The sequence below is a fragment of the Trachurus trachurus genome, assembly GCF_905171665.1.
Source record: "Trachurus trachurus genome assembly, chromosome: 10".
NCBI classification, from domain to species: Eukaryota; Metazoa; Chordata; class Actinopteri; order Carangiformes; family Carangidae; genus Trachurus; species Trachurus trachurus.
In genome coordinates, this window is record NC_139894.1 from 31,837,496 (window position 1) to 31,909,584 (window position 72,089).

Consider the following 72,089-nt stretch of genomic DNA (forward strand, 5'->3'; position numbering starts at 1 on the left):
CAACTTAACTCAACATAACTGACCTGACAAATGACACACTAGGTAGGGCTTATAAAGACAATGGCTAGCCGACAGACAATAGGTGGGGGGGGACAAACAACCGATCACACTCATAACCATCCAAACATAATGTAAACAAAGACTACTAAGAAATAACCTAAACATACTAAATATAAACACTCAAAGAGAACATTTAGAGTTCTTAAGTTCATGTTATAATTTAACTCAATCTCAAAGAAAAAACAGCCTCCCCGCTGGCACCTCCAAGTTGGCCTCTTCCAATCATTGCCCCCGCTTCCATAAGAGGCCACCTTGGATGGCGCCGCCTCCTTTCAGGTCTGGGGAGCTGCAACAAGACACACATGGTGAGGTGAGCGAACTCAAACAAAGAGAATGTAAATCAACAGAATGTCAATCAAAATGCGTGCACTCAAATTAATCAACACCTGCCAATAAACGTGATTGAAAAGAACTAAACGTGTGTCATTATTTCAAAGAAAAGGCAAAACAAACTCAACTTAAAGGTGGTCACCATGTGTGGCCACCACACACTCCCCCTCCTCTGGATTCTCACTGAGGCAACGGGACAGGTAGTCTGCTGTAGCATTCATCTTGCCGGGGATGTGATGGACCTCAAACTGGTAGGGCTGCATGGCTAGGTACCAGCGTGTTATGCGGCTGTTGGCATCCTTCATCTTCTGAAGCCACTTCAGGGCCTTGTGGTCCGTCTCCAGGACAAACTCCCTCCCAAGCAGATAATATTTAAGGGAATCCAGGGCCCACTTAACTGCCAGGCAAATGTCAGGGACCAAACAGCAAAGACTAGAGAACCCAAGGTGTAAATGTCCAAAAGATGTTAATTTATTAACAAACTCAATTCCAAAAGAACATCAAAAGTATAATAATGAAAATACAAAATAATCACTCTAAATGAGGGCCCAAATAACTTAAACTGAGGTCAACATAAACAACCAGCAACTTAACTCAACATAACTGACCTGACAAATGACACACTAGGTAGGGCTTATATAGACAATGGCTAGCCGACAGACAATAGGTGGGGGAAGACAAACAACCTATCACACTAATAATACCATCAAAACATAATATAAACAAAGACTACAAACAGTAACCTAAACATACTAAATATAAACACTCAATTGAGAAGATTTAGAGTTCTTAAGTTTATGTCATAATTTAACTAAATCTCAAAGAAAAGGCAGCCTCCCCGCTGGCACCTCCAAGTTGGCCTCTTCCAATCACTGCCCCCGCTTCCATAAGAGGCCACCTTGGATGGCGCCGCCTCCTTTCAGGTCTGGGGAGTTAAAGGTGGTCACCATGTGTGGCCACCACACACTCCCCCTCCTCTGGATTCTCACTGAGGCAACGGGACAGGTAGTCTGCTGTAGCATTCATCTTGCCGGGGATGTGATGGACCTCAAACTGGTAGGGCTGCATGGCTAGGTACCAGCGTGTTATGCGGCTGTTGGCATCCTTCATCTTCTGAAGCCACTTCAGGGCCTTGTGGTCCGTCTCCAGGACAAACTCCCTCCCAAGCAGATAATATTTAAGGGAATCCAGGGCCCACTTAACTGCCAGGCATTCCTTCTCCACTGTCGAATAACGCCTTTCTCGTGGATACAGCTTCCTGCTGATGAACGCCACAGGGCGACGATCGTCTGGAAGGCCCTGAAGCAGCACTGCACCCAGCCCTCTGTCTGAAGCATCAGTCTGCAGAATAAACTGCTTTTCAAAGTCAGGGCAGTGCAGCAATGTCTCACCACCCAGTGCTTGCTGAATATCCATGAAGGCGTTCTTCGCTTCCTCAGTCCAACGCAGCTGATTTGGATGTCGTGGGCTGACCATATCTGTAAGCACAGCAGCTCGAGCAGAGTAATTAGGTATAAACCTATGGTACCAACCTGCCATGCCAATGAATGACCTCAGCTGGGTTCTGGTCTGGGGCAAGGGGCAGGATCGAATAGCCTCCACCTTCTGCACTTGGGGCTTGATGACACCACTCCCAATGACATAGCCGAGGTACTCCACCTCTGCTCTGGCCAGCATACATTTTCCTGGGTTTATGGTTAATCCTGCTTTGCTCAGACACTCAAAAACAGATTTGAGATGTTTCACATGTTCCTCCCAAGAATGACTGTAAACAACAACATCGTCCAAATAAGCAGAAGCAAAATGTGACAGGCCAAACAGTACCTTATCCATGAGCCTTTGGAAGGTCGCTGGAGCCCCATGCAATCCGAAAGGCATAACTGTGAAATGGAAGAGTCCCCATGGAGTCCGGAAAGCGGTCAGCTCACGACACTGCTGTGACAAAGGGACCTGCCAGTAGCCTTTAGAGAGGTCAATAGTGGTTAGGTATTTGGCCTTGCCCAACCTCTCTATGAGGTCATCAATGCGAGGAGTTGGATACGAGTCAAACTTAGAGATGGTGTTTAAATACCTAAAGTCCATACAAAATCTCGTGGTGCCATCCTTTTTGGGTACCAGAACAATAGGGTTACACCACTCACTCTGGGAGACCTCAATAATCCCCATGGACAGCATCAGATCAATCTCTTTCTTAAGTGGATCAAGCAGGCGTTCTGGGATTCGATAGCTCATACGTCTGATTGACGCACCCTCTTTAAGTGTAATATGATGCTGAATGACATCTGTGCGGCCTGGGTCGGCTTGAAAGACATCAGGTGCACACAGAGCTCTCACCTGTGATTGCTGCACTTCAGATAAATGTCCAAGGTCAGCTGACGAGGGACCCGACACTGGCAGATACTGCTCCTCCTCCTCATCCAATACCTCTCTGATGAGGAGCACAGTAGACGCCTCCCCCGGCCGAGGGACCCACTCCTTTAGCAGGTTGACATGCAGGGTCCGAGTAGGGCGACTGTGACCTGGGGTAGAGATTTTATAGGTGGTAGAGCCAAGTTTTTTAATTACCTCGAAGGGTCCTTGCCACTTGGCCAATAGCTTGCTCTCCTTAGTGGGTAACATCACCAACACTTTCTGGCCAGGGTCAAAACCCCTCTCTCGAGCCGTTCGGTCATACCAGGTCCTCTGTTGATGCTGTGCAGCGGCCATGTTTTCCCGGGCCAGAGCAGTCATTTTGTCCAGCTTCTCCCTCATCTGGAGAACATATGATACAACATTAACAGGTTCTTTGCTCCCTTTATCCCCCTCCCATATTTCTTTTAGCAGGGTTAAAGGGCCCCTGACCTCATGACCAAAAAGGAGTTCAAATGGTGAGAAGCCAGTCGAGGCTTGTGGCACTTCTCTATATGCAAACATGAGATAAGGGAGCCACTGGTCCCAGTCTGAGCCTGTGTCGTTCACGAACTTACGGAGCATCTGCTTCAATGTTTGATTAAACCGTTCTGTGAGTCCGTCTGTCTGTGGGTGATAGGGTGTCGTCCTCAAACCTCTGATACCCAGAAGCTGGTACACATCCTTCAGCAATCTGGACATGAAGTTGGAGCCCCGGTCGGTCAGTATCTCCTGGGGAAAACCAACCCTTGAAAAAAACTGCACCAAGCACAATGCAATTGGTTTAGCTTTGACAGTCTTTAGTGGAAACACTTCAGGGTATTTAGTGGCATAATCTGTTATGACCAACATAAATCTGTTTCCTGCCTTGCTCTTCTCCACCGGGCCCACAATGTCCATTCCCAGGCGTTCAAATGGTGTACCAATTATTGGAAGAGGTTGGAGGGGCACTTTACTGGGGAACTTAGCTGATGTCTGTTGGCACTCTGGACAGCTCCTACAGAACTGTGCCACATCTTTCTGTAGGCCTGGCCAGTGAAAGTAGCGCTGGATCCTCGCTATGGTCTTATGCTTCCCCAGGTGGCCAGCCCAAGGAATTGAATGACCCAGAGTGAGGATTGTGTCTCTGGCCACTTTTGGAACCATCAGCTGTCTAACTGACTTGTAGCAGCGGTAAAGGATGCCATTCTCTAGAACATAGCCTCCAGTGCTAGGCTTGTCCCTTCCAACCCCGCTGCTCCCTCTGGCTTCCTGCAGAAACCCAGCTAGGCTTGTATCCTGCTGCTGCAGCTGTCCTATATTCTCTGGGAGCTTAACACCTAGTGGTAAGTCAGGGGAAACACAGGGCTCCACTGCTGTGTGCCTGAACTTCTCCTGGCGCCTCTGCCGGCGAGATTTACAAGGTTTACTGGGACCTGATTGGATTTCAGCATCATAGAATGGTAGAGTATTTAAAGTTTGCACCATCTCATATGATTGTTTTGCCTGGGCCCGTGTCAGAGCTACATTACAGGGCTGCACTGGGTGGATCAAATCCAGAAGAACAGGCAAATCATGGCCAAGTACTACAGGAAACGGAAGATTATCTGTGACCCCAACACTCAGCAAATAAGTATTTCCTTGCACTTTCACATATACATTTGCTGTAGGGTACGGTTTTTCATCTCCATGAACACAACAGATGGAAACTGTCTCAGTAGTACAAATGACATGATCAGGAACATAATGACGATGCACCAGAGTCTGTGTGCTTCCTGTGTCAATGAGTGCTTTAAGATTCTGCCCATTTATCTCAACTGAGGTCACTCTCAGGGGCTGTTGAGCTCTCATGTCAGGTCCACATTTCTGTCTTGGTACATAGCACATCTGTGTCAACTTTACTGAATTTTGAGGGCACCTTGGTTTTGTGTGACCCTCTTGACCACATAAGTAGCAGATGAGGGGTTTAAAGTTCTTTGGGTTAAAGTTCTTTGAGTTAACATTGGAAACTGTTTGATTCTCCCTTACAGGAGGCTTACCCACAGGCAGTGCTGCCCCTGAGGTGTACTGATCCACGCCTGGTTTTGGGATGTATTTAGTTGGCTTCCAGGATCTGTAGGCCCAGGACTGGTTCTTTGGACGTGCTGCCACAAACATGTCAGCCAAGGAGGCGGCCTTAGCTGCAGTCTGAGGATCCTGTTCTTTAATCCAGACCTGGAGCTCGGGAGACAACATTCGTAAATACTGCTCAAGAATAACAGTTTCAGCAATTTCTTCCCTCGTTTTGTTTTTTGGTTGTACCCACTTCACATAAAGTTCTTTCAGTCTTACATACAGTTCCTTTGGCGTTTCCTCAGGCTCCACCTGAAGAGCTCGGAACCTCTGTCGATATGTTTCTGGGTTAATATCATATTTCTTGAGAATCACAGCCTTCACTTCCTCATAATCAAGGCTTTCATTGACATCCATATGCACATATGCACTCCTGGCTTTACCTGTTAGCAGTGGAATCAGTTGAAAAGCCCACTCTGACCTTGGCCACTGACAAGCAACTGCTATTCTTTCAAAGGTGATAAGGAAATGTTCAATATCATCTGAATCAGATAATTTTTGAAGTTTGGGTTCCCTAAAGAACCGAGACTGACCTTGTGTGGCTCCAGATTGCTGAACAGTTGCTGGAAGAGAAGCAGTCGGAGCCTGGATAGCAGGATTTACATCTACCTGACGAGGTGTTAATGGAGCAGGTTGAGACACAGAGGCAGTCCGTGTCTGCACCTCTAGCTGGAGGAGACTGAACTGGTGTTGCAAAGACTTAAACCTTTCATCCTGCCGGGCCACCTCTTTGTTCCATTGGGCTTCCCGTTCTGTCTGCTGTCCCATGTATGCCTGCAGAATGCTCACCAGATCTCCAATGGTAGGTTCGCTGCCCTCTTCTGCCTCGTCAGACACCCCACCAGTAGCTCCCTGCTCATCTCCCTCATAGTTTGATTGCTCCTCCATTTCCAGCTGCTGTCCTCGGCCACCACCTGCTCTGCCTGCTCTGCTTACTCTCCCTCCTCTTCCTCTCATCCTTCAACTTCCAGAAAAAAAAATGGAAGGAAGGGGCAAAGCGAGAAAAAAAAAAAACATGGAGAGGATCAAAGAAAAAAAAATACACCTGGTTCTCCACTGAATGATCCCACCACTGCCACCAAATGTCAGGGACCAAACAGCAAAGACTAGAGAACCCAAGGTGTAAATGTCCAAAAGATGTTAATTTATTAACAAACTCAATTCCAAAAGAACATCAAAAGTATAATAATGAAAATACAAAATAATCACTCTAAATGAGGGCCCAAATAACTTAAACTGAGGTCAACATAAACAACCAGCAACTTAACTCAACATAACTGACCTGACAAATGACACACTAGGTAGGGCTTATATAGACAATGGCTAGCCGACAGACAATAGGTGGGGGAAGACAAACAACCTATCACACTAATAATACCATCAAAACATAATATAAACAAAGACTACAAACAGTAACCTAAACATACTAAATATAAACACTCAATTGAGAAGATTTAGAGTTCTTAAGTTTATGTCATAATTTAACTAAATCTCAAAGAAAAGGCAGCCTCCCCGCTGGCACCTCCAAGTTGGCCTCTTCCAATCACTGCCCCCGCTTCCATAAGAGGCCACCTTGGATGGCGCCGCCTCCTTTCAGGTCTGGGGAGCTGCAACAGGACACACACATGGTGAGGTGAGCGAACTCAAACAAAGAGAATGTAAATCAACAGAATGTCAATCAAAATGCGTGCACTCAAATTAATCAACACCTGCCAATAAACGTGATTGTGAAAATAAATAACTAAATGTGTGTCATTATTTCAAAGAAAAGGCAAAACAAACTCAACTTAAAGGTGGTCACCATGTGTGGCCACCACACACTCCCCCTCCTCTGGATTCTCACTGAGGCAACGGGACAGGTAGTCTGCTGTAGCATTCATCTTGCCGGGGATGTGATGGACCTCAAACTGGTAGGGCTGCATGGCTAGGTACCAGCGTGTTATGCGGCTGTTGGCATCCTTCATCTTCTGAAGCCACTTCAGGGCCTTGTGGTCCGTCTCCAGGACAAACTCCCTCCCAAGCAGATAATATTTAAGGGAATCCAGGGCCCACTTAACTGCCAGGCATTCCTTCTCCACTGTCGAATAACGCCTTTCTCGTGGATACAGCTTCCTGCTGATGAACGCCACAGGGCGACGATCGTCTGGAAGGCCCTGAAGCAGCACTGCACCCAGCCCTCTGTCTGAAGCATCAGTCTGCAGAATAAACTGCTTTTCAAAGTCAGGGCAGTGCAGCAATGTCTCACCACCCAGTGCTTGCTGAATATCCATGAAGGCGTTCTTCGCTTCCTCAGTCCAACGCAGCTGATTTGGATGTCGTGGGCTGACCATATCTGTAAGCACAGCAGCTCGAGCAGAGTAATTAGGTATAAACCTATGGTACCAACCTGCCATGCCAATGAATGACCTCAGCTGGGTTCTGGTCTGGGGCAAGGGGCAGGATCGAATAGCCTCCACCTTCTGCACTTGGGGCTTGATGACACCACTCCCAATGACATAGCCGAGGTACTCCACCTCTGCTCTGGCCAGCATACATTTTCCTGGGTTTATGGTTAATCCTGCTTTGCTCAGACACTCAAAAACAGATTTGAGATGTTTCACATGTTCCTCCCAAGAATGACTGTAAACAACAACATCGTCCAAATAAGCAGAAGCAAAATGTGACAGGCCAAACAGTACCTTATCCATGAGCCTTTGGAAGGTCGCTGGAGCCCCATGCAATCCGAAAGGCATAACTGTGAAATGGAAGAGTCCCCATGGAGTCCGGAAAGCGGTCAGCTCACGACACTGCTGTGACAAAGGGACCTGCCAGTAGCCTTTAGAGAGGTCAATAGTGGTTAGGTATTTGGCCTTGCCCAACCTCTCTATGAGGTCATCAATGCGAGGAGTTGGATACGAGTCAAACTTAGAGATGGTGTTTAAATACCTAAAGTCCATACAAAATCTCATGGTGCCATCCTTTTTGGGTACCAGAACAATAGGGTTACACCACTCACTCTGGGAGACCTCAATAATCCCCATGGACAGCATCAGATCAATCTCTTTCTTAAGTGGATCAAGCAGGCGTTCTGGGATTCGATAGCTCATACGTCTGATTGACGCACCCTCTTTAAGTGTAATATGATGCTGAATGACATCTGTGCGGCCTGGGTCGGCTTGAAAGACATCAGGTGCACACAGAGCTCTCACCTGTGATTGCTGCACTTCAGATAAATGTCCAAGGTCAGCTGACGAGGGACCCGACACTGGCAGATACTGCTCCTCCTCCTCCTCCTCATCCAATACCTCTCTGATGAGGAGCACAGTAGACGCCTCCCCCGGCCGAGGGACCCACTCCTTTAGCAGGTTGACATGCAGGGTCCGAGTAGGGCGACTGTGACCTGGGGTAGAGATTTTATAGGTGGTAGAGCCAAGTTTTTTAATTACCTCGAAGGGTCCTTGCCACTTGGCCAATAGCTTGCTCTCCTTAGTGGGTAACATCACCAACACTTTCTGGCCAGGGTCAAAACCCCTCTCTCGAGCCGTTCGGTCATACCAGGTCCTCTGTTGATGCTGTGCAGCGGCCATGTTTTCCCGGGCCAGAGCAGTCATTTTGTCCAGCTTCTCCCTCATCTGGAGAACATATGATACAACATTAACAGGTTCTTTGCTCCCTTTATCCCCCTCCCATATTTCTTTTAGCAGGGTTAAAGGGCCCCTGACCTCATGACCAAAAAGGAGTTCAAATGGTGAGAAGCCAGTCGAGGCTTGTGGCACTTCTCTATATGCAAACATGAGATAAGGGAGCCACTGGTCCCAGTCTGAGCCTGTGTCGTTCACGAACTTACGGAGCATCTGCTTCAATGTTTGATTAAACCGTTCTGTGAGTCCGTCTGTCTGTGGGTGATAGGGTGTCGTCCTCAAACCTCTGATACCCAGAAGCTGGTACACATCCTTCAGCAATCTGGACATGAAGTTGGAGCCCCGGTCGGTCAGTATCTCCTGGGGAAAACCAACCCTTGAAAAAAACTGCACCAAGCACAATGCAATTGGTTTAGCTTTGACAGTCTTTAGTGGAAACACTTCAGGGTATTTAGTGGCATAATCTGTTATGACCAACATAAATCTGTTTCCTGCCTTGCTCTTCTCCACCGGGCCCACAATGTCCATTCCCAGGCGTTCAAATGGTGTACCAATTATTGGAAGAGGTTGGAGGGGCACTTTACTGGGGAACTTAGCTGATGTCTGTTGGCACTCTGGACAGCTCCTACAGAACTGTGCCACATCTTTCTGTAGGCCTGGCCAGTGAAAGTAGCGCTGGATCCTCGCTATGGTCTTATGCTTCCCCAGGTGGCCAGCCCAAGGAATTGAATGACCCAGAGTGAGGATTGTGTCTCTGGCCACTTTTGGAACCATCAGCTGTCTAACTGACTTGTAGCAGCGGTAAAGGATGCCATTCTCTAGAACATAGCCTCCAGTGCTAGGCTTGTCCCTTCCAACCCCGCTGCTCCCTCTGGCTTCCTGCAGAAACCCAGCTAGGCTTGTATCCTGCTGCTGCAGCTGTCCTATATTCTCTGGGAGCTTAACACCTAGTGGTAAGTCAGGGGAAACACAGGGCTCCACTGCTGTGTGCCTGAACTTCTCCTGGCGCCTCTGCCGGCGAGATTTACAAGGTTTACTGGGACCTGATTGGATTTCAGCATCATAGAATGGTAGAGTATTTAAAGTTTGCACCATCTCATATGATTGTTTTGCCTGGGCCCGTGTCAGAGCTACATTACAGGGCTGCACTGGGTGGATCAAATCCAGAAGAACAGGCAAATCATGGCCAAGTACTACAGGAAACGGAAGATTATCTGTGACCCCAACACTCAGCAAATAAGTATTTCCTTGCACTTTCACATATACATTTGCTGTAGGGTACGGTTTTTCATCTCCATGAACACAACAGATGGAAACTGTCTCAGTAGTACAAATGACATGATCAGGAACATAATGACGATGCACCAGAGTCTGTGTGCTTCCTGTGTCAATGAGTGCTTTAAGATTCTGCCCATTTATCTCAACTGAGGTCACTCTCAGGGGCTGTTGAGCTCTCATGTCAGGTCCACATTTCTGTCTTGGTACATAGCACATCTGTGTCAACTTTACTGAATTTTGAGGGCACCTTGGTTTTGTGTGACCCTCTTGACCACATAAGTAGCAGATGAGGGGTTTAAAGTTCTTTGGGTTAAAGTTCTTTGAGTTAACATTGGAAACTGTTTGATTCTCCCTTACAGGAGGCTTACCCACAGGCAGTGCTGCCCCTGAGGTGTACTGATCCACGCCTGGTTTTGGGATGTATTTAGTTGGCTTCCAGGATCTGTAGGCCCAGGACTGGTTCTTTGGACGTGCTGCCACAAACATGTCAGCCAAGGAGGCGGCCTTAGCTGCAGTCTGAGGATCCTGTTCTTTAATCCAGACCTGGAGCTCGGGAGACAACATTCGTAAATACTGCTCAAGAATAACAGTTTCAGCAATTTCTTCCCTCGTTTTGTTTTTTGGTTGTACCCACTTCACATAAAGTTCTTTCAGTCTTACATACAGTTCCTTTGGCGTTTCCTCAGGCTCCACCTGAAGAGCTCGGAACCTCTGTCGATATGTTTCTGGGTTAATATCATATTTCTTGAGAATCACAGCCTTCACTTCCTCATAATCAAGGCTTTCATTGACATCCATATGCACATATGCACTCCTGGCTTTACCTGTTAGCAGTGGAATCAGTTGAAAAGCCCACTCTGACCTTGGCCACTGACAAGCAACTGCTATTCTTTCAAAGGTGATAAGGAAATGTTCAATATCATCTGAATCAGATAATTTTTGAAGTTTGGGTTCCCTAAAGAACCGAGACTGACCTTGTGTGGCTCCAGATTGCTGAACAGTTGCTGGAAGAGAAGCAGTCGGAGCCTGGATAGCAGGATTTACATCTACCTGACGAGGTGTTAATGGAGCAGGTTGAGACACAGAGGCAGTCCGTGTCTGCACCTCTAGCTGGAGGAGACTGAACTGGTGTTGCAAAGACTTAAACCTTTCATCCTGCCGGGCCACCTCTTTGTTCCATTGGGCTTCCCGTTCTGTCTGCTGTCCCATGTATGCCTGCAGAATGCTCACCAGATCTCCAATGGTAGGTTCGCTGCCCTCTTCTGCCTCGTCAGACACCCCACCAGTAGCTCCCTGCTCATCTCCCTCATAGTTTGATTGCTCCTCCATTTCCAGCTGCTGTCCTCGGCCACCACCTGCTCTGCCTGCTCTGCTTACTCTCCCTCCTCTTCCTCTCATCCTTCAACTTCCAGAAAAAAAAATGGAAGGAAGGGGCAAAGCGAGAAAAAAAAAAAACATGGAGAGGATCAAAGAAAAAAAAATACACCTGGTTCTCCACTGAATGATCCCACCACTGCCACCAAATGTCAGGGACCAAACAGCAAAGACTAGAGAACCCAAGGTGTAAATGTCCAAAAGATGTTAATTTATTAACAAACTCAATTCCAAAAGAACATCAAAAGTATAATAATGAAAATACAAAATAATCACTCTAAATGAGGGCCCAAATAACTTAAACTGAGGTCAACATAAACAACCAGCAACTTAACTCAACATAACTGACCTGACAAATGACACACTAGGTAGGGCTTATATAGACAATGGCTAGCCGACAGACAATAGGTGGGGGAAGACAAACAACCTATCACACTAATAATACCATCAAAACATAATATAAACAAAGACTACAAACAGTAACCTAAACATACTAAATATAAACACTCAATTGAGAAGATTTAGAGTTCTTAAGTTTATGTCATAATTTAACTAAATCTCAAAGAAAAGGCAGCCTCCCCGCTGGCACCTCCAAGTTGGCCTCTTCCAATCACTGCCCCCGCTTCCATAAGAGGCCACCTTGGATGGCGCCGCCTCCTTTCAGGTCTGGGGAGCTGCAACAGGACACACACATGGTGAGGTGAGCGAACTCAAACAAAGAGAATGTAAATCAACAGAATGTCAATCAAAATGCGTGCACTCAAATTAATCAACACCTGCCAATAAACGTGATTGTGAAAATAAATAACTAAATGTGTGTCATTATTTCAAAGAAAAGGCAAAACAAACTCAACTTAAAGGTGGTCACCATGTGTGGCCACCACACACCAAATGTCAGGGACCAAACAGCAAAGACTAGAGAACCCAAGGTGTAAATGTCCAAAAGATGTTAATTTATTAACAAACTCAATTCCAAAAGAACATCAAAAGTATAATAATGAAAATACAAAATAATCACTCTAAATGAGGGCCCAAATAACTTAAACTGAGGTCAACATAAACAACCAGCAACTTAACTCAACATAACTGACCTGACAAATGACACACTAGGTAGGGCTTATATAGACAATGGCTAGCCGACAGACAATAGGTGGGGGAAGACAAACAACCTATCACACTAATAATACCATCAAAACATAATATAAACAAAGACTACAAACAGTAACCTAAACATACTAAATATAAACACTCAATTGAGAAGATTTAGAGTTCTTAAGTTTATGTCATAATTTAACTAAATCTCAAAGAAAAGGCAGCCTCCCCGCTGGCACCTCCAAGTTGGCCTCTTCCAATCACTGCCCCCGCTTCCATAAGAGGCCACCTTGGATGGCGCCGCCTCCTTTCAGGTCTGGGGAGCTGCAACAGGACACACACATGGTGAGGTGAGCGAACTCAAACAAAGAGAATGTAAATCAACAGAATGTCAATCAAAATGCGTGCACTCAAATTAATCAACACCTGCCAATAAACGTGATTGTGAAAATAAATAACTAAATGTGTGTCATTATTTCAAAGAAAAGGCAAAACAAACTCAACTTAAAGGTGGTCACCATGTGTGGCCACCACACACTCCCCCTCCTCTGGATTCTCACTGAGGCAACGGGACAGGTAGTCTGCTGTAGCATTCATCTTGCCGGGGATGTGATGGACCTCAAACTGGTAGGGCTGCATGGCTAGGTACCAGCGTGTTATGCGGCTGTTGGCATCCTTCATCTTCTGAAGCCACTTCAGGGCCTTGTGGTCCGTCTCCAGGACAAACTCCCTCCCAAGCAGATAATATTTAAGGGAATCCAGGGCCCACTTAACTGCCAGGCATTCCTTCTCCACTGTCGAATAACGCCTTTCTCGTGGATACAGCTTCCTGCTGATGAACGCCACAGGGCGACGATCGTCTGGAAGGCCCTGCAGCAGCACTGCACCCAGCCCTCTGTCTGAAGCATCAGTCTGCAGAATAAACTGCTTTTCAAAGTCAGGGCAGTGCAGCAATGTCTCACCACCCAGCGCTTGCTGAATATCCATGAAGGCGTTCTTCGCTTCCTCAGTCCAACGCAGCTGATTTGGATGTCGTGGGCTGACCATATCTGTAAGCACAGCAGCTCGAGCAGAGTAATTAGGTATAAACCTATGGTACCAACCTGCCATGCCAATGAATGACCTCAGCTGGGTTCTGGTCTGGGGCAAGGGGCAGGATCGAATAGCCTCCACCTTCTGCACTTGGGGCTTGATGACACCACTCCCAATGACATAGCCGAGGTACTCCACCTCTGCTCTGGCCAGCATACATTTTCCTGGGTTTATGGTTAATCCTGCTTTGCTCAGACACTCAAAAACAGATTTGAGATGTTTCACATGTTCCTCCCAAGAATGACTGTAAACAACAACATCGTCCAAATAAGCAGAAGCAAAATGTGACAGGCCAAACAGTACCTTATCCATGAGCCTTTGGAAGGTCGCTGGAGCCCCATGCAATCCGAAAGGCATAACTGTGAAATGGAAGAGTCCCCATGGAGTCCGGAAAGCGGTCAGCTCACGACACTGCTGTGACAAAGGGACCTGCCAGTAGCCTTTAGAGAGGTCAATAGTGGTTAGGTATTTGGCCTTGCCCAACCTCTCTATGAGGTCATCAATGCGAGGAGTTGGATACGAGTCAAACTTAGAGATGGTGTTTAAATACCTAAAGTCCATACAAAATCTCATGGTGCCATCCTTTTTGGGTACCAGAACAATCGGGTTACACCACTCACTCTGGGAGACCTCAATAATCCCCATGGACAGCATCAGATCAATCTCTTTCTTAAGTGGATCAAGCAGGCGTTCTGGGATTCGATAGCTCATACGTCTGATTGACGCACCCTCTTTAAGTGTAATATGATGCTGAATGACATCTGTGCGGCCTGGGTCGGCTTGAAAGACATCAGGTGCACACAGAGCTCTCACCTGTGATTGCTGCACTTCAGATAAATGTCCAAGGTCAGCTGACGAGGGACCCGACACTGGCAGATACTGCTCCTCCTCCTCTTCCTCATCCAATACCTCTCTGATGAGGAGCACAGTAGACGCCTCCCCCGGCCGAGGGACCCACTCCTTTAGCAGGTTGACATGCAGGGTCCGAGTAGGGCGACTGTGACCTGGGGTAGAGATTTTATAGGTGGTAGAGCCAAGTTTTTTAATTACCTCGAAGGGTCCTTGCCACTTGGCCAATAGCTTGCTCTCCTTAGTGGGTAACATCACCAACACTTTCTGGCCAGGGTCAAAACCCCTCTCTCGAGCCGTTCGGTCATACCAGGTCCTCTGTTGATGCTGTGCAGCGGCCATGTTTTCCCGGGCCAGAGCAGTCATTTTGTCCAGCTTCTCCCTCATCTGGAGAACATATGATACAACATTAACAGGTTCTTTGCTCCCTTTATCCCCCTCCCATATTTCTTTTAGCAGGGTTAAAGGGCCCCTGACCTCATGACCAAAAAGGAGTTCAAATGGTGAGAAGCCGGTCGAGGCTTGTGGCACTTCTCTATATGCAAACATGAGATAAGGGAGCCACTGGTCCCAGTCTGAGCCTGTGTCGTTCACGAACTTACGGAGCATCTGCTTCAATGTTTGATTAAACCGTTCTGTGAGTCCGTCTGTCTGTGGGTGATAGGGTGTCGTCCTCAAACCTCTGATACCCAGAAGCTGGTACACATCCTTCAGCAATCTGGACATGAAGTTGGAGCCCCGGTCGGTCAGTATCTCCTGGGGAAAACCAACCCTTGAAAAAAACTGCACCAAGCACAATGCAATTGGTTTAGCTTTGACAGTCTTTAGTGGAAACACTTCAGGGTATTTAGTGGCATAATCTGTTATGACCAACATAAATCTGTTTCCTGCCTTGCTCTTCTCCACCGGGCCCACAATGTCCATTCCCAGGCGTTCAAATGGTGTACCAATTATTGGAAGAGGTTGGAGGGGCACTTTACTGGGAAACTTAGCTGATGTCTGTTGGCACTCTGGACAGCTCCTACAGAACTGTGCCACATCTTTCTGTAGGCCTGGCCAGTGAAAGTAGCGCTGGATCCTCGCTATGGTCTTATGCTTCCCCAGGTGGCCAGCCCAAGGAATTGAATGACCCAGAGTGAGGATTGTGTCTCTGGCCACTTTTGGAACCATCAGCTGTCTAACTGACTTGTAGCAGCGGTAAAGGATGCCATTCTCTAGAACATAGCCTCCAGTGCTAGGCTTGTCCCTTCCAACCCCGCTGCTCCCTCTGGCTTCCTGCAGAAACCCAGCTAGGCTTGTATCCTGCTGCTGCAGCTGTCCTATATTCTCTGGGAGCTTAACACCTAGTGGTAAGTCAGGGGAAACACAGGGCTCCACTGCTGTGTGCCTGAACTTCTCCTGGCGCCTCTGCCGGCGAGATTTACAAGGTTTAATGGGACCTGATTGGATTTCAGCATCATAGAATGGTAGAGTATTTAAAGTTTGCACCATCTCATCTGATTGTTTTGCCTGGGCCCGTGTCAGAGCCACATTACAGGGCTGCACTGGGTGGATCAAATCCAGAAGAACAGGCAAATCATGGCCAAGTACTACAGGAAACGGAAGATTATCTGTGACCCCAACACTCAGCAAATAAGTATTTCCTTGCACTTTCACATATACATTTGCTGTAGGGTACGGTTTTTCATCTCCATGAACACAACAGATGGAAACTGTCTCAGTAGTACAAATGACATGATCAGGAACATAATGACGATGCACCAGAGTCTGTGTGCTTCCTGTGTCAATGAGTGCTTTAAGATTCTGCCCATTTATCTCAACTGAGGTCACTCTCAGGGGCTGTTGAGCTCTCATGTCAGGTCCACATTTCTGTCTTGGTACATAGCACATCTGTGTCAACTTTACTGAATTTTGAGGGCACCTTGGTTTTGTGTGACCCTCTTGACCACATAAGTAGCAGATGAGGGGTTTAAAGTTCTTTGGGTTAAAGTTCTTTGAGTTAACATTGGAAACTGTTTGATTCTCCCTTACAGGAGGCTTACCCACAGGCAGTGCTGCCCCTGAGGTGTACTGATCCACGCCTGGTTTTGGGATGTATTTAGTTGGCTTCCAAGATCTGTAGGCCCAGGACTGGTTCTTTGGACGTGCTGCCACAAACATGTCAGCCAAGGAGGCGGCCTTAGCTGCAGTCTGAGGATCCTGTTCTTTAATCCAGACCTGGAGCTCGGGAGACAACATTCGTAAATACTGCTCAAGAATAACAGTTTCAGCAATTTCTTCCCTCGTTTTGTTTTTTGGTTGTACCCACTTCACATAAAGTTCTTTCAGTCTTACATACAGTTCCTTTGGCGTTTCCTCAGGCTCCACCTGAAGAGCTCGGAACCTCTGTCGATAAGTTTCTGGGTTAATATCATATTTCTTGAGAATCACAGCCTTCACTTCCTCATAATCAAGGCTTTCATTGACATCCATATGCACATATGCACTCCTGGCTTTACCTGTTAGCAGTGGAATCAGTTGAAAAGCCCACTCTGACCTTGGCCACTGACAAGCAACTGCTATTCTTTCAAAGGTGATAAGGAAATGTTCAATATCATCTGAATCAGATAATTTTTGAAGTTTGGGTTCCCTAAAGAACCGAGACTGACCTTGTGTGGCTCCAGATTGCTGAACAGTTGCTGGAAGAGAAGCAGTCGGAGCCTGGATAGCAGGATTTGCATCTACCTGACGAGGTGTTAATGGAGCAGGTTGAGACACAGAGGCAGTCCGTGTCTGCACCTCTAGCTGGAGGAGACTGAACTGGTGTTGCAAAGACTTAAACCTTTCATCCTGCCGGGCCACCTCTTTGTTCCATTGGGCTTCCCGTTCTGTCTGCTGTCCCATGTATGCCTGCAGAATGCTCGCCAGATCTCCAATGGTAGGTTCGTTGCCCTCTTCTGCCTCGTCAGACACCCCACCAGTAGCTCCCTGCTCATCTCCCTCATAGTTTGATTGCTCCTCCATTTCCAGCTGCTGTCCTCGGCCACCACCTGCTCTGCCTGCTCTGCTTACTCTCCCTCCTCTTCCTCTCATCCTTCAACTTCCGGAAACAAATGGAAGGAAGGGGCAAAGCGAGAAAAAAAAACATGGAGAGGAACAAAGAAAAAATACACCTGGTTCTCCACTGAATGATCCCACCACTGCCACCAAATGTCAGGGACCAAACAGCAAAGACTAGAGAACCCAAGGTGTAAATGTCCAAAAGATGTTAATTTATTAACAAACTCAATTCCAAAAGAACATCAAAAGTATAATAATGAAAATACAAAATAATCACTCTAAATGAGGGCCCTAATAACTTAAACTGAGGTCAACATAAACAAACAGCAACTTAACTCAACATAACTGACCTGACAAATGACACACTAGGTAGGGCTTATATAGACAATGGCTAGCCGACAGACAATAGGTGGGGGGGGACAAACAACCGATCACACTCATAATACCATTAAACATTATATAAACAAAGACTACTAAGAAATAACCTAAACATACTAAATATAAACACTCAAAGAGAACATTTAGAGTTCTTAAATTCATGTTATAATTTAACTCAATCTCAAAGAAAAAACAGCCTCCCCGCTGGCACCTCCAAGTTGGCCTCTTCCAATCATTGCCCCCGCTTCCATAAGAGGCCACCTTGGATGGCGCCGCCTCCTTTCAGGTCTGGGGAGCTGCAACAAGACACACATGGTGAGGTGAGCGAACTCAAACAAAGAGAATGTAAATCAACAGAATGTCAATCAAAATGCGTGCACTCAAATTAATCAACACCTGCCAATAAACGTGATTGAAAAGAACTAAACGTGTGTCATTATTTCAAAGAAAAGGCAAAACAAACTCAACTTAAAGGTGGTCACCATGTGTGGCCACCACACACTCCCCCTCCTCTGGATTCTCACTGAGGCAACGGGACAGGTAGTCTGCTGTAGCATTCATCTTGCCGGGGATGTGATGGACCTCAAACTGGTAGGGCTGCATGGCTAGGTACCAGCGTGTTATGCGGCTGTTGGCATCCTTCATCTTCTGAAGCCACTTCAGGGCCTTGTGGTCCGTCTCCAGGACAAACTCCCTCCCAAGCAGATAATATTTAAGGGAATCCAGGGCCCACTTAACTGCCAGGCATTCCTTCTCCACTGTCGAATAACGCCTTTCTCGTGGATACAGCTTCCTGCTGATGAACGCCACAGGGCGACGATCGTCTGGAAGGCCCTGCAGCAGCACTGCACCCAGCCCTCTGTCTGAAGCATCAGTCTGCAGAATAAACTGCTTTTCAAAGTCAGGGCAGTGCAGCAATGTCTCACCACCCAGCGCTTGCTGAATATCCATGAAGGCGTTCTTCGCTTCCTCAGTCCAACGCAGCTGATTTGGATGTCGTGGGCTGACCATATCTGTAAGCACAGCAGCTCGAGCAGAGTAATTAGGTATAAACCTATGGTACCAACCTGCCATGCCAATGAATGACCTCAGCTGGGTTCTGGTCTGGGGCAAGGGGCAGGATCGAATAGCCTCCACCTTCTGCACTTGGGGCTTGATGACACCACTCCCAATGACATAGCCGAGGTACTCCACCTCTGCTCTGGCCAGCATACATTTTCCTGGGTTTATGGTTAATCCTGCTTTGCTCAGACACTCAAAAACAGATTTGAGATGTTTCACATGTTCCTCCCAAGAATGACTGTAAACAACAACATCGTCCAAATAAGCAGAAGCAAAATGTGACAGGCCAAACAGTACCTTATCCATGAGCCTTTGGAAGGTCGCTGGAGCCCCATGCAATCCGAAAGGCATAACTGTGAAATGGAAGAGTCCCCATGGAGTCCGGAAAGCGGTCAGCTCACGACACTGCTGTGACCAAGGGACCTGCCAGTAGCCTTTAGAGAGGTCAATAGTGGTTAGGTATTTGGCCTTGCCCAACCTCTCTATGAGGTCATCAATGCGAGGAGTTGGATACGAGTCAAACTTAGAGATGGTGTTTAAATACCTAAAGTCCATACAAAATCTCATGGTGCCATCCTTTTTGGGTACCAGAACAATAGGGTTACACCACTCACTCTGGGAGACCTCAATAATCCCCATGGACAACATCAGATCAATCTCTTTCTTAAGTGGATCAAGCAGGCGTTCTGGGATTCGATAGCTCATACGTCTGATTGACGCACCCTCTTTAAGTGTAATATGATGCTGAATGACATCTGTGCGGCCTGGGTCGGCTTGAAAGACATCAGGTGCACACAGAGCTCTCACCTGTGATTGCTGCACTTCAGATAAATGTCCAAGGTCAGCTGACGAAGGACCCGACACTGGCAGATACTGCTCCTCCTCCTCCTCCTCATCCAATACCTCTCTGATGAGGAGCACAGTAGACGCCTCCCCCGGCCGAGGGACCCACTCCTTTAGCAGGTTGACATGCAGGGTCCGAGTAGGGCGACTGTGACCTGGGGTAGAGATTTTATAGGTGGTAGAGCCAAGTTTTTTAATTACCTCGAAGGGTCCTTGCCACTTGGCCAATAGCTTGCTCTCCTTAGTGGGTAACATCACCAGCACTTTCTGGCCAGGGTCAAAACCCCTCTCTCGAGCCGTTCGGTCATACCAGGTCCTCTGTTGATGCTGTGCAGCGGCCATGTTTTCCTGGGCCAGAGCAGTCATTTTGTCCAGCTTCTCCCTCATCTGGAGAACATGTGAGACAACATTAACAGGTTCTTTGCTCCCTTTATCCCCCTCCCATATTTCTTTTAGCAGGGTTAAAGGGCCCCTGACCTCATGACCAAAAAGGAGTTCATATGGTGAGAAGCCAGTCGAGGCTTGTGGCACTTCTCTATATGCAAACATGAGATAAGGGAGCCACTGGTCCCAGTCTGAGCCTGTGTCGTTCACGAACTTACGGAGCATCTGCTTCAATGTTTGATTAAACCGTTCTGTGAGTCCGTCTGTCTGTGGGTGATAGGGTGTCGTCCTCAAACCTCTGATACCCAGAAGCTGGTACACATCCTTCAGCAATCTGGACATGAAGTTGGAGCCCCGGTCGGTCAGTATCTCCTGGGGAAAACCAACCCTTGAAAAAAACTGCACCAAGCACAATGCAATTGGTTTAGCTTTGACAGTCTTTAGTGGAAACACTTCAGGGTATTTAGTGGCATAATCTGTTATGACCAACATAAATCTGTTTCCTGCCTTGCTCTTCTCCACCGGGCCCACAATGTCCATTCCCAGGCGTTCAAATGGTGTACCAATTATTGGAAGAGGTTGGAGGGGCACTTTACTGGGAAACTTAGCTGATGTCTGTTGGCACTCTGGACAGCTCCTACAGAACTGTGCCACATCTTTCTGTAGGCCTGGCCAGTGAAAGTAGCGCTGGATCCTCGCTATGGTCTTATGCTTCCCCAGGTGGCCAGCCCAAGGAATTGAATGACCCAGAGTGAGGATTGTGTCTCTGGCCACTTTTGGAACCATCAGCTGTCTAACTGACTTGTAGCAGCGGTAAAGGATGCCATTCTCTAGAACATAGCCTCCAGTGCTAGGCTTGTCCCTTCCAACCCCGCTGCTCCCTCTGGCTTCCTGCAGAAACCCAGCTAGGCTTGTATCCTGCTGCTGCAGCTGTCCTATATTCTCTGGGAGCTTAACACCTAGTGGTAAGTCAGGGGAAACACAGGGCTCCACTGCTGTGTGCCTGAACTTCTCCTGGCGCCTCTGCCGGCGAGATTTACAAGGTTTAATGGGACCTGATTGGATTTCAGCATCATAGAATGGTAGAGTATTTAAAGTTTGCACCATCTCATCTGATTGTTTTGCCTGGGCCCGTGTCAGAGCTACATTACAGGGCTGCACTGGGTGGATCAAATCCAGAAGAACAGGCAAATCATGGCCAAGTACTACAGGAAACGGAAGATTATCTGTGACCCCAACACTCAGCAAATAAGTATTTCCTTGCACTTTCACATATACATTTGCTGTAGGGTACGGTTTTTCATCTCCATGAACACAACAGATGGAAACTGTCTCAGTAGTACAAATGACATGATCAGGAACATAATGACGATGTACCAGAGTCTGTGTGCTTCCTGTGTCAATGAGTGCTTTAAGATTCTGTCCATTTATCTCAACTGAGGTCACTCTCAGGGGCTGTTGAGCTCTCATGTCAGGTCCACATTTCTGTCTTGGTACATAGCACATCTGTGTCAGCTTTACTGAATTTTGAGGGCACCTTGGTTTTGTGTGACCCTCTTGACCACATAAGTAGCAGATGAGGGGTTTAAAGTTCTTTGGGTTAAAGTTCTTTGAGTTAACATTGGAAACTGTTTGATTCTCCCTTACAGGAGGCTTACCCACAGGCAGTGCTGCCCCTGAGGTGTACTGATCCACGCCTGGTTTTGGGATGTATTTAGTTGGCTTCCAGGATCTGTAGGCCCAGGACTGGTTCTTTGGACGTGCTGCCACAAACATGTCAGCCAAGGAGGCGGCCTTAGCTGCAGTCTGAGGATCCTGTTCTTTAATCCAGACCTGGAGCTCGGGAGACAACATTCGTAAATACTGCTCAAGAATAACAGTTTCAGCAATTTCTTCCCTCGTTTTGTTTTTTGGTTGTACCCACTTCACATAAAGTTCTTTCAGTCTTACATACAGTTCCTTTGGCGTTTCCTCAGGCTCCACCTGAAGAGCTCGGAACCTCTGTCGATAAGTTTCTGGGTTAATATCATATTTCTTGAGAATCACAGCCTTCACTTCCTCATAATCAAGGCTTTCATTGACATCCATATGCACATATGCACTCCTGGCTTTACCTGTTAGCAGTGGAATCAGTTGAAAAGCCCACTCTGACCTTGGCCACTGACAAGCAACTGCTATTCTTTCAAAGGTGATAAGGAAATGTTCAATATCATCTGAATCAGATAATTTTTGAAGTTTGGGTTCCCTAAAGAACCGAGACTGACCTTGTGTGGCTCCAGATTGCTGAACAGTTGCTGGAAGAGAAGCAGTCGGAGCCTGGATAGCAGGATTTGCATCTACCTGACGAGGTGTTAATGGAGCAGGTTGAGACACAGAGGCAGTCCGTGTCTGCACCTCTAGCTGGAGGAGACTGAACTGGTGTTGCAAAGACTTAAACCTTTCATCCTGCCGGGCCACCTCTTTGTTCCATTGGGCTTCCCGTTCTGTCTGCTGTCCCATGTATGCCTGCAGAATGCTCACCAGATCTCCAATGGTAGGTTCGTTGCCCTCTTCTGCCTCGTCAGACACCCCACCAGTAGCTCCCTGCTCATCACCCTCATAGTTTGATTGCTCCTCCATTTCCAGCTGCTGTCCTCGGCCACCACCTGCTCTGCCTGCTCTGCTTACTCTCCCTCCTCTTCCTCTCATCCTTCAACTTCCGGGAAAAAAAATGGAAGGAAGGGGCAAAGCGAGAAAAAAAAACATGGAGAGGAACAAAGAAAAAATACACCTGGTTCTCCACTGAATGATCCCACCACTGCCACCAAATGTCAGGGACCAAACAGCAAAGACCAGAGAACTCAAGGTGTAAATGTCCAAACAGATGTTAATTTATTAACAAACTCAATTCAAAAGAACATCAAAAGTATAATAATGAAAATACAAAAATAATCACTCTAAATGAGGGCCCTAATAACTTAAACTGAGGTCAACATAAACAAACAGCAACTTAACTCAACATAACTGACCTGACAAATGACACACTAGGTAGGGCTTATATAGACAATGGCTAGCCGACAGACAATAGGTGGGGGGGGACAAACAACCGATCACACTCATAATACCATTAAACATTATATAAACAAAGACTACTAAGAAATAACCTAAACATACTAAATATAAACACTCAAAGAGAACATTTAGAGTTCTTAAATTCATGTTATAATTTAACTCAATCTCAAAGAAAAAACAGCCTCCCCGCTGGCACCTCCAAGTTGGCCTCTTCCAATCATTGCCCCCGCTTCCATAAGAGGCCACCTTGGATGGCGCCGCCTCCTTTCAGGTCTGGGGAGCTGCAACAAGACACACATGGTGAGGTGAGCGAACTCAAACAAAGAGAATGTAAATCAACAGAATGTCAATCAAAATGCGTGCACTCAAATTAATCAACACCTGCCAATAAACGTGATTGAAAAGAACTAAACGTGTGTCATTATTTCAAAGAAAAGGCAAAACAAACTCAACTTAAAGGTGGTCACCATGTGTGGCCACCACACACTCCCCCTCCTCTGGATTCTCACTGAGGCAACGGGACAGGTAGTCTGCTGTAGCATTCATCTTGCCGGGGATGTGATGGACCTCAAACTGGTAGGGCTGCATGGCTAGGTACCAGCGTGTTATGCGGCTGTTGGCATCCTTCATCTTCTGAAGCCACTTCAGGGCCTTGTGGTCCGTCTCCAGGACAAACTCCCTCCCAAGCAGATAATATTTAAGGGAATCCAGGGCCCACTTAACTGCCAGGCATTCCTTCTCCACTGTCGAATAACGCCTTTCTCGTGGATACAGCTTCCTGCTGATGAACGCCACAGGGCGACGATCGTCTGGAAGGCCCTGCAGCAGCACTGCACCCAGCCCTCTGTCTGAAGCATCAGTCTGCAGAATAAACTGCTTTTCAAAGTCAGGGCAGTGCAGCAATGTCTCACCACCCAGCGCTTGCTGAATATCCATGAAGGCGTTCTTCGCTTCCTCAGTCCAACGCAGCTGATTTGGATGTCGTGGGCTGACCATATCTGTAAGCACAGCAGCTCGAGCAGAGTAATTAGGTATAAACCTATGGTACCAACCTGCCATGCCAATGAATGACCTCAGCTGGGTTCTGGTCTGGGGCAAGGGGCAGGATCGAATAGCCTCCACCTTCTGCACTTGGGGCTTGATGACACCACTCCCAATGACATAGCCGAGGTACTCCACCTCTGCTCTGGCCAGCATACATTTTCCTGGGTTTATGGTTAATCCTGCTTTGCTCAGACACTCAAAAACAGATTTGAGATGTTTCACATGTTCCTCCCAAGAATGACTGTAAACAACAACATCGTCCAAATAAGCAGAAGCAAAATGTGACAGGCCAAACAGTACCTTATCCATGAGCCTTTGGAAGGTCGCTGGAGCCCCATGCAATCCGAAAGGCATAACTGTGAAATGGAAGAGTCCCCATGGAGTCCGGAAAGCGGTCAGCTCACGACACTGCTGTGACAAAGGGACCTGCCAGTAGCCTTTAGAGAGGTCAATAGTGGTTAGGTATTTGGCCTTGCCCAACCTCTCTATGAGGTCATCAATGCGAGGAGTTGGATACGAGTCAAACTTAGAGATGGTGTTTAAATACCTAAAGTCCATACAAAATCTCATGGTGCCATCCTTTTTGGGTACCAGAACAATAGGGTTACACCACTCACTCTGGGAGACCTCAATAATCCCCATGGACAACATCAGATCAATCTCTTTCTTAAGTGGATCAAGCAGGCGTTCTGGGATTCGATAGCTCATACGTCTGATTGACGCACCCTCTTTAAGTGTAATATGATGCTGAATGACATCTGTGCGGCCTGGGTCGGCTTGAAAGACATCAGGTGCACACAGAGCTCTCACCTGTGATTGCTGCACTTCAGATAAATGTCCAAGGTCAGCTGACGAAGGACCCGACACTGGCAGATACTGCTCCTCCTCCTCCTCCTCATCCAATACCTCTCTGATGAGGAGCACAGTAGACGCCTCCCCCGGCCGAGGGACCCACTCCTTTAGCAGGTTGACATGCAGGGTCCGAGTAGGGCGACTGTGACCTGGGGTAGAGATTTTATAGGTGGTAGAGCCAAGTTTTTTAATTACCTCGAAGGGTCCTTGCCACTTGGCCAATAGCTTGCTCTCCTTAGTGGGTAACATCACCAGCACTTTCTGGCCAGGGTCAAAACCCCTCTCTCGAGCCGTTCGGTCATACCAGGTCCTCTGTTGATGCTGTGCAGCGGCCATGTTTTCCTGGGCCAGAGCAGTCATTTTGTCCAGCTTCTCCCTCATCTGGAGAACATGTGAGACAACATTAACAGGTTCTTTGCTCCCTTTATCCCCCTCCCATATTTCTTTTAGCAGGGTTAAAGGGCCCCTGACCTCATGACCAAAAAGGAGTTCAAATGGTGAGAAGCCAGTCGAGGCTTGTGGCACTTCTCTATATGCAAACATGAGATAAGGGAGCCACTGGTCCCAGTCTGAGCCTGTGTCGTTCACGAACTTACGGAGCATCTGCTTCAATGTTTGATTAAACCGTTCTGTGAGTCCGTCTGTCTGTGGGTGATAGGGTGTCGTCCTCAAACCTCTGATACCCAGAAGCTGGTACACATCCTTCAGCAATCTGGACATGAAGTTGGAGCCCCGGTCGGTCAGTATCTCCTGGGGAAAACCAACCCTTGAAAAAAACTGCACCAAGCACAATGCAATTGGTTTAGCTTTGACAGTCTTTAGTGGAAACACTTCAGGGTATTTAGTGGCATAATCTGTTATGACCAACATAAATCTGTTTCCTGCCTTGCTCTTCTCCACCGGGCCCACAATGTCCATTCCCAGGCGTTCAAATGGTGTACCAATTATTGGAAGAGGTTGGAGGGGCACTTTACTGGGAAACTTAGCTGATGTCTGTTGGCACTCTGGACAGCTCCTACAGAACTGTGCCACATCTTTCTGTAGGCCTGGCCAGTGAAAGTAGCGCTGGATCCTCGCTATGGTCTTATGCTTCCCCAGGTGGCCAGCCCAAGGAATTGAATGACCCAGAGTGAGGATTGTGTCTCTGGCCACTTTTGGAACCATCAGCTGTCTAACTGACTTGTAGCAGCGGTAAAGGATGCCATTCTCTAGAACATAGCCTCCAGTGCTAGGCTTGTCCCTTCCAACCCCGCTGCTCCCTCTGGCTTCCTGCAGAAACCCAGCTAGGCTTGTATCCTGCTGCTGCAGCTGTCCTATATTCTCTGGGAGCTTAACACCTAGTGGTAAGTCAGGGGAAACACAGGGCTCCACTACTGTGTGCCTGAACTTCTCCTGGCGCCTCTGCCGGCGAGATTTACAAGGTTTAATGGGACCTGATTGGATTTCAGCATCATAGAATGGTAGAGTATTTAAAGTTTGCACCATCTCATCTGATTGTTTTGCCTGGGCCCGTGTCAGAGCTACATTACAGGGCTGCACTGGGTGGATCAAATCCAGAAGAACAGGCAAATCATGGCCAAGTACTACAGGAAACGGAAGATTATCTGTGACCCCAACACTCAGCAAATAAGTATTTCCTTGCACTTTCACATATACATTTGCTGTAGGGTACGGTTTTTCATCTCCATGAACACAACAGATGGAAACTGTCTCAGTAGTACAAATGACATGATCAGGAACATAATGACGATGTACCAGAGTCTGTGTGCTTCCTGTGTCAATGAGTGCTTTAAGATTCTGTCCATTTATCTCAACTGAGGTCACTCTCAGGGGCTGTTGAGCTCTCATGTCAGGTCCACATTTCTGTCTTGGTACATAGCACATCTGTGTCAGCTTTACTGAATTTTGAGGGCACCTTGGTTTTGTGTGACCCTCTTGACCACATAAGTAGCAGATGAGGGGTTTAAAGTTCTTTGGGTTAAAGTTCTTTGAGTTAACATTGGAAACTGTTTGATTCTCCCTTACAGGAGGCTTACCCACAGGCAGTGCTGCCCCTGAGGTGTACTGATCCACGCCTGGTTTTGGGATGTATTTAGTTGGCTTCCAGGATCTGTAGGCCCAGGACTGGTTCTTTGGACGTGCTGCCACAAACATGTCAGCCAAGGAGGCGGCCTTAGCTGCAGTCTGAGGATCCTGTTCTTTAATCCAGACCTGGAGCTCGGGAGACAACATTCGTAAATACTGCTCAAGAATAACAGTTTCAGCAATTTCTTCCCTCGTTTTGTTTTTTGGTTGTACCCACTTCACATAAAGTTCTTTCAGTCTTACATACAGTTCCTTTGGCGTTTCCTCAGGCTCCACCTGAAGAGCTCGGAACCTCTGTCGATAAGTTTCTGGGTTAATATCATATTTCTTGAGAATCACAGCCTTCACTTCCTCATAATCAAGGCTTTCATTGACATCCATATGCACATATGCACTCCTGGCTTTACCTGTTAGCAGTGGAATCAGTTGAAAAGCCCACTCTGACCTTGGCCACTGACAAGCAACTGCTATTCTTTCAAAGGTGATAAGGAAATGTTCAATATCATCTGAATCAGATAATTTTTGAAGTTTGGGTTCCCTAAAGAACCGAGACTGACCTTGTGTGGCTCCAGATTGCTGAACAGTTGCTGGAAGAGAAGCAGTCGGAGCCTGGATAGCAGGATTTGCATCTACCTGACGAGGTGTTAATGGAGCAGGTTGAGACACAGAGGCAGTCCGTGTCTGCACCTCTAGCTGGAGGAGACTGAACTGGTGTTGCAAAGACTTAAACCTTTCATCCTGCCGGGCCACCTCTTTGTTCCATTGGGCTTCCCGTTCTGTCTGCTGTCCCATGTATGCCTGCAGAATGCTCACCAGATCTCCAATGGTAGGTTCGTTGCCCTCTTCTGCCTCGTCAGACACCCCACCAGTAGCTCCCTGCTCATCACCCTCATAGTTTGATTGCTCCTCCATTTCCAGCTGCTGTCCTCGGCCACCACCTGCTCTGCCTGCTCTGCTTACTCTCCCTCCTCTTCCTCTCATCCTTCAACTTCCGGGAAAAAAAATGGAAGGAAGGGGCAAAGCGAGAAAAAAAAACATGGAGAGGAACAAAGAAAAAATACACCTGGTTCTCCACTGAATGATCCCACCACTGCCACCAAATGTCAGGGACCAAACAGCAAAGACCAGAGAACTCAAGGTGTAAATGTCCAAACAGATGTTAATTTATTAACAAACTCAATTCAAAAGAACATCAAAAGTATAATAATGAAAATACAAAAATAATCACTCTAAATGAGGGCCCTAATAACTTAAACTGAGGTCAACATAAACAAACAGCAACTTAACTCAACATAACTGACCTGACAAATGACACACTAGGTAGGGCTTATATAGACAATGGCTAGCCGACAGACAATAGGTGGGGGGGGACAAACAACCGATCACACTCATAATACCATTAAACATTATATAAACAAAGACTACTAAGAAATAACCTAAACATACTAAATATAAACACTCAAAGAGAACATTTAGAGTTCTTAAATTCATGTTATAATTTAACTCAATCTCAAAGAAAAAACAGCCTCCCCGCTGGCACCTCCAAGTTGGCCTCTTCCAATCATTGCCCCCGCTTCCATAAGAGGCCACCTTGGATGGCGCCGCCTCCTTTCAGGTCTGGGGAGCTGCAACAAGACACACATGGTGAGGTGAGCGAACTCAAACAAAGAGAATGTAAATCAACAGAATGTCAATCAAAATGCGTGCACTCAAATTAATCAACACCTGCCAATAAACGTGATTGAAAAGAACTAAACGTGTGTCATTATTTCAAAGAAAAGGCAAAACAAACTCAACTTAAAGGTGGTCACCATGTGTGGCCACCACAGACTTGCAGCCCCGGCAGCCTTTCAGACTGTAGAGAGGCTATCAAACAGGCTCCTTAGTGAACAAACCAGTACCTTGAAACATAATTTGTTATTCTTTGTAACAAAATATAAAGGTTCTGTTTTCATGGATGTCTTAAGTTTAAACTCAACACTGTATTAGGTATAATAGACATTTTAAAATATTGAAAAAATTGATCACCCATAACAAAATTTTAAATAAAATGGTAATTTAGTATAATTTCTGTTGAATTCTGATTAAACATTAAAAATAATTGACCTTGCTATTGTTGCTTGTCCAGTTTTTTTAAGCACAGGGTTTCAATTTTACAATATACATGTGTTCTCAATCTGTATAGGAATTATTAGTTGACTTACATTGCAGAAAAAGGTCCACACTTGGTTTATATGGAATGACAGGCGTCCACTGTTGGTTGGTGCATAATGACACACGACCCCACTTAGTTAGCATGGAGTGACATACACACTCCATCATGTGAGTGTGAAGTGATAGTTTTTAAGAGAAAACTTTCATCAAAACTTAACACAAAAATTTATAATGAGTAGCACCAATAATGTTGTAATTATTTTTAAAATGTAGGGTGTACTACTGCAACACACATTTCTACAGTCTATTAATTTTTTAAGAGAGGGTTTTAGGATTTAGGGTAATCTCAATGTACTTGCATCATAAATCTGTATTCATAAGGATGTATTTTATTTACTGTTTTATATTACAGAAAACTCAATGGCAACCTATGGTGATATATTATGTAGAAGTAAACCATCAAAGAGTAACTGATATTAAAGTATTGGCACGGCAATTTGTTATCTTTGGGGAAAATACAGAGGGTTTGGGAGATCATCAGTTTGTCAGAGATACAAGGGATAATTCATTGAGAGGATTAATCTCACAAAGTCCCTATGTTAAACTATTGCCAGACATTTCTACAGTCTATTAATTTTTCACTGTACTGGTGTTTTATACTACTTAACTGCATTATTGTCATGGGAAAACACAGTTTGACATGGCCTGATGGCTCAGAGCCACAAAAAGTTACTTTTTGGCCACGTACATCTCATATAGATAAAGCCCTGTTGGGGGCACCTATTGTCAGACTTTTACTTTTTAAATGCATGTGATTTCAATTAATTTTAATGTATTTGCGTCATAAATCTGTATAGGAATTATTTGTTGATTTACATTTTAGAAAAAGGTCCACACTTGGTTTATATAGAATGACAGGGGTCCACTGTTGGTTGGTGCATAATGATACAAGTGCCCACTTAGTTAGCATGGAGTGAAATACACACTCCATCATGTATGAATAAGAAAGAAATAAGCAAAAGTGATCATCCGTAAGATACATTTTTCATCAAAACTTAACACAAACATTTCTAATAAAGTAGCACCAATAATGTTGTAATTATTTTTAAATGTAGGGTGTACTACTGCAACACACATATCTACAGTCTATTATTTTTTCCCCTACAAGAGTTTTATACTCCTTGACTGCATTGTTGTTATAGGAAAAATATTTGAATTAAAACTCAGGGTTTTAGGTCATTTTAATGTACTTGCATCATGAATCTGTATTTATGAGGATGTATTTTATTTACTGTTTTACATTACAGAAAAAGGTCCACACTTGGTTTATATGGAATGACAGGGGTCCACTGTTGGTTGGTGCGGAGTGACATACACACTCCAGCAAAGCAGAAAGGAGAGAAATTGCTGAGTTTTAAGATACATTTTAAATCTAAATTTAATACAAACATTTGTAACTATTAATACACACAACACACACAAACACATGCAAACACACATATTTCAACTTAAGTAGCACTGGTAAAGTTGTAATTGTAGTTTTGTTTTTAAACATGGGGTTAGGGTTAGTTACTGTGAAAACTCAATGGCAACCTTCCATGATACTTAAGGGAATATTTCAGTTATTGACATTTATGGCTCAACAATAAAACATGTATGGGAAAATAAAAGAGGAGCTGAGGGGTCATCAGTTTGTCTGAGATACAAGGGATAATTCTTCTAGAGGATGGATTAACCTCAAAAGCTCAAAACTTTCATCAAAACTTAATACAAACATTTATAATGAAGTAGCAACGGTAATGTCGTGTATTTTTATGTGGGGTGTACTGTGAAAGCTCAATGGCAACCTACGATGATATATTATGTACAAGTAAACCATCAAAGAGGTACTGATATACAACAATTTGATATGGGAAAATACAGAGGGAATGGGGGATTATCAGTTTGTCAGAGATACAAGGGATAATTCATTGAGAGGATCCCTATGTTAAACTATTGCCACACACATTCACACAGTCAAAATGTTTCAGTTCTAGATTGGACTATTGCAATGCACTTTATGTTGGCGTCTCCCAGTCTTCGCTCAGTCGCCTCCAACTTGTCCAAAACGCTGCTGCCCGTCTTTTAACTAACACTAATAGACGTGAGCACATTACTCCTGTTCTTAACTCCCTTCACTGGCTCCCTGTCCCTTACAGAATTGATTTTAAACTTTTAATGTTTGTTTTTAAAGCACTTAACGGCCTGGCCCCACTGTATTTATCTGAGCTACTTTATTAGAAATGTTTGTGTTAAGTTTTGATGAAAAATTTCTCTTAAGGATGATCACTTTTGCTTATTTCTTTCTTATTCATACATGATGGAGTGTGCATTTCACTCCACTTACTTACATTCAAAACAGACTGACTGAAACATGGGTACATGCAATATAGAGTCACAGAGCATTTTTATGAGCTACCATTCTCTGCCAGAAATGTTGTCTGGGAACAACATCTTACTTAACATGGCACAATAAATTAGGATTCATCAGATTGCCAAAGATACAAGGGATAAGGCATTGTGTGGATGGAATAACCCCAAATAGCTCAATGTTGAACTGCTGCAACACAAATAAAAAAAGTTGACAGTGGTGTGGACCGTGTCTGAGGAATATAGTTCTTGCTGTGTCCTAATTGTCCTTTACAAGGCTTTGTAAGGCTTTGCATGTGTTTTTATATTTATGCGTTCCTTTATTTCCCTTGATTTTCTAAATACCTTTTAATGAGTAGTTTAACAGGGTTTTTTGGGAGGTTATTCCGTCCACACACTGACATATTCCCTGTATCCATGACAATCTGATGAATCCGAATTTCTTATTCCATGTTAATTGTTGTTCTCAGACAGCATTACTACTAGCAGACAATGGTGGCTCATATAAAGGCCCTGTCACCGAATATTATAAAAGGTAATTACACACCTTCACAAAACTCATCAAAGAACTGACAATTCTTTAGACAAAATGGAATATTGCTGGTACACCCACTCTTTACAGTTGCCACAGAAGTTGAATCACCAAAGGCCATAGGTGCGTAGGTAGCACATGGCCAACCTAAGACCTGGGAATACCTGTGTCTCAGTCGGTCTGATTTGGATATAAGATGTTGGCTGAAAGAAGGTAGAAACTCTGAAGCCCAACCTGAAAATACCTAACGACCATCGTCAGCTACGACAAACCATCCCCCACACTGCCCACACTCAAGGACTGACACAGGTCATCTGGCACTCACTCCGCTCTCACTCCATTCACTCACTTCTCAGATCCCAGTTCAACAACTCTACCTTAAAGTTAGGACCTGTGAAATACATGAGTGCTGGTGACTTAACTACTTCAATGTCGAGGAATGTTTTGTGCCCACATCATAGACTGAAACCCCATTAAAAATGTTCAACTCTACTTAGAAAACTGTGTGTAAATGTAATGAAGTCACATTGCTTACTACAACATGCACAAGGTTATACCTAGATAATAAGGAATATACACACTTGTGTTTAGCTGGGTACTGAAACGAAAGAAAATCATTAGGAAACAACCAAAATAGATAACAAATGAATTACTTAAAATATAAATAAATTAGATAACGTTTTACCATCTTCTGAACACAATTAATTGAATTTGTTTATAATCCACTTCAGATGCTATGAATAAGGTAATATGGGATTGTTGAATGTACAATCCACACATCCTGAAAGCAACCAGACCCATTTCTGCTGAGCACCAGTGTGAACTGAATACAGCTTTTATTGTGTACTTCCCACTTAATATAAACTCTCTGACCCTGTGCCAATCCTGTACCTTTTGACAACTTTAAATTAGGTTTCAAGTCATACACCAATTTCATCTATAGATGTGTATGACTATGTGATACAGTGTGTAATATACAGAAGGAAAAAGAACACAAATTTAGTTTTAGTTTTAACTTTTGTTGTGGACCAAAAATATGCAGACAGGTATACATGAACTCCAGTAGAGCTAATAGTTTGGTAAGTAAAAATGTGTGTTGCAGTAGTTCAACAGTGGGTATTTTGGAGTTATTCCATCCACTATAGCTGATTTATTTATCCCCTGTATCTCTGGAAATCTGATAAATCCTAATTTCAGAAACATTTCTACTGGCACACCATGGTTGACCATATAAAGGCTGACAAAATATTATACTGATCACAAGGCATCACACACCTTTACAAAACTCATCAAAGACTTGACAGGGTGGATTATTGCTGGGACACCCACTCTTTACAGTTTCCACAGAAGTCCATAGGTGTGTAGCACATGGCCAACCTAGGACTGGGGAATTCCACTGTCTGTTAGTCTGATTTGGATATAAGATCTTGGCTGAGGGATGCTAGTCTTTTCCAGGTTGCCCTTCAGAGTTGCTAACGACCATCGTCAGCTACAAGAAACCATCCCCCACACTGCCGACAGTCAAGGACTGACACAAGTCATCTGGCACAGATTTAAAGCCCTCACTCACTTCTCAGCCAGTTCCACATTTAGAGTGGAGAGTGGAGGTAGAGTTAAGCCTACCACACACATAAAGATAATCGGGCTGATATTGCCCCGATCTTCCCCCTTCCGACCAAAGACAAAAATCGGCCGATTATCCTAAGGTTTTAAGATTATTTTATGAGATTCTCTTGTAGTGTGTGGTGTGTTAAGAGTCAAAATTCTCACAACAATCGCCTCAGAAAACGTTCGGCGCTGAATTGATAATCGTAAATATTAAACATGTTCAATATTTACAAATCAAAAGTCATCTTGCATGTGGAAAGCTGGTGTTGTGCTGAGAAGTGCCAAGCTCTGCATGCTGCTCGCAGCAAGCCACTTCTCGACACAACACCGGTAATCCCACAGAGAGCCACGGTGCAGCCCTGGCATTACATGAGGTTCACACAGACATTCACGCATACACGGGAGATTTCCTGATAGCCGATAGCAAAGACGGTAGCGATCATAGCCAGCAACAGCCAGCAATAGAGCAGCCATGTTTAAATGATCATGTGACCGGCGCTCACAGCCGCTTTACTGCTCGGCCTCCGAAGCCACAGACACACACAGATGGTATCGTTGTAAAGGCTGAAGTGTCCCGCTTTCATTTTAAAAAATTACATCGCTCTCATTGTCCATTCCGGAAATAGACCCGAAAGAGTAGCTACAACAATACTGATCTCTTTCTGAGTTTTCTGACCGGAGGGTCACGACTCTGAAAAATCTTAATGTGTGTGGTGTGTTGTGTTTGGAATATCACAGCACACCACACACAATACGATCAAAACTGTTCACTCACAGATTTTTTATCTTCACGTGTGGGGTCTTTCACAGATAAAAAATTGGTTGAAATTTAGAGAATCTTTATGTGTGTACCAGGATTTAGGATCTGTGAAATACATGAGTGTTGATGACTTCACTACTTCAATGTAGAGGAATGCTTTTGTGTCCACATCATAGACTGAAGTCTATGGGTGGGAATTGAGAACCGGTTTCTCTTCAGAACTGGTTCCCACGTGATCATTTCCTTGGGATTGTGTGCGTGCCTGCTTAATGATTCCGCTTATCGATTTTGCTTTTTTTCCTTTGCAAATGTGCATGTTTCTAACCGAAACAACACATGCCGTGTTCAGGTCAGAACGAAGGCAAACACGGCGTCGAGACAGAAGCGCTCTAAAGTGTCGGGGTAGATGTGATGTGACAAAAAATATTCAGATTTATAAAACACTGCAAGTAAATTGCCTACAAGGCACATACATAATGTAGATAGTAAGGAATATACACACTTGTTGTTGTGTTTAGCTGGGTACTAAAACATCAAAAAATCATTAGGAAGCAACCCAAATGTGTAACAAATTAATCACTGAATCAGATTGCCATTCTACTATTTGTTTTCAAAATAAATTTGATTAGAATTAGATTTATTGTGTACCTCCCACTTAACTCATTGAGTGCCATTGACGTACATACTGTATACGTCAAACGCAGTTTTCTGCGGCTGGTAAATGGGGACGCTGTCGCCCACACTGTGAGTAATTTTGGGGTTTCTGGGATGTGTAGAACGAATGAGACTGTAGATCAGAGCAAGAAGTGAAATAGAAGGAGAAGACGAGTGCGATCGCTACACAGAGATTAAAAAAAAGTTGGAAAAGGTTTCTATTTCTAGAGAAAAACGACGGGCAGAGCCTGGAACAAGTGTAACGTGGAGCTGTGATGAAACATTTCTCTTACGGATGATCACTTTTGCTTATTTCTTTCTTATTCATACATGATGGAGTGTGTATGTCACTCCATCCACACTAAGTGGGCACTTAGTGGGTATCATTATGCACCAACCAACAGTGGACCCCTGTCATTCCATATAAACCAAGTGTGGACCTTTTTTTTCTGCAATGTAAAACAATAAGTAAAATGCATCCCTATTAATATAGATTTAGAATGCACGTACATTAAAATTGATTGAAACCATCTGCTGTTAAAAAGTAGAAGAGTGACAATAGGTGGCCACCACAGAGCTTCATCTATATGGGACATTAGGTGACTACAGAATAACACTTTGTGGCTCTGGGCCATCAGACCATGTTGAATCCTGAGTTTAGTTATTTAAAGTAGTTTTCCCATGACAACAATGCAGTCAAGGAGTATGAAACTCCATTAAGTCAAAAACTTGACAGACTGTAGAAAGGTGTGTTGCAGTGGTATATTACTTAGTGAGGTTAATCCATCCTCTAGAAGAATTATCCCTTGTATCTCAGACAAACTGATGACCCCCCAGCGCCTCCTTTATTTTCCCATACATGTTTTATTGTTGAGCCATAAATGTCAATAACTGAAATATTCCCTTAAGTATCTTGATAGATTGCCATTGAGTTTTCACAGTACATTCCATGTTTTAAAAAAAACTACAATGACAACTTCACCAGTGCTACTTTAGTTTAAATATGTGTGTTTGCATGTGTTTGTGTGTGTGTGTTGTGTGTATTAATAGTTACAAATGTTTGTATTAAATTTAGATTAAAAATGTATCTTAAAACTTAGCAATTTATCTCATTTCTGCTTATCCACCCATGCTGGAGTGTGTGTGTCACTCCGTACCAACCAACAGTGGACCTCTGTCATTCCATATAAACCAAGTGTGGACCTTTTTCTGTAATGTAAAACAGTAAATAAAATACATCCTCATAAATACAGAGTCATGATGCAAGTACATTAAAATGACCTAAAACCCTTAGTTTTAATTCAAATATTTTTTCCTATAACAAAAATGCAGTCAAGGAGTATAAAACTCTTGTAGGGGAAAAATTAATAGACTGTAGAAATGTGTGTTGCAGTAGTACACCCTACATTTAAAAATAATGAAAACATTATTGGTGCTACTTTATTAGAAATGTTTGTGTTAAGTTTTGATGAAAAAAAAATATCTTAAGAATGATCACTTTTGCTTATTTCTTTCATATTCATACATGATGGAGTGTGTATGTCACTCCATGCTAACTAAGTGGGAACCTGTGTCATTATGTACCAGCCAACAGTGGACCCCTGTCATTCCATATGAACCAAGTGTGGACCTTTTTTCTGCAATGCGAAACAATAAATAAAATGCATCCCTATTTCCTATTAATTGGTTGAAACCAAATGTCTAGAGCATTTTGACTATTTAAAATTGAGATGATAGTAGATCCCCTCTTGGACTGCTAAGAATGACAGAGGCAACGCATTTATGGATGAGTAAAGACGGACGAGCAAATTATCTTTGTTAAGAAAAAAGAATTAATCTATATTAAAGCCGGTTTAAAGTAAATGTTGTTGCTTATACTGCAGAACTTGATATTAGTGCATGCAGTCATGTTACTTCTGAACTGCATGCAATTCAATAAAAAATATTCACTCTCAAATGTGGCCATGATTATATATTTATATACAATTTGTACTACAGAGACTTTAAAATAAGTAATGATAACTCTAAAGTTATATTATCCATTTTTGAAAGAAACTGAGAAAGTCATTGTTGTGAACAAGGACTCATTAGGTGAATGAATGGGTCGTTAGGTGAATGAATGGGTGCAGACAGCTCCACTGCAGTATGTGGAGGTCCACTCTTTGATAGGTAAATGTCGCTCAGAGATCCAAGTCCCCTCTTGGCAATTTCTTTAAAAATAATTAAAAGTCACATTTTCAGTAATATTATGGTAAAAGACCTTAAAAGTCAATTTTATATTCCATGTTTGTTTTTTCAAAATAAGTGTAAACATAAGACCCCTCTTGGCAGCTTGGCCCGACAGGTCCCCTGTTCCCCCTATTGGTGTGTATGTGTGTGTGTGTGTGTGTGTAATGAGAGCCTCTTCACCAGCTGCCACTCCGGAGCAGAAAGCAGCAGCGGAGTCTCGGTGGAGTTCACATGGAGACTTCCTCTTATTATTGTTTCCTCTGTTGTCTCTCAGGCCTCAGTAATTAGTGGCTGCTTTAATGAGACGAATATCACAACCCCAGCCCACAGTACACCACTCCACATGATAAGAGGCTGATAAGTGTGTGTGTGTGTGTGTGTGTGTGTGTGTGTGTGTGTGTGTGTGTGTGTGTGTGTGTGTGTGTGTGTGTGTGTGTGTGTGTGTGTGTGTGTGTGGTACTGTATGTGATGATTAAGCAGTGTGCCGGTGTGGATGTGCGATGGGAAACGAGTGTCAGGGCGATGAGAGGGTGTTACATAGGAAGCCTTGATGATCAAGTGCTGCGTAATTGAGTACACTGAGAGAGAGAGAGAGAGAGAGAGAGAGAGAGAGAGAGAGAGAGAGAGAGAGAGAGAGAGAGTGGGAGGATGTGGGAGTGAGTGACAAAGAGAGAGAGAGAGAGTGTGTGTGCCGTAGAAGGTATTGTGACATTAAACCAGTTGTATATAATCTTTCTTACACTGTCACACACTGTGTCATCATGATTTTTTAATGTACCTTCTGTTTCACTCACAGATGAGGATTTGATGTGTGGGTGTTGAGAGCTACAGCAACAGGTTAGGTTTTTCTTCTTTTTTTCCCCCTGTCTGTGGACACAAACAAAACAAAAACTGTGGAGAGAGTGTGCAATTTTGAAAAATCCTAAATGAGCTTTTGAAATACCGAATGGTTTAATTATCCAGAAATGTATATCTCGGATGTCAGTGAACTTTTTTTTATTTATTTATTTTCCACAAACATATCATTTAAAATAGTATGACAATTATTATGATTGGGATGTGCGAAGGGGAGGTATGAAATCCAAAAGGGCTTGTATGGAAACCTCATCCATGAAGAACATAATGAAAAACCATATTTGCTACAAATAAATTCAAGAAAATAAGGAATAATTAAGCCGGTGCATGTTCTCATTTGTCCAGGTCATAGTATTTCAAAGGAGGGTAAATCGAAAGCAACTGGACTTAGTTATTTGTCTAGGAAGACGTTTCACCTCTCATCCAAGAGGCTTCATCAGTTCATGTACGCAGCTGACCAGGCTGGGACTGGTCCAACTATCTGGTGTGGAGACTCACTATTTAACCTCTTGTGTGGGCGTTTCACAAGGGTGATGATGTCACTGGTTCCCTTTTATGCTCCAAGTGCCAACGACAGTCGTTGGAGTGACAGTCGTTGGTGGGAAGTTGGTTTCGACTTCGTTAGTGCCCTATCGTTTTCTAACGACAGTCGTTGGAGTCACTTGCCACTTGTGAACAGTAGTTGTTCTTTGAGGCTAGATGGTTGAGTCTCCTGGGAAGGGATGAAAGGGCAGCATTGTAAATTGGGGATAGGTGGTGTCTCAGACCTCCTCCCCTGTTGAGGGTTGGTTTTTCTACTTTTACAAAAATGGCTTCTTTAACTCCTCTTTCAAACCATCTGTCCTCTCTGTCTAGGATTTGGACATTGCTGTCCTCAAAGGAGTGGGCTTTCTCCTTGAGATGTAAATGGACAGCAGAGTCCAGTCCTGAGGAGTTTGCTCTCCTGTGTTGGGCCATGCGTTTATGCAGTGGTTGTTTTGTTTCTCCAATGTAGAGGTCTTTGCATTCCTCGTTGCATTGGACTGCATACACCAGATTGCTTTTGTGGGTGTGTGGTGTTCTGTCCTTGGGATGTACCAGTCTCTGTCTGAGTGTGTTGCTGGGTTTGAAATACACAGGGATACGGTGTTTGTTAAAGATCCTCCTGAGTTTTTCTGATACTCCAGACACATATGGAATGACTATGTTTTTTCTCTTGTTTTGTCTTTCTTTCTCAACCACTTTGCTGGTTTTCTTTCTGGAAGCAGCTGCAGTTTTCACAAAGGTCCAGTTAGGGTAACCACAAGTTGTGAGGGCGCCTCTCAGGTGCTTGTGTTCTGCCCCTTGGGCCTGTGAGCTGGTGGGCACGTTATCAGCTCTGTGTTGCAAAGTTCTGATAACACCAAGCTTATGTTCCAGAGGGTGGTGAGAGTCGAAAAGTAGATATTGGTCTGTATGTGTGGGTTTTCTGTATACCCCAATGTGGAGGCTCCTGTCCTTTTTCATATGGACGTCACAATCTAAGAAAGGCAGACTATTGTCCTTGACATCCTCTCTGGTGAACTTGATGTTTATGTCCACTGAGTTAATGTGTTCGGTAAAAGCTTGCACTTCTTTGGTTTTGATTTTAACCCATGTGTCGTCCACATACCTGAACCAGTGGCTCGGTGTTGTTCCTTCAAAGGAGTTTAAAGCCTTGTTCTCTACCTCCTCCATGTACAGATTTGCCACAATAGGGGATACTGGTGAAAGGAATAATTAACGGAAAAATAAGTAGATAAAAAGTAACAATCAACTGAGTGATTATACAGTGAATATAAGAAGGAGTTTCAGTATAGTTTGCTGAAATATGCATGATTGTGTTGTAATTTTTTCATGTTTACAATTATGATTTGTGACTGTGGCTGACCAGGCTACTTGGGAGGGGGTTATGGTTGTATGTGAGTGTGTGAGAGTGAAAATGTAGATTACCCTGTGGTGTGAGAGTTTGAGTATTGGAGTGTGAGTGTTTGGAATACATTTTGGGTTCATTTCATGCAAAATGTATTATGTGTATGTATACTGTATGTATATTTGTATGTATTCTTCTTGTGTATGTCTTCCTGTCATTTTTTGTGTCTGGGCCCCTTTTAAAAGCTCTTGAGCTTCTAAGGGTGTCCCATTTCACATATGAAATTACAAATATTTTAATGATTTTATACATTTTCTATATGTGAATAAAGAAAGATGAGATGATGATACATGAATGAATAATGCAGGACAATAATGATACATATGGATACACAAGGGTGGTAAGAAGAGGAGGGTGGATAGCTAGAGGACAACCTGTTGCATATAGGCAAACTTCATGTTTTTTTTTTTACTATTATTGGTTTTGGTGTTGTTTAAGTAGAAAAATGGCCACCAGTAAGAACACACATCACCAAACAATTTAACCCACACCATGCTCATGCCGTGAAGTTGCAGAAAATATGGCCAGTCTCCTTTTCTTTTACTGGCAACCTTCGACTCTGAGGGGCCACAGGCTAAGAGGCCCCCTGCCACATATCTATTGGTACAGTCTAGACTACAATTTACAGATGTTCCTTGGATTCTGCACATACAGGGAATAATTAGATGGAGCCACAGCACACATCATGTGGGGATTCAGTGGAGGGGGTATTGGGGGTAACGGCAGTGAACTGTACAGAGTCTGTATATGAGGGTTAAGTGGGGTCAGAGCTGTTGTTGCAAAGTGTTCATTCTGTGCCTCTTCCCCTGGGGTCTCTAAGCTGTTGCCTGGTTTGACCCTCCTGGCGGTGCCCCTCCGGTTGAATAACGGCCAGAGGTGTTTTTTTCACAACATTATATGACGGCAGAGTCGACCTTTAGATATGAAATGTCATCACTTCATGTTTTTCATAATTCCAGATTGTCTTGAATTCTTGAGTCATGCCCTAAAATAGTGGTTCCCGACCTTTTTTTTGTCTTGTGACCCCATTTTGACATCACAAATTTCTGGTGGCTATTGGTGGATATTTTTTTTTTTTAGATTTAGAAAGTGAAAGTATATAATACAGTTGTTTGAGATTGTGTGTGTGGCGTTTTTAATCATAACTTTAAAAAGAATAATAATTTGTTAAAAAAATATTTTTATCAGACATTTCAGGAGACCCCATTTGAATTTCAGGCGACCTCACATGTAACCATGACCTTTGACCTATGACCACTGAAATCTATATATTCCATCCATTGATTCCAAGTGAAAGTTTGCACCAAGTTTGAGTGAATTCCCTAAAGTCACTGGTATATGACATTTACAAGAAGGGGGTATAATAATCTCTAGGCAGAGACATCACACACAAGTTAGTTAGTTTCTAACAAACACTCTCATGTCACACTGCTTTGCTCTTCAACAAAAGGACTGTTGGAATTGTTTCCTCCTGTCAATAGAGGCTACAAACCAATCCCCTCCTGAAAGTGATGTCAGTGTCAGTGATGGGGACCAAATCCTCGGTGCGCACTCTATAAAGTCTAAAGTTCAGCCGAAGCTAAAAAGAGGCTTCAACCGTTTGAATTACTCATGTGAAGTGGATATCTCGCAGAGTTCGATTCTCTTTGGTTAGAAATTCCCTCTTTGTTTTACTCTGCCTCCGCTGTAGAAACCACCAAGAGGGAATTTTGTATTAAAAAGAAAAGACGACCTCTTCATTTTTCTAAACCCAGACTGTTGGAGCCAAATGACATCTTTGCCCAGAGATTTAGAAATATTGCACAGCATGAGAACCACAGATCAATCACATTAACATATAGAGGGATTTCTTTAGTGGCCGGTGCATAGAAGGGATGATTACAGTGACAGCTCGCTATTTGAATGCATATATCGGTCTGTACTTTATAGTGTAATAATCGAAACCCTTTATACCTATAGGATGCTTGTCATGCTGCTCTCATTTTCTGTTACAATGCTAAGGGTGAGCATGCCTTACTTAAAGGGATAGTTCAACATTTTAGCAAATTGGCCCATTGCCATAATCCCTATAGTAGTGACTGTGTGTAGCGCTTGTGTAAATGTAGGAATACACAGAAATATTGCTTGTCACAGTTGGAAATTACAAATTTAATTTGTATTGCTCTCTGTTATGTAAACACGTAATTTAAAGGGACAACGAGGAGTTTTGGAAAACCGAAGCGTTTTCACACTACATTTATGAGCCTCCGCGCGCACCGTAAAATTCTTTTGACCGGCGCAAGACGGACTCATGTTTTCATTCATCAAGAATTAAAGTCAGAGGTTCAAAGAGGTTCACATACCGTCGTAGTTCCGACCATAAACGGCGATTCAGCTGCGTTATTCTCATGACTCGTTGCAAAACCGAAAGTAAAAAACGCTGGTCGGCTCGACCAGCATCTCCGCCACCACTAATAATAACAAAATAACGATAGAGACAGAACGATATATTTATCGAAAATGGGCCCATTAACAAGTGTGGGTAGCGGAGATTCATCCACATTAACGTGAGACTGTTTTATAACCGAATAGAAACTCCTCGTTGTCCCTTTAAACATGAAAAATGATTAGAAATATTTGGAGAGGGCTTCTCTGCAGCAGACAGCTGGGGCTCCTTCTTATGTGGCTTTTGGAGTTCTTATGAGTGTTTATGTGTTTTTTTCCTTGTTTCATATCAAATTATTTTTTTATTTGACTTCTTCAATTCAATGGTTTTCTAAACCGAAGACACTTTATTCACAATACGTTACTTCCCTTTAACTGTCCCAGTCTACTACTAACAGAATATATTTTCTGGACTCCACTTCACCCAAAATGACTTCAATCCCTGATCTCTCTCTTTTCTTTTCCCCTCTTTCCTTGGTTGCGTCACGATCACAGGTGAACAGGATGCACCTGCCTCCTTATGGTGGTCAAGGTCTCCTTATATGGCTATTCATGGACGGAGATCTACGCTAATTGCTACTGACCAGGGGCATGCTGTACGATCAAATTTGAGATTCCTGCACCGTTCATGAATCCGGAGTAGAGTTTTAGTAGCGTGGGCTTTTATGTGCAGATCTACACACAGATTTACTAATGTTTCATGAATGAGACCCAGTGAGTAGAGCCATGATAATTGAGCCCTTGGCTACAGTATTTTGGCTGTGAACTAATTTTCCTTCTCTTTTCTCCTGGAATGATGTGAAACTTGCAAAACTAACACAATCAGCTCTCAGCTCTGTGAGCTCAGTCCTCAGCCACAGACACTGGACCAGAAAGGTTCAGCCCACTGGGATTCCTTCCTGAATCTCCTTGTTACCAATCTGCCAACTGTTTACGCTCCTCCGCTCCACCAGAGGCCAAAACAGAGCAGGGGTTTATATAAAGGCGTTGTTCCATGTGCAGGTCCAATGGACCATGTTTATATGTCAGCCCCCTACCAAGTATGAGCATCTGATTAAAGCTGCACAGGGGACACAGTTTGAGATAGATTTACAAAACACAAACACCAGCCAAGGTGAGAAGCAATACCATTATCAGAGTTACCAGAGTTTGATCTGAGGTGTTATCCTGTTGTCTCATTTGCATAAACATTAATTCATGCGCTATCCAGACATTTATTCAACTAAATTAATAGTTTGTTTACTTTGTATATGCCTTATACACCTACCTATGTGTACCTCCACTCGGAAACAGAAAGAAAATAATTTTAAAACTATTTCTAAAGGACTAAAAAACTCTGCTGCACTGAAACGACCTCTATAATTTTCTAAACATTTTGCTAATTATCCTTGAGGGGTAAGACACAAAAACCACAACAACAAGCAAAATATACAGCGTGTTACAAGTCCCATATTGAAACAAGTGATTATTTTTTATAAAACAGATCAAGGTTCTGTATTGATACTGTGAAATGCACATACTCAGACACTGAGCCTTGGAGTGAACCCATCCTTGGCCATCTCAAAGATTCAAAGATTAGAATTACTTTACTTTACCCAAAGGGAAATTCATATAACTTGTTCTTTCTTGTTCTGCTTTCTAGCTACATTTTGTTTCTTCATCAACAGCTGCATTCTTTCACAGGTTGTCAGTCACTGCCTTCTGCTTCTTCCTGCTAATCTTCACAGGCTAGAATATGACACGCCCACTGACGATGTCACCGTTCGCAGGGAAGAACTGAGTATTTTTTGGTTCCCTTGAGAGTCTGGTGTTTTTTCGGTCTGAATACGCCGGCCGGTTCAAAATTGGGTTCAGGAACCGGAACCGGCAACGGAGCCCTGCCAGTGTGAAACCTAAAATTTGCAATAATTCCATTTCAATCACTCAGCCAATCAGAACAGAGGCTCTGAACCCCCTCTCTTCTGATTGGCTGTTGTTACTGGAGCTCCAGAGAGAAGCCTGAGAAAGATGAAGTAAAACTACAGATTATATCACTTACAATAAAACACAGGGAACGATTTTTGGCACCTTTAGCTGTTATAGCTTTTTTGAATTTTGCATGCATGTTAGAAATGCATGCAAAATTAACTAACCCTAACCCTAACCCTATCAACTACTATTCCTAAAGCCACAAAGCACAAGTTCCAGATGGTTTTGTGTTTGTAATAGTCAGAATACACATGTTGGCGGTGCTTCATCGACGCCCTGCTGGGAGAAGGTCAGCGCCCCCACTGTCTCTGAGTGGTGCAGCCGTGTCTGGAGGGAGACGCGTCCTCATCAAACGTGCTTGATATTTGGGAAACCAAAGCTCTTAGGCCTCCTGCTGAGAGTAACCACACTGAAACGACAAAGAAATAAAATTACATTCCCTGTCTGGATCCATTCATTCAGTTTTTTTCAGCTGGCCGTGTCTCTCTCACCCTCTACAGCCTCTGCTTTGCTTAAGCGAGACAGAAGCAGCTGCTCCTGCAAACTGCATCTAAGTAAAGTAGCAAACTACTGAAGTACAACTCTGCTATTAAACTCACCAGCTCATTAACTGATCGCTCTGCCCCCTGCTGCTGCAACTGTGGACGTTATGTTGTCTTTTTTTAAATCACCTGTTTTACTTGTTTTTTACTGTCACTTCATTGTGATCTGAGTACGAATTCATCATTGTAGATCTTGCCCCAGAGAATTATCTCACTTAATAAAAGTAATCACAATTTTAGTTACACATTTGATTCCACCAAACACCTAGTCAAAAAAACAACAACAAAAACATCTGGCTCTTCAACAACTGCTCCACTATGTTCTCCAGCTAGCTGTAAAGGTGTCTATCTGCTGTTTACTGGTGGGCAGCGAGAGTCCAGTCCTTCAGCTTCATTTTTTCTTAAAGCAGCTGCCTCTCAAAAGTCAAGGTACAATACATAACGGTTCCATTAAATATAACGTCTCAATACCTTCGGTTCTGGCACTTTAACGGTATATCCTTGAATACTTGAGCCTGAGTCCATCTTGACGTTCATATGAGAACAGGTCCATAATAGTCCATTATGAGTCTTTAAAAGGAGGTCAGTGGACAGAGTTAATAAAAAAAAAAGTGAATATCTGTGGTTAGCACTATTTAACAGCACACAGAGGACCTCTCTGTGTAGAAATGGTCTCTTCATTAGTTTCTGACCAGCAGTTCAAAGAAGAGCAGGTTCGGTCAAGTGGACACTCTGGGCGTGAATGCATTTGTACGACAAAAGTGTTTGCCTTGTAGTGACCCAGCCGAGTGGCCTTTGTACCAGTGCATCCTGGGTAAGGGCCCGGCCCCGTGTGGCCCTGTAGACCTCATACAATGAAAAGCTTTTGACCGTCATATCACTTAACACCAAACAACCCTGTAAACTTGTAGGGGGCTGATCGGTCTCAATCCAGATAGTACAGTAATAACAGATGAGCTTCCATACATTTTTTTTCTTTTCTTCCCACTTTTTTCATGAGAAAACAACTTAAAAAAAAAAAAAATCATGGTACCGAACATTAACAAAACACTCAAACCTCCTGGCTAAAGGCTGGAGGATAAGCATCCTTGGATGTATGGAATCACAAAGATGATTGGAAAATATGGAAGGAGATCTAGATTTAAACTCAAAAGTTATACGTTTCTTAAATGAATATGGATCACAGACCTCAGGCTGGGAGAACAGATTAGGTCTTGTTCATCATCTGGCAAAATTTAACAAAACCATAGTTTGCAAATGATACTGTAAAGTTGCATTACGGGAAGTGTAAGATCCATATTTTTGTAGCTTGGAGTAAATTTTAGGACAGACGAGACCTTATCTGCTGTGATTTCCATCATTCTCTTTTTTTAATGTTTTTCACAAACCTCCCAACTATAATACCTGGTGAATGCACCTTTAAATGGATTGTTCATTGATTCATTGCAGCTTCCACTTGGAGAGGTCATATGATAATGTATCTATTGTCAAGGATGAATAAATGAATCAAACATTCTTATATAGAGCTATGAGGTTTGATTCTGTTTTATCAAATACATATGCCTTTATAAGCAGGGAGCAGAAGCTTTCTTTCATGTCCTACTTTGTGATTTTGGACAAAATACATTCTTGTTTTTTCCTTTTTTTAATGTTGCCTTGTGCAACTTTGAAAGCATAATGTTTCCACAGATTCTTACCCTCTTCCCCCTTATTCTGTCTCTCCTCTTCCCTCCATTGCTCTTAGCAACTGTGGGCTCCGCTGGCTGCTCTTGAAACAAATGTCCCTCTAACTCTCCTAAAGTTGCGCGGAATAAATTGGAAAAATACTTTTTGACATGTTGAGTAATGCATCAAATCGTATTCTCTTTCCCCCCAGCAGCCCGACCATTCTATTTCATTTGCAAGCCTTCTTCAGGCAAATGGATTGCTTCCATAATGCTCTCTTTATCAGGCTGACTGAGTAAGTGCTGCTGTTCCCTGTAAGCAGGGGAAGACCAACATGCACACTCAAATATTCTCTCTCTTCTGTCGAAACACTCGCAGAGACAAATGTGCAGCACCAGTCACTATTACACACACTTAAAGTAGCAAGAAAAAGTGAGTCAACCCCTTAGGATTATCTGCATTCATGTATACATTTATTTTAAAATATGGTCAGAGCTGTACAATCCATCTTAACCTCTATACTAATGTTTTTTTGTTTTTTTAAGCAGCAGCTAAAGGTCATAGTAGGTGTGACAGTAGCAGAGGGAAAAGTGCAGTGATGTAGTTTAAAGAGTGTGGTGGCTGGAGTGCAGTGTTTAAATTTCCATGTGAAACCAGCAGTTGTAGGCCTAGTCCACTCATATGCATGCATTTTCCCTCCTCCAATAAAAAAATGTTTGCATCCACACCAGCACGCTTAAAAAAATATGTAAACGTAAAAAAAACAATGAAAACGCTGTTCATTGCATGCCACACCAGAAGGTGGCGATATAATTTTAACTTTTAAAAATGAATTTAACAATAGGCTTTATACCCAACTATACTTTTTGAACTTAAGCAAGCTCCAATAACGTAAGACAGGGAATGAAGGAGCTTGCTTAAGTTCAAAAAGCAGTGGAGCTGGGTATAAAGCCCATTACAGCACACAGTTAGTATAGAAGTACCAAAGTGTACTTCCAGTCTAATCTTTGTTTACTATCTCCATGACTACTGTCATGTGTTGTAAGCAGGGTTGGGAGGGTTACTTTAAAAATGTATTCCAGTACAATTACAAGTTACCTGTTAGAAAATGTAATTAGTAACTTACTCTAAGTACTACAAAATTAAAGTAATGTAACGGATTACATTTAGTTACTTTTGGATAACTTTAATACCAAACTGTGTATCATCCCTGTTTTCTGCACTGATAAAAAGACGCTGTAGCTCAAGCCGAGTAAACACACGAGCCTCCCACAATGGCGACTGCATTGTTCCCAAGTGTACAACATCATTTGGACAGTCTGCCTTTTCAATAAAAGGGGTTAACCTATGGAACACTTTACCCACTCACCTGAAACTGGAGACTGACACAAACTCGTTTAATAGAGGACTAAAAGCATGGTTAAAAGCAAAACAACAATGCTCACATGTATAAATATGGACTTTTTTATTGTTACTATTTTTACTGTTACGATCATGATTCTGTTTACTCAATCTCCTCTCGCTGATCTTGTGCTCTGTATTTTTTAGTATGTTACTGTCATGATGTAGTGTCATGCACTTGGTTTTATCTCATACTGTTGATAATATGTTCTGTATTTTTAGATTAGCCGCCTATGGACTGGTGTTGAAAATTAGCACTTGTGCTAAACACACTCAAGCAAAGCATCTGGTCTGTCCACTGGAACAGTCTTAATGTATTTGTGATGTCCATATCAAATAAATAAACATAAAAAAAAAAAAAACATGCAAATTCAGTCACGCAGCCATCACGCATCAATCCACGCAGAGGAAACAGGAAATGAAACGCACAGAGCATCCGCTAAATTTCAAAATAAAACACAATGGATAAACTCTCGATTGTAAATCATCACTTTATCAACATTAGTGACAGCCGTACTGTACTCAACAAGCTAGTATTACAAGGTTTACAACAGATATGACAGACAACCTGGGCTGTGTGTGTGTGTGTGTGTGTGTGCGCGCGTGTGTAAGAAAGAGAGGGAGAGAGAGAGAGAGAAAGTCTGTAACCTGCTAGCTGTTAGCTGTTAGCTACCGTAGCTCAGGCGTCGGTCTCCCGTCAGGTAAAAGCTGCCGTTTATTCCTCAAATGAAGCTCATGAAGTTGTTTAGCCTCTCCGGTACAGTTATCCATCACTGCGGTTGATTTAGCCGCTAAACTGCTGGACGCTAAAACCGAGGGGGCGTCTTTGTTTACAATTCACGAAAGCAACGTGAACTTACGTGCCGCTCACACTCAGTAGAGTTACGCAATGAAGCAGCGGAGCCTGAGCCACACACACACACACACACCGTACGGGCAGAAGAGGCAGAGCAGCTCTGTCTGTGCCTCACCTCTGAAACTACAACGAGACGGCGAGTGGCTTCTACGGCCGCTCTATAGCCTGTGGTTGATTTTTAAAATGTGAAGTAATCAGCTAAGTAATCTCCGTTTTTATCAAATGTACCGGTAATCTGATTACGGGTTTTTTTTATGTACTTGTAACGGACTACAGTTACCCTTTTTTTGTATCCTGATTACGTAACGCCGTTACATGTAGTCCGTTACTCCCCAAGCCTGGTTGTAAGGGGCCGTTTAGATGTAGTTTCAGTTTCTAAGATCCAAAAACACAGTTTAGTTTTGGATGACAGGCCCAAACACAGAGGAAAATATCTGGTTTTGGCTGTTTGCATTTACGTGTGGGCATGGTCTGAGTGCTTAAGCCAAACCAATATGGTATCAGCGACCATAGCAAGTTAGGTATGACAACAACAGGAGTTGACAAAAAGCTAGATTACAGGATTTAGTCTTTGAAATACACAAGTTTTCTGTTTTATAATGAACATCTAAAGCTCAAAAAGAAATCTTAGAAGGACTTTATGAATAGGCCTACTATTTTAAAATATTTAATTTGCATGGGGCTGGAAAAAGTTTCACATTCATCTTAAAGAGTTTAGGTATTCATCAGTCCAGTCAGACAAACTGTCTATGGAGATTAGATTTGTGGCTACTCTCCTTAGAATTGAGTGCCCAGCTAAGAGGACTAAGTCGCAAAGCAGAATGATCAATGAGGTAGAAAATAACCTTGGAGCAATAGATAAAGGCTCAAAGGGATCATTGGAGCTGGTTAACATCTTTTTTGTGACTCTACCATACACGGATCATGGTGCTCATGGCAGGACACCACAGAGGAACATGCTGCTCTCCTGAAAGGTTGAGTGATTGAAAGTGTATTACGGACTGCTGGACTATGGTTGAACTGTTTGGGAGGAACATGCAGCACTACATGTGGTACCAGCATGAAAATATCATCGCAGAGGAGAAGCACAATGGAGACAAGATCATAACTTGAGCCTTTACTGCCTCGGTGCCTGCTCACCTACTATTGAAGCTGCTGCAGGACAATGACTCCAAAAAGTAAATCTACCACAGATTGAATTCATACAATGAAAACCAACAGACCATAATCCTATAGAGATGCTGTGAAATGACCTGGTAAGCGCGGCTGCTGATCCAACCGGCAGCTACCTGAAGCACCTGGTTAAGGTTGCTGCTGACAAAGAGGTTTAAAGGTGGAATGGTTTTCCACCAGTATTGTGAATGTTAACACTAGCACCGCCGTTGCACACTATATAGGCTACATATAACCACCATGAGTCGTTCATTGGACGAACTGTAATTAAGCGTTAATTAGTGCTGTGTTACATTTGTCGTAGTCTTTTAACAGCTACTCTGGGCCATAGGCTGCACCACGCAGCCTCCGCGAGGCAGGGGGGGGGGGGGGGGGGGGCATACCGTAGGAACCCCGCCCCCGCCTGTAAAGCCGGGTTTCCACCATATAAACAACCTTTTTTTTTTTTTTTCCTCTCTCTCTTTTACGGCAACATCCATAGTCCTTAGTGATCTTTGTTTGATATGTCAGGTGGTGCTGCCCATCAAAGTCACAGACTGGTGGACTTCAATGTTTTTTTTAAATAAAGTTATGCACAAATGAAAATCAAAGTCGTCCAATGAACGGCAGTTGGCAGTTCTAGTGTTGCAGATATTACAATTGGTGTGTAGTGATACTAAATATAAACAGGTTCATTGGGCATTTCAGCCTTTGTTTGCAGTGTGTGTGTGTGTGTGTGTGTGTGCGCGTGTGTGTCTTTTCACAACCCACTTTTTTCAAATTGTGCTTAAAGGTTGAGTTTGGAGGCTTCTAGTCCTGTGTGGTGGTGAATGTCTGCAGCACCCCTTCCACCTGATTGTATTTTGGTCTTTTGCTTTGTTTTGTTGTGCATGGGGACATTTCTGTGTTTTCTCTCCAGCCAATGACAAAGCTCAGGTGAAGCTGCGTGCAGCAGGGCTCAGGGCTGCTAGCCCCACTAGCTGTTCCAGATGTTAGCGAGTGCTAGCATGTCTCTCTCTCTCAGCAGCAGCAGTCAGGACCGCAAAGAAAAATAAATACAGTCTGAGTGAAGCGCTGGAGCCGCGGACTGATTCCCGACCGTCACTGACAACTAAAGCTTCAAGTGGTAACAAGTATGAGGGTCGTTGTGGTGAGCTAGCTCAATGCTAACTTTGGGTAGCGGTTAGCATCCGCCGCTAACACCCTCTTTCCAGCTCACCACAACAGCCCTCATGCTTGTTACAACATAACACTGGAGGTTCCTATTGTTGGTGACAGCCAGGTAACGGCCCAAGGCTCTAGCGCTTCACTTGGACTGTATTTCCTTTACTGAGAGGTCTGTTCTACACACACACACACACACACACACACATAGAGGCTTGCACACTTCCACTCACTCATGCTGATCTACCCTCAAATGCTGAATATTATAGTATTTGTCTTATATGTCCTTGGTGACCAGGCAGCTGGACCAGACAAGCTAAGCTGCTGAATGATATGTCACACAATGCCTTTAACACACACACTCTCTCTAGATATGGAGAGTGAGGATGGACAAAAGTGCATTCTCACTCTCCATATGTCCTTGGTGAGCAGGCTCAGCTGTTAGAAGTACATCACAGGACTGGAGGATAACATGACACACAAAGCCTTTAAGCCCATTTAAATGTTCATCGGCCCTTGGATGGAGGGTGGGGGTGGGGGTCGATGTGTGTTCATGTGGGAAGTCTGTGTTTTTACTGTGCACGTATGTGTGTGAATGACAGTGTGAGTGGTGTGTGTGTTTGTGTGTGAGAGAGGATTGGTATGTCATCGCTGAGTCGTCTGAGTCAGCATGAGCGTGGTGTGGTGTCGACTTTAAAGCTGAGACACAATGTGTTTTTGTGTGTGTGTGTTTGTGTGTATCTCTGTGTGCGTACATGACTTTCTAGGGTTTCACTTTGAATCATTGTCAGGACATTTTGTTCGGTCCTCACAACTTCAAAGCGTCGTCTGAGGGTTAACACTTCATGTCCAGGTGTGTGTTTAGGGGAAATGCTATTGAAATCATTCAGTCTTCACACCTGTAGCCTATGAGGTTGAGGGCTGAATGCAACTAATAGAAATATTATCAACATTTTCTATGATGAAGAGCCCTCAAAGGTGTCACAAGCTACTTTTGTGGTTCTCAACATCATAATTTTGTATTTACTGTGAAAACACAAAACAACACTCGACCTAAGCTGTCCAAACATTAGTGTTTAGTTACACCATGGCAATGAGTTTGTCCTCGCTGTGAAGGTAAGGCACCAATAGCACCACTTGGAAACAAGAACTGCATCTCATAGTTTAAGGCTGCAGAATGTGTCATAGAAAGTGAAGAGCTACTTGTTCTAAACCTGTATTGAAAATCTCAAATGTCCTTCATGCAACACTGTGTCTTCAAATAATTATTTTAAAAGGTGGGAGTTTAATTACTGTAGCTGAAATTCTATGGTTTATATTTATTATTCATTCTTTTTTTACTGACTTTACAGTGCTTTCCTACAGTCTTAGTAGTGTCTGCTCCTCCCCAGCCCTGCATAAAACTGCATTGGCTCTTGGACCATTTATTGCCTTTGTTTTGTTTTGTTTTTTCTCTTGAGGTTAGGCACAGTCAAAAATTGCTAGAGTCAAAATTTGCATAAGAACATACTTACTGTAAACACGATGCTTAGCTGCTTTTCCTCTTCCTGTTATTTGTCTGAACTGACATTTGTTGCACTATAGTGGTTGCCAATTGAGAAAAATATGTCAATTTCCATCCAAATGGCTTGTTGCTTCTATAAATCTAAAACACTAAACTGTTTTTTGGGGGCTGTTACTGATATGGAGTTCCTATGAAGTCTCCATTACCCCCAATTTTGACATGTAGAGCATTTCTGCAAATGACATAAAACTGTAGTTATTGCTGATTTCCCTGTGTGTTTTTTTTCTTCTCTCTTTATTGTTCTTACAGGAACTGAACTGGACCAAACTATTGTGTGAATGTAATGAAAATTAGTTTGAGTATACAGTCATGGTATGGGCTGCAGGTTGCACCATGGTCTTGTTTACCTTTTTCATCACCTTAGTATATAAAACATGTTCTACTGTAAGTAGCGCTGCATTTAGCAGTCAGCTCATTTGGGATGTCATTAGGTATTTTGTCATAAATCAAAATAGGCCTACTGAGGAAACTTTGACCTACTGATGGTTAATGAATCACTACAATCATAGAATCATCTTGTGCAGGAACTTTAATATCTAAATAGAGGTCATGACAAATACACCCAGTGGTTGTCAAGACATTTCACATAGAACTTCAGGTCACCAAAGTCACATCCTCTGAGTACCAGAGCTATCTATGCAAAATTACACAGCAAGGCAGACCAGAGTGATGGACTGACCTTTTGACTACACGACTGAAACAGTGTTTGCTGCAGGAACGAATATGTTTAGATATGGTCATACAGAGATTCTGTTGGAAATCATATAGGAATACATTTTCAGACATTCATAGTATTCAAGTATAGTTCTACAAACTAAAAGAAAGGTATGTGGGGAGGGGGTCTCTGAAGCTGCTCGTCCATTCAACCAGCACCAGCATGATACTGGCCAATACAGCTGCAGCTGTCGGTGGATGGGAGGAAAGCCAGCGAGAAACATAAAAATCATAATAAAAAGAAACTTAAATCCATCGAGTTGATGACCTTATCTGTCAAAAAGAGGGCGATCTACATTTAGACGAATGCCTACATCTAGATCATTTAGGCAACAGTCCCAGTAAGAGGTGCCAAAATAACTGATGTTGAGAGTTAGAGAGAGTTGAGGATCAGGATGAATAATGAGCCCTGCCTAACCCTACCCTGGAGAGATGGGTTGAATCCAGTTTAGATTATTGTACCAATGGCGTACCACTCCTTTAGATGAAATAGTGTAATATACCCACACTGATTAAAAGGCTGCCTCCTCTCCGTAGAAATCAGCAAACCGTCAGCGTGTGTAGAGAGTAAACATCATGACTAAAGTCAAAGCGTTAAATCGGTGGATTGGATTAAAACTGCTTTTCAATTGACCTTATTATGAATCTAAAGGTATCATGCAGCTGAGGCCATTCAGTTCCACTTGTGCGGCTAATCTACTATTACATGACATTTGTGAGAGTGGGAACAGACTCCATTTGGGACGTAACCTTCTTAACCTTGGTTAATGCTGAAAACATCTTAGCATGATTCCAAGGCAGCTTTTCCACAGACGAGAGTTGGGAGTAAAATAAGCCTCCACCTCGAGATAAATACACAAATACCCACACACACACTCTCTCTCTCACGCACACACTAATAGAGCACTTAGTTCAAAATGTTGCGTTTTATGATTATGCATTTCCCATTTCATTTCATTCCCCCCCAACATCATGGCACAATATTTCCTCTGCTGAATATTTTAGACCCCTGTTGATTTCTTAATTTGCTTCTTGGGTTCACAGTCTCTGACATACTTAGTTTGCATTATATTAAATTAATCAGCAAAATCCCCCCTGAACAAGATGATTAGAAAAGGAACTCACAGCAAATGGGATGCAGCGGCGTTTTATTATTTTAGGCAAATCGTCTCTTTGACATCCAATCTTTGTAGTAATTCTGCTTTTGAGAATGCATAGAGAATCATCATTAATAGAAACAGTGTGTATCCAGCAAGGTTTCCAGGAGCACTAACAAGATAAGACTTTAGGAAGGGAATTGCAGCATGCCATTGAACTTTTGTCCTTGTTTGTCTATATTGTCCACATTCCTATCTCTAAACCACTCTTCCCTCTCGTTGACCTTCCCAGTGAATGTGTTAAACCCAAAAGGGCAGTGGCTGTGTGAGGTACTTATCTATAGTCAGTGTGTTACCTGAAGTGGTTCCAGGTCAGTGAACTCCAGTTTGGAGAAGCAGCAGGAGCACCAGCACAGAAGCTGAGCGATGTGCTACTGAAGGAACCAGTTTCAGTTCTAGGGGTCGTCACATCACGGCGACATACACGCTATGAGATAATAACGGAACGTTACGAAACAGAGTTGTTTTTGAGGTAAATTCATGCAAAAACCGCTGATGCACGTTGCCTTCAGGGGCAGTTTTTCGGCAAGCAGTAACGTTCCGTTATTATCTCATAGCATGGTGAATGTGCAGGTCACAACTTGTCCACAAGAGCGTTTTGGAGTTGTTGAAGAAATCCCATTAGCCTCCGTAGCATAGCTCTGAGCAGCTCTGCCGTTCTAAAAATAGCTTGCACCAACAATTAAAGGTAACAAACCTACTCCTAAAGCTATAGGGATTATGGCAATGGGCTAATTTGCCAAAATGTTGAACTATCCCTTTAAAGTGGGCATTTTTAAAGTTGCATTTCTGCCATCTCACATGAGTAGGCTATATCGCTCTGTTTCTGTGCCAACACACCTCCCCTGCCTGGGACTGTGCCGAGCCAAATTAACTCCATGTGTTAAACTGACAACGTATAACTGCCTCGCACAACCCCATGTCATCTTTAAAATGAACATCCACCTACTGACCAATTTGCATCAATGTGAGAAGCAACGCTGTTTCACCTGTTGTGATGCTAGTTAGCACCACCAAGACATGCTGGCTCACATTCAGTCTGAGCATACAGAAGGTGTGTTTGTTGCCAGAACCCAACAATACACAGGCAGAATGTAAAATGCCTGTGCTTTGTACTTTCACTGAATCTGAACCAGTCAGTGACATCATTTCCTTCCAAATCTAACTTGTAACAACAATTAGAACAATATTAACATATTTTTCAGAGCTACTGATTTGGTCTTTTCAGATGCTCAGGTGTTTGAGTAATATTCCTACACCCTGTAATCTTTGCCCCGGTGTGTGTGTGTGTGTGTGTGTGTGTGTGTGTGTGTGTGTGTGTGTGTGTGTGTGTGTGTGTGTGTGTGCGCATGTGTCAGAGACTAATAAAGTCTCCTCTAATGCTTTGCTTTCACCGCATTCATTTGTGGAACAAACAACAAGCTAAATGCCAGGCAAATTCATCTCCTAATAAGCCGACACTAACACAGGGATTTTCATGAGGGGGAAAATAATTGCCTGTTAAAAGTGCTTTTTCATAAGTTCCACGTCTAATTTGGCAACTCATGAAGTGTGTCATGGAGGGAGAGAGAAAGAGGAGCGAGGATCACAGCTTTTTGCCTCCAGTCTACACTTCACCCAGAAAAGCCTTTGCCTTCTTCTGCATTTCCTACTTTTTTTTCTGCTTTGCTTTGTCTTTTTTCCTGCTCTGAATTGTGTATTTCAAAACTCACCTTCAATCAGATGTTTCTACCTCAGAGGCCTCTCACCCCCACTTTCCCACCTCCGAACCCCCCCTCCAACACACATACACACACACCTACACCCCCTACTTCCTCCACTGACATCCCTTTCAACAGCAACACAAGTCTTTCTTCTTTGACTATCGAGTGCCTGAGCAGTGTTAGTTCCTCTCTTTTTTTTTAATGCTTAGTCGACAGCGTAACAAGCCCTGTATGGCGAGGAGCTGGCACCAATGAGCGTCAGCACGTCGTCTAAACTGTTGCGGATAAAGTATTATACACCCGCGGTGGGTGAAGAAGAGGGGGGAGAAAAAAAAAAAGCTGCAAAGCACATCATCTTCACTTGATCATCCCCTCCAAATCCCCCTGGCACGGTGGCAGCAGGCAGGCGTGCAGGGGAATTTTGAGAGGTCAGGACATGAAAAAGGCAAAGAAAAGAAAAAAAAAAGTGTGGAAGGGATGAAGCAGAGAGGAGAGGAAATGAAACCAAAGGAGAGAGATAGAGAGAGGGAGAGGGGGAGAAGGAATATGAAAGAGACAAGAGCAGTGGTGGAGTGCCGGGATGATAACGTCAGGGGAAAATTGATGCCGAGAGTAACAATCCGGTTTATTTGTGCTTTGTCGGCTGTGATAGACATCCAGAAAGCTGCGATCTGAAATCACCGTGAAGGCAAGCGCTGCATAAACACGACAGTGGGGGGGTTGAATGCATTACCAGTAGGGGGGGGGGGGGGTAAGCTTCATATACATGATAAACAGAAATGCTGGGAGAAGCCCCCTTGACAGCCGACTGTGATACATGTGAACCCAACATTAGCTATGAGCACCGACTGCAGCACTTAAGCACTGAGGGCTTTATCATATGCCGCAGATGTAATGATGCTATGGGTTTGAAATGTGTCATTGGAGGGAGATTGTATTCACGTACAGAGCAATATTGTGTAGTGGAGCCTTACATGGGTGCTCAGTCAGAGGCAGGTAACAGGGGATACATACGGAGCAGAGGCTTTATATTTGTATTGATGGGAATTCTGACAAATATGCTGATTCAATGAAAGAACAGATGTTCCTACAAGGTTTACACATTTTCGTGAAGGAGCAGAGAGGAACCAAGCAGACTATACTGCAGAGCTATATTTCTTCCATATTTACCGGAAAAGATATATATGAATGAATGAATGGATGAATGAATATTTATTTTTCCCATATGGGATTACAAGACACATTTACTGACAAATCAAAAACTAGACAGTCCTTCATGTTGGTATTACCCACCACAGTCACAACTGTCACACATAAATAAACAATTTACGATTACTTTCAGTACTCATGTGTATATCGCTCTTCGTCTCATTGCCCAGGCATTTTCAAGAAATAAAGAAAATGCTAATATTCTCAACTGAAAGGCGGCTTTTTGGCACAAAACTTTCACTGCGCTAGGCGGAATCTGTGACACCTCCCCCTGCTGTGCCGCCACACCCATCTCGGCGCGGTGTACCAAACTGCAAAACTGACCATGCGCAGGGCTGCGCTGGTCCGAACTTGCACTGTGCCGGCCAGGGCCGTTGTATAGGGGAGAAAGGTGATGATAATTCTAGGGGCCCAGCGCCCAGTAGGGCTCACAAAAAACCCCAGTAGTCTAATCTTTGTATGACTGAATTATTCTGCATAAGACCCTGACTAGTACTCATAGTAATGCTGCATTAGCATCAAAACAACGTAGGCTAAATAAAAAATGATAATACATAGTCTAAGAAAAAAAGTGGAAAAGTCAGGGGCCCACTTTAGTATTCGTTCAGGGCCCCCATAATTCCTAGCAACGGCCCTGGTGCCGGCTCCGCCACCCTGCGCCACCTTGCGCCACGCCACGAAACTAGGGCCCTTAATCTCAAGGTCATGAGTTTGATTCCCATGTTGACAGAGCCACAACTATTATGTTCCTGAGCCATTTTTCCTATGAAGTCTTTGTGAAACACAACCACACACACACACACACACACACACACACACACACACCTACACACATACCTGAGTTTGAGGTATACAATTAAACTGAATATCACTCGCTAAAGACTGAGCAGATAAAATCACCATGGCAACCTTTTGAGGGCAGGCTGACACACAGGTGTTTTAAATCAGATCATTAAGAACATATGTGTAGTTTATCACCTATTTTACTGTCAGAATCCATCAAATACACACACAAATGCCCACAGACAGGTTGACAGCTCTTTAATGTAAATGTCCATATATGTCTGTACGTAATAAGTCTTGATCTTAGGGTCGTGGGTTTGATTCCCATGTTGACAGGCGGTGTCAGGCACCCTGGCAGCAGTGACGTGCAGTCAGGTGAGGCAGGTTAGGCAGTGCCGCATGTAGGCTGTCCCCTACCTGATGGGAGACCAACGCCTGAATTACGGTAGCTAACAGTTAGCAAGTTTTATGGTACTCTCTCCCGCCCTCTCTTTCTTACACACGCACGCACAAACACACACAGCCTAGGTTGTCTGTCATATCTGTTGTAAACATTTTAATAATGGCTTGTTGAGTAGGCCTAAAGTTAACATTATTGTTGCTTAGGTTTGAGTGTTGATTAATTGTTAACGGTTTGTTGTGTGATGTGAGCGGTGGTCCAATATTGCAATCATGTTATTGTGTGTTGTGTTGTGTTTACAGCTGATAATAACTGTGTGGATGGCTTGAATTGTTTTTGTTTTTTACTTGGGTTCGGCAAAGTTTGCCTCCTGAAAATAGTTATTTCTAATTGGCTGGAAGGTGAAAATTAATCTTTCATAGCCGGAGGGTATGGACATCTTTGACAGAGGTGTTCTTCTGTAGCAACCATTTTAAACTCTGGGAGAGGACAATGAGAACAATGAGGCTTAGCTGAAGAACTTGGAGCCAGGGTTATTTGTACCCGGGGGGTTTTCTAACTATGCAGGGTTTTTTCCCCAGGGAGGCATAGAAGAGCTGAAGGTGAGGCACAAAGGGAGAGACATGAGATAAAGACACTGGTCGAGGTGAAAAGGACAGGTGCATGAAAACAACAAGAAGATAGCAGTTTGGCTGTAGTCCCGTGTCAATATTCCTGTTGAAACAGTAATAATAGATTAATTTAAGGATTCAATTTGACCATAATTTTCAGACAATGTCATCATCTTGATGTTCATAATGCTCGTAGTAATCAGGAGAAGGCCAAAAGCTGTCTGAGAATATCCATGTTTTAGTGTTTCCTTTAGTCAGTCTGACGATTGACTGTTCAGAATAGTTTCAAAGTTTTCTTGTATCTCACAGCTTCACTCACTGACTCCATGGTGCCATCATATATTCAGTTCCCCAATGCCCCAGTGGGGGCAATGCCACCTGTGTTCACCTTAGAAAACACACAATTGGAGCAATGCCATCACATGTACCACCAGACAGAGACAGACTCAGGGGAGAAAGAGTAGAAGCTGCTGGCTGCAGAAGTGGAATTGTTGCGTTTCATCTTCCGGAGCCTCATGTGAGAGAATTCGATGGGTCATGGTGTGTTTTTGAAACTTATTTCAGGGATGCAGCTCACTCTTTTAATTCCCAAGTGTGATGTTTCTGGTGCAACAAACTGGTGCTCAACAGGTGTGTCCACAGTGTTTGCCTGTGCTGGTATGTCTTTCAGTGCACAGTCAGACAGCACAGAGCTGGACCTGAGAAATACATACATGTGGCTATACCACTCTATTGAGTCATTTGACCTGCTGTTCCATCACCAACAAAATACAAATAGCAGTTCCAGTGTAAAATGAGGAACACAATTAACACAATAAAATAGGATTGGTCTTGCTCTCACATAATGTTGTCCCTGCCACAAGTTTTTTTTTTTTTTTTTTTCATTTTTGGTCACGTTCTCTCTTGTTTTCAGCTGACCTTGATGAGTTTGCTCAGCTCTTACCGAAGTCTCGACATTCAAACGTTCCTTTATTTTAATGCTCTTTCTGGGGACATGTTTTCTTTAGAAAGAAAACAGAAGGACCGAGTGAGTCAACCTAAAGTTTGTGAGAGTGTTTTGTCAGCTACTATCTCCGAGGTCAATACATTTCCTTTAATGCCGGCTTGCTGACAGATGCTGGGTTTCAATTTGTGAATAGAACTAAATTAAAGACCTTGAGGTGTTTGTCCAGGCCCCCTCATTTAACAAGCTGAGGACAGCAAACACGAACCAACTTCAAATGATTTCCTGACTTATTCATCAGGATTAGGCTATATATTTCTGACTGATAAAAACCACACAAAAAAAAGATAACATAACCTTGTCATCCAGGAGGTCAATAAAACCAGATTTTAGAGATCATATAGAGATGACTATTATTTTTCATTTGAAAGCTCATCTTGAAATCACCCTTGGCAAGAGCTGAATGTGCTGCAGGCAAAAAGCACACGCACAAAGTGATGTTCACAAAGGCTTTGACAACTCATGAAACTTTGAATAACAAAGGTACCTTGTACAGGTTTTTTTTTGTTACAAAATAAAATGATTTAATCTTGTAAGGTCCACAGACTTGACATTGGACAATATGGACGATGAGTAGTGAGCATATTCAGAGTCAACATGTTCTCTCACTACTCGTCTATAGCAGCTATGTCTATAGCACCTATGTATCCTTATCCTTGATGTTGATCAAAAATAACAGTATGTCCTCCCTCACAAAAGGTGCTTTAAAAATAATCTTTTGATTTCAAATATATATAATTCTATTTTGTCCTCAAGGCAGCGCAACAGAACCTGCAGCGAGGATGAGCAAAACAGTGAGAATGATGGATGAATACAAAATCTATGCACATAACCTCAGTGACTTGGATTTGCTGGCTTGATGCCTAACCCTATACACTGGCTGTAGAATTGGAAATGTGATGAGCTGGATTCATCATTGGGAAACAATGATGACAATATTTGATTCTTCATAGAAAGAGAAACAAATCTATAGCTTTTAACAGCTGAGACACCTTGGCATTCTCCCATGCATTCAGCTCTCTGCAGTTTTTATTCCAGACTGTTATAGGTTATTAATGTGTTCCGCCTGCCGCTATACATGGGAAGTGAACCTGTGACTTCCCAAAGTCCAATTTCTGTGGGCTACATGAGGTTAATTTTTTTTTTGAGGAAGGGGATTAAAGTGGGGAGCTCCAAATGAATAAATGTATCCAGAGACCCTGTAAAGTAGAAATCAAATTGAACCTTAACCGCCCCGATTAAGCTAATCCAAAGAGTCTATGTCATGCTCCCTCTAAATGCATTTTTTTTCTTTGTCAACCTGATTATTTTTGGCATCTATTTTTAACCAGGAAATATTTCAATGGAACATCTGATGACACTTTTCCAGAATCATCTTTTCCTTTTTTTTCCTGTTTCAGCATCCTATTTCCCTATGTTCACTGAAATACGGTGAAATCCAAAAGTGTGAGGGTGACAGAGAGCTGAATTCACTTTTATGGAATGTGTGTAAATCTCATAATTGATATTTCCAGATTATTAATTGCTCTTCAGCATAACTAAATGTAGCCTATGTTTACTAAGGATTCAGCAAGAGTGTGTATCTTCTCTTAGCTGACAGTGATGTGATCACATTTATCCAACAAAGACTGTACTAGACGTAGGCCTACAGTACTGGAAGCTGAAGGTTAGTAATTGCATCACACTTGTTATTCAATATGATTGTTGTATGTTGTCACAGTGTTAGTTGGAAGTTGTTCAGAATGTGTTGGATGTGCTGGATGCAGCAGGTGGTTGTGGTTTATGTTTGCCAAAAATGTTGGAATAAATAAACCTTCCACGAGCTACAAAATTGTCTCTTTAACATTTTGTCTCTTTGTTGACTAGTTATTCACTGTTCAGCTAACCTGTGATCTCTGTTCAAAGTCAGCTCCTGGAAACACAATTTGTCCTCACGGCTGAACATTTTTGCTTTATTACTCTAAAAATGGACAAAGAAAATTGACTGCCTCCATAAAGCACTTTCATAGCCTTGACAGCCACGGAAAAATGCACAACACGTCATATTCATATTGACACTCTTTTCACCTATTATCTTTTAACACTATTGTTACGTTGATGATAAGTGCTTTTTTTGTACAGTATCTTGCCTAGGGTCACTATGACATGTTGACTGGAGGAGTTAGTTGACTTGAAGCACCTTGTTGATTTAATACTTTTTATTGTAATGGTATGTCATTTTGATGTCTCTTTTTCTTTGCATTTGCATTGTCCCTATCAAACAAACTAAATTGAGGTAAATTGAAAATAGAAGCACATTAGCAAAGTGCTACGTGAAGCTACATGTCTGGGCAAGTTTCATTTCAAATTCTAACCTAAAAGCTAAAAACTGAATTTCACACTGCAAAAATTCTGTTCTCATAAAAACCTGAATGTGCTGGTCATTGTATTATAGAGAATAAGAGGGGCCATCTGAAAATGGGTCCAGGGTGGCTGCAACTGCTTCCTTAAGCCCTCAGAAATCAATCAGCACTCTAAAGTAGTTGATTTGTTATTTTGACTTTTCATTTGATACTCTTAACTTACTGTGCTAGGAAAATAATTGCCAGATACTGATGATTAAAATACTTGGTAAGATGGAAATGTACAACCTTGTCTTGACAGTTTGATAAAAAAGCTAAGGTCTTTGAACTTGATGAAAGACAAAGGTACACAATGAAACATCCTAATTCATATTCTCCTTCAGTGGTGTAAATTTCTGACAAATGTGTGATTATTCAAACGAAATAGAGACAGTTAATGAAACGTTTCCAGCCGAGAGCAGGGGCCCTTTTACGCTTAACTCAGCTGGTAATCTGGATTCATGTGATGCTATAGACTTAAACGCTATGCCACATAAAGCACTTGTAAGTGCCACATAGCAGCCTGTCTGATGGTCTGATGTGCGAGTCAAACAGGCAGAGAATGTGTGCTCTAACCACTTAAAGGGATAGTTCAACATTTTGTCAAATTGGCCCATTGCCATAATCCCTATAGTCATAGCAGTATGTTTGTTGCCTTTATTTGTTGGTGTAAGCTATTTTTAGAACAGCAGAGCAGAGCCACAAGCTGCTCGAAGATACAGAGGCTCATGGGATTTCTTGGTTTTCCTCATCAAACTCATCAAATTCACAATCCAACAACTCCAGAACGCTCTGGTGGATAAGTTGTGACCTGCGCATTCACCACGCTATGAGATAATAACAGAACGTTATGAGACAGAGTTGTTTTCGAGGCAATTACAGAGACTGCTTGCTGGAAAACTGCCCCCGATGGGAACGCGCATCAGTAGTTTTGCATGAATTTACCTCTAAAACAGCTCCGTCTTGTAACGTTCCGTTATTATCTCATAGTGTGGTGAATGCGCAGGTCACAACTTGTCCACAAGAGCGTTTTGGAGTTGTTAGATTGTGTATTTGATGAGTTTGATGAGGGAAACCAAGAAATCCCATTAGCCTCCGTAGTGTAGCTTTCATCAGCTCGCAGCTCTGCTCTGCCGTTCTAAAAATAGCTTACACCAACAATTAAAAGTTACAAACCTACTGCTAAAACTATAGGGATTAGGGCAATGGGCCAATTTGACAAAATTTTGAACTATCCCTTTAAAGATAGTAAACTGTTCAAACACATCTTACAGTGCCTGGATAAATAACATCTGATGGATGTTATGTTTGGTCTAAATCAGGTAGCCATGGTTGGGGTGGGCTTTTTAGTCACTCAGTTAGTCAAATATTTAGTTAGTTAGCCCAAAAGTGACATTGGAAAGTCATGTTTGTCTGATTTGCTGCAGCTTTTCCCAAGGTCTGCTTTGATGCAGGTAGCCCAGGTATGGCCTCATGTACATGAATCATAGTTGGGCGGCTGTGGCTCAGGAGGTAGAGCGGGTCTTCCACTAACCGGAAGGTCGGTGATTCAATTCCAGGCTCCTCCAGTCAGCATGTTGAAGTGTCCTTGGGCAAGACACTGAAACCACACGTGCCCCCTGTTTTGTTGATGTGCACTGGGTGTATGAATGTGAGTGAATGTGTAGATTTCAAGCACTGTGTTTAGTGCTGTTGGATGGATGAGTGTGAAAGGTGGAATGTGACACACATTGTTAAGTACTTTGAGTGGTCCTAGAGATTAGAAAAGTGCTATATACTGTATGTGCAAGTCCATAAGCTACTGTAACATAAAATTATGATTTCTGCACATCACACATGCAAGCAGCTAGCAGACTTTTGTATACGTGTGGGTTATTTTTTATCCTTCGCCGAGGAGCGAACCCAAACAGCCCATTATAATCTTTCAGATTGACAATATAATACAGTATGCACATATTTGTATTCTGTGTCACACTCAAAAGATGTAATTCAAACATGGGAAACATATTCCTCACAATAATAAAGTCTATTCACGTATAATAGTCTGCGTTATCGTGAAGCATGCAAGGTATAGCTCATTTTAACACATCATCAAGTGCTTCACAAGCCAAAGGAAAAAAATGGATGAAATACAAAAGAAATATTGCAATGAAAAGAGAAGTAAGTAGTGCTTTATATATTTAATTTCATAAAATAAATGCATAATGTGACTGTCATCTATCTGTGGTTGAAGAGAAACTTCACACAGAAGTGCCAAAACACTTTTCAGCTCTTTCCCCACAGCCTCCACCCTCCTCAGGACTCATCATGTGTGGCCTGTGTCATTAGCTCTTCGACAAAAGCATTTCTTCCCCCATTTATTACATCAATTCTCCATCAACTAAACCTCTTCTGCCTCAAATGGGCATCGAAACTACTCGGGATATTGAGCAGAATGTATCGACTTTCAATTTGTTCATTTCATTTCAAATTGGACTCTTCAGAATCTGAATAAAACACTTGAATAAGAGACTCCATTATGACTGAGAGAAAGAGTACAAGGGGTGGTGTGAGGACACTGCAATGTAACTCCTACACACACATGGGACACATGAGCAAACACACACACACACACAGCAGATGACAGAGCTATCTGTTTGGACCAGAACAAGGTCATGTACTGACCGCTGGCCCTATTCCATCTAACTCATTTTTTACCCTGCGTTCCTCTGCATTTCTTAAAGAAACACACAGAGCTTTTGGCAAAGACACCGTTTGATCTACTGCTGGGTGACAAGATGCCAGTTTGGCACATTATCAGACATCCATGGTAATGTCATTCATGTTTGAAATCTGCTGAAGCCCTAACTACACAGAGACACTCCTGAAATCCTAAAATAGCCTGTTGTCTTTATACTTTTATGAGTATAACTAATACGAGTTCTGTGATGTGATTATTTGATGGAAGCTCCAGTTCTGTTTCCTCTATGTTACATATTCTGTTATTATTGATAATTGATATTCAGTGCTGTATGAGACGTGAACAGGTGTGGTCCTTCTGTAGCAGTCGGCCTAGTGTCCTGTAAATTTAAAAATTTACATCTGCACAGTGTTGTCTTCGGCTTAACCAGGCAGCTGTTTCCAGCATGGAAGCCTCCAAAAATCAGCTCGGTACAAGCTACTAAGAATAGCTAATAATAGTAATTACGTAAAACAGCACAGTTTCTCTATTATTTCCTGCACAGCCACCCACTAACCACCATGGGATTTCAAATACTATTTTTTTTATTATTATTATTCTTTTTTCCAGTTTAAAGGGACAATTGTGTAACTTCTCTTCTTGTCTATTCACAAAAAAATATTATTTTGATTGCTGTCTGTTTGAAAACCATCACTGCAGTGTAGTGTGAGGGAGGATGGAGGGTCACACTGATGCTGCATTCACATGGAATCAGGCAGACGGAAGTCGGCAAACAAACCGGATGTCATTTTAGAATGTCTTCACTTTCTCAACGAGAGAAAGCCGGTAAAAGGTTCTCTATACTGTACTATCAAATAAAGGCATGAACAAGCCCCAAAATATATACTTTAAAACGTGGGTAAGGTAAACAATAACAGAGTAAGTAAATTTGTGGAAAACCGCTGATGTGCCCTCCCGTCGAGGGTAGTTTTTTGGCAAGCAGTCTCTGCATGAATTTACCTCTAAAACAACTCTGTCTCGTAACGTTCCGTTATTATCTCATAGTGTGGTGAATGTGCAGCTCACAACTTGTCCACCAGAGCGTTTTGGAGTTGTTGGATTGTGTATTTGATGAGTTTGATGAGGGAAACCAAGGAATTCCATTAGCCTTTGTAGCGTAGCTCTGAGCAGCTCGCGGCTCTGCTCCGCCGTTCTAAAAACAGCTTGCACCGACAATTAAAGGTAACGAACCTACTGCTAAAACTATAGGGATTATGGCAATGGGCCAATTTGCCAAAATGTTGAACTATCCCTAGATTAGGAGCCAACTGGTCATAAATCTCAATGCTTTTAATGTTAATTTTGCAGTAATAAATTCCATATGAAACACATCTCTAACTCTGTTTCCATCATGTAATCGTGGTGTGGGAGACTATCATTTTATTGGCGATTAAAAGAATGACTCTTAGAAATGAAATATTATTTTTATCCTAGTGATTCCCCGCACCACATCACGAAGAAGGAGATTGTGATTTGTGTGCTCGCCCCAGAGTGAGAGCTGGCCTCGGCCTCGGCCTCGGCCCGGACACACTGTGAATCCTGTCTGCTTGCTGCCGCCTGAAGCTCAGACAACACTCGAGTCTCAAATCAGGGCAACGCTTTGTGCACATCAAACAATCTGATTTAATCCAACTTCCTACAGATGGAAACAGCCACAGATCTTTGTTATTTACAGAGTGTTTCAGAGTAGTTTAACACCTGCAGATGGAGAGCTCCCCTGTTTTGTTATGTGCTGTGGAGCAGAATCTGGCTGAGCGCTCTGAGAATCCCAGAAACAGCCTCCGAGCTTTACAGCCACTTATTCACGTCCTGCTTCCCCACCACCCCCCTGTTCTCCATATTTATGTCCTACATATTTCTCGTATGGTCTTAATCCCCCCCCTTTTTTTAAGACTCATTTGATTTCTTTCTTTTGCCTTCTCATTTCTCCTCTTCCCCCTCCTGTCTGCCCCTCCCTCCTCTCCTTCATCCTCTTCAGGTAAGTGATCAGCTTCCCTTCCCTTCCTTGTTCTCTCAGTCTTTCGCTGCGTCACTCAGTGAACTCCATACTCTCTCTCTCTCCCTCTCTCTCTCTCTCTCTCTCTCTCTCTCACTCACTTGTTTCTCTCTGACCTGGTTCTGTTGGATCCTGCTGGAAGGCCTGATGTTGTTCACGCTAGCGCAGCTCAACAAACACAAACAGATGCACATTTGGAAACAGAGAGAACAACAACACACATAAAGCTCATCCAAAAGGCTTGTTTTTTTTTCAGATCAGGCACAGACACACACACACACACACACACACACACACACACACACACACACACACACACACACACACACACACACACACACACACACACACACACACACACACACACATACAGATCTAAATACATACATATTTACTCAGCACACATGCAAACATGTACACACAAACACAGTCATACACAGCTTATAGGATTACACTCTCTCTTTGGCTTTATTTTTAATGTCCACAGCGAGACGACACATTCATAAATTTGCCTTGTTAAAAGTAAAAATATGTATCTGTCAGACTGCGGGCCAGGTGGAAATATTTCATATTGCATGTTCTTGCAGCTACACCTCATCATGTTGCCAGACTCTGGCCAATTACAGGCGTTTTCAGAGAGAGAGAGAGCTTTCCTATTGGCTGTGCTAATGTAGGTGAGAATCCAGTATATGTCCCTTCAGATGGTCTGACTCAGTGGCACAGATTCCTACGATGCAAACAATAAGATAAGATGTTTAGTTATACAACAAGTAGTTCCGACCAAGCAATCTGATTGGTCAATAAGACATTTAGAACGTGCTCAAATCAGCATTACAGCACGGCTGACTCATCACTGAAAATATTACTTCGCCATGTCATGTTGTTTATACATCTCCATGGCAACATGGATTTTTCCCCCTTTTATTTTCAGAAACGTCAGTTATTACTCGTGAAAATAAATCACAAACTACATTGACCCCCTGTAGGTTGTTCCTGTCAGCTGCCAAAGTCACATTTATAGAACAATTATTTTATTTTATTTTTTGTTAATATATTGTAAACCTCCCCGTTACAGCCGAGAGGATTGTCTCCCTCCCATGTGTGTAACGTTACAAAGTCGGAGAGTTGTGATCGCGGTGAATATGTTTTTTTAAAATATGGCCTGGAGCTGAATATTTCATTGGATAAAACGGAGGTGATTACCTGTATGTTTCTCTCTCTCCCTCTCTCTCGCTTGCACCTTTGGGGCTTTTAAATAATCTGGAGTAATCGTTTGGCTTTCTCTATCAGCTGTGTCGGCGACACGGCGCTATAACTTCATTTACATGCAGAGTTTGCGGTTGTAGAAGCTACATATGTGAAAGGAAAAAAACGGCATCTTTGTCATAACTTGGGCGAGTTTGTGCAGTGTTGATTTAGTTCGGGAAAGTCCGAGACCGCGTTAAAACATGAACGTCAGCTCAGAGTTCACTCATCTGGGACTAGAAAATCATTTCTGTTGCTAGGTCGTTACTAAGGTTCGGACTATTTGCTGTAGAGGTGAACTAGGTTCCATTACACATAGGAGTCTACTGACGTGACTGATTGTGTTTCAGTTATTAGTCAGACCCCATTTATTTCCATGGAAACGGGAAGCACACTCGCAAAAAACTTTAAATTTTGAGAGCAAAATGTCCATCAACATGAATATTTATTTAATTATACGCTTTATTTTGTTGGTAATTGTTGTATAATCGCAATATTACCCTCGAGGGTGTGCTTAAACGTCATTTGAGCACTTCGGTGATGCTTGGTCCTGACCGCATCACCGTCGTGCTCAAATGACGTTAAAGCACACCCTCTCGGGTAATATTGCTTAAATACAGAATATCTGCAAAAATATTTCAGAGATGGCGACGACAGACTGATGGAGGGCAGCAAACCTCCCTTATCTCATCATGGCTTAAATGAGATCACTGGAGGGTCTTGTAATTGCAACAACAATATCAAAATTACAAGAAATAGAAAATACATGGAGAACAAAATAAGAAGTCCTGTGTGGTGTGTATCAACTCTCTGATATGAGCATTAGGAGCGAATAGCACAACACAGCGCCCTTAGTTGTCCTGGTTACATAATAGACAATCCACTGTGCAGACTACCAATCATCGCATATAACTGCTATAATAATGGTCAAGGCTTGAATAGGTTTAGGCACTAAAACTACTTTGGTATACGTTTAGGAAAAGATTGTGATTTCAGCAAATAAGTAGTTCAGAAGCATTTAACAATATATGTAACCATGGTTACTAAAATAATTATGTGTTTCACTTTGTTTGAGGCTCCTAGATGAAACACTTAGAAAGATTTACCGGTAGTTTCATATGGGAATCAAATGTGGCCGTCCTGTGTTGATGCTTTTTATACTTCATCACCACCTCTCCCTCTCTGCTCCCGTCAGCAGCTGCAGCCACAACTAAATGTAAAGACCACAGGAAGAGACGATGGACCTATGGGTTTTTACAGGAGGACAGTCTGGACTCGACACATCAGATCAACATGTAAAACAAACAAAAGGGGCCAAACATCACCAGACACAGTGTGGCCATGAAGCTGCTGAAATGGCAGGAAGTAACTGGCAACAACAAATGAATTACTGAAGTCAAACATCACAGGTGCTCTCAGGTGCCACAGCTGTAAGTTTGGTGCTTTTCTGACCCAGATGTGCAAGCTCGTTTCAACCAGTTTGAATCTATTAATCCTGTCTCTATCTCTATTTCTCACACATACACACTTCATTTGGGATGTCCATTTCAATCAGTGATACTGTACAAATGTAGTTATCAACACTGATTTAATTTCCATCCAGATCACTCAACACGGTCACACTGAGAGCCATGTATTTTTATAAAGAGGCCGCCTCGTGTGTGTGTGTGTGTGTGTGTGTGTGTGTGTGTGTGTGTGTGTGTGTGTGTGTGTGTGTGTGTGTGCATGTGCGTGTGTGTGTGTGTGTGGAATGAGAGAGAAAGAGAAATTATGTAAGCGCAACATAATTCATCACAGGTCACAAAGGGTTAATTATGTATTTAATATAACAGGGGGGCAAGATTGCATATCTGGAGTTATTACTGTGTGTGTGCGTGTGTGTGCGAGAGAACAAGAGAGAGAGAGAGACAGAGAGTGTGTGTGTGTGTGTGTGTGTGTGTGTGTGTGTGTGTGTGTGTGTGTGTGTGTGTGTGTGTGTGTGTGTGTGTGTGTGTGTGTGTGTGTGTGTGTGTGTGTGTGTACTGCACTTGATATGTGGTGACCCAACTAAATTAAAGTCTTTTTAAATTGATATTTAGCCTGGTGAGAACAAAAGCCTCATGTCCTGCTTCTCTTCTTTGTTAGTGTGTATTTATTCAACATACATGCTGGATTATTCAATTACATTTGCATTGAGGATGTAGTGAGCATTACACTGCGCTGCTGGAAAAGCAAACAAGAATAAATCACAGTTCCCACCAGAGTAACAGAAACCCAGTGCATTACAGCATTCTGGCAATAAACAATGGGAAATCTAATCATTAGCATCCATGAGAAGTGTAGTGTTTGCAAAACATATGATTATTACATGATGTATGTCAAGTGTTTTGCATAAAATAACAGCATTTTTTCTTTTCCCTTTTTTTGTCATTTAAAATCGCCTGTTTGGTTTTTGGTCATTTTCTCCAAAACCACCGGCCCGATTTCAACCAAACCTTCTGCGTTGGACTCCCCTCGGACCCCCAGATGATATATCCGAGTTTGGAGAAATTTGAAGAAATTTGAATTTTTGGTAAAAAAAAACAAACAAGTAAGCTGCGCGGCTGTCGATTTTTTAAAATCGCCTGTTTGGTTTTTGGTCATTTTCTTTTCTTGATTCAGCAATGGAACGTATAAAAAACTGAGGAAAATGTTGTGGACTACTGGGGCTTGCTGAACTTAGACAGTTATTTAAAAAGTTGTGAAATGACCTGTCACCATCACAACTTCCTTCTTTTTTCTCCTTGGCTGTGTTGAATGCAGCATGCTTTTTCACATGGTAGGAATCTGCTTGACTAGAGACCAGATGGTGAGACTTGATAAGACAGAGAGGGAACAAGAGCACTATCAGGCAACAGAAGCTGAACGGAAACAGCAGTGGTTAGGATGTAGAGGAAGAGCCTTACTACCAACTGCTATTTATGCAGCTTTGGATAGAAAAGCAGACAAGTAAAGACTCCTGACTTGGCACAGCGATCATCCTGTTAATTGGAGCTGCAGAGACTGATCAGACAGTGAGAAGGACACTGCACGAAGTCAAACTATATATGGACAGAGTCCCAGAATAAAAGCATTAATCTGCAAAACTGCGAGATTAAACTTCAAAGAACACAGAACATGAAAGGAAATCAGATGAATGCTGGCAGCTCTTTGGTCCAATGAAACCAAAATGAGACAGTTTGGATCAGATGGAGTCCATCATGTCCAGGACCACCAGAGTGGGACTATGAGACGTGTCATGCGGGGACGGCGATAGAGGGGTCATGTAGAGGAGATCGATGGGACCATAAGAACATTTTAGTCCCAGTTTGGTAAAGTAGCTTTAAAAAAAAAAAAAAAACATGACCACAACCCAAAACACTGCAAAAATC